The following is a 71,611-nucleotide window of genomic DNA, read 5'->3' as shown; positions in this document are numbered from 1 at the left end:
AAAGGTTTTTCTCCACTGATTTGAGGATTTACTCATATGAGAAATCTTACAAAGATATACAAATGAAATCACAACCTTTAATTCCATAAGTCATTTTTATGGAAAATATAAAATACGATGAACTCAGGACTGTTTGAAGAATCCAAGGACAAGGGTTCTGGGGACAGTCGATCCCGGAGGGGAGCACTTGTGTCTCTAGTCAGACATCCACAGTGCATCCAGCACACGTGGCATGCAGCTGAGCAGACGGGCTCTGCTTTGCTTAAAAACAGAATCATCGCTGAGACACAGGACTCTGATCTTGAATCAGAGGGTCTTGCATCCTGGGGTCTTGGTCTTACAGAATAGCAAACGTGTAGCAAACTCTAGTAGGAAGCAATGAACTTCCAATTTGCTTCAGCAGGGGATTAAGAAAGAGCATATGTCTACAGAATTATTGGAGCAGCTCTTCTAGAAGACATTCTTTGATACCTGTACAGTTTCAACTTTCTCTAAAGGATTCCAGTACACATTAGGCCTGTGAAGCAAGCAAGGCAGGGATGATTATGTCTGTCTGGTGGTGAGGAAACAGGCGTACAGAGGCTAGGGGTCTGGTCCAGCACTGCACTGTTAGGCACTTTTAAGAGTACCTAGCCCGCACCTCCAACCCTGTGTCCTATGGTTGCTCGCTGATTAATTGCCATAGTTTGTCTTTTGTTTTAAAAGGGATCACTTATTCATTCAGTACATGTTTATTGAGTACCTACTACGTACTGCTTTAGAGGCTGGAGATCGGTCAGTACGGTAGGCAAGGTCCCTCCCCTAGGGAGTTGCCATTCTAGAGCTAATGACTGAGATCATTTTTGATAACAATAAGGCTATGGAGACAATACAAGAGGCTGAGGTAAGAGGGACATGGGGGATATGTTGGGAGGTCAGGAAAGGTCACCTTGGGAAGTGATGATGAAGATGAGTCTTTAAGATCTCTCTTTCTCAGAGTGGCCTTTTCTCCCAAAGTCAACAAATGAAGACCTGGAAACACAGCGTTCCACACAGAGGGAACAGCAGGCAGAAATGGGCTTGGTTTGCTCCAGGGACAGATATAAAAGGTCAGTGTGCAGGAGAAGGATGAAGAGCTGGGAGGCTTAGCAGACAGGAGGGGAGAGGGTTGGGGGAGACCACCTGATGGTGTGGGGGTCAACAACACAAGCTTGGATTCTGAGTGCAGTGGGAAACACACACACACAACCACACACTGATATGGTTTCAATACATGACCCCACCTAATCTCATGTTGAATTATAATCCCCAATATTGAAGATGGGGCCTGATGAAACGTGATTGGACCATGGGGTGGAATTCTCATGAGCGGTTTAGCCCCATCTTCTTGATGCTGTCATTGCAATAGTGACTGAGTTCACACGAAATCTGGTCATTTAAAAGTGTGTGGCATCTCCCCACTACACTCTCTCTCTTTTTTTTAAGACAGAGTCTCGCTCTGTCACCAGGCTACAGTGCAGTGGCATGATCTTGGCACACTGCAACCCCCACCTTCCAGGGTCAAGTGATTCTTATGCCTCAGGCTCCCAAATAGCTGGGACCACAGGTGGGCACCACCACACCCAGCTAATTTTTGTATTTTTTGTAGTGACGGGGTTTCACCATGTTGGCCAAGCTGGTCTTGAACTCCTGACCTCAAGTGATCTGCCCACCTTGGCCTCCGAAAGTGCTGGGATTCCAGCTGTGAGCCACTGCTCCCAGCCCCCAACTCTCTTTCTCTTTCTCATGCTCTGCTATGTGAGATGTCTCCTCCTGCTTCATCTTCCACTGTGAGTAAAAGCTCCCTGAGGTCTCCCCAGAAGCTAAACAGATGCCTGTGCCATGCTTCCTATAGACTGCAGAACCATGAACCAATTAAACCTCTTTATAAATTACAGTCTCAGGTATTTTTCAGCAATGCAAGATAATACACACACATGCAAGGGCTAATACACACACACACACACACACATACACACACACAAACTGGTGGAGAGTGACCATTTGGTAGAGGCAGGAGTGAAGTGAGCATGCAAAGCCCCAAAAAAACAGTGATAAATGTCATGGGAATGACACAACAAAGGCTGCTGCCTAGGCATTAGAACAACACATCAAAACGGTCCAAGTGGGTGACCAGAGGTAAGAACTTAGAAGAAGCTCGCTCACCTGGGAGCTCCCCACTTTTCCTGCTGCTTCTGTTTAATAGGCCATTCAGGCATTTGTGTGTGAACTTAAGGTGACCCACATCCTATCTCCTTACCTATACTCGTGGCTCCAATGAGCCTCCTTATACATACTATCAGTTGCTGTATACTAACAGTTATACCGAATACCGTAACTGTATACTGACAGTTATACGTACTGTCAGTTGCTGCCTGCCCCTCTCTCTCTCACACTATCTCTCTCTCTCTGTCTCTTTCTGCCTGACCCTTTGTTCCTGCTTTGTGTGAGCCAGGGACAGGAGACATCCTTCTGACTCACTGTGCCTTCCCTGCCCAGGATCTGAAAGTAATAAATCTTTGAGCTTGTTTCTGATTGTGCTGGAGTACTGCGCCCTCCATCTGAAGAACCAGGGGCTACCCCAGGCTGAGTTTTCCCCAGGATGCCAGGGAGAACACAAAGTCAGGCTCTTAGCACCAGAGCAGCGGGCAGGCAGGCACTGGACATGACTCAGACAAGAGCCACAAGGGTGTCTGCCAGTTTAAACAAGTTTCCCAGTGAGGGACACCTGGTCATGGGTCAGACAACTAGGCAGTATGCTGTCCACAGTTAGAAGCATCCCACAAAAGGCACAGTGTAAACACCCATATCCTGATCCTGTTTATTTTGTGTTAGGGCAATGTTGCTAGGCACTGTGGTACTGGAATCCCAATTTAGCTGGGGGCTCTCAAAACACTAAAATACTGGATTTAAAAAAATACTTAAAGGCCAGGTATGGTGGCTAACACCTGTAATCCCAACACTTTAGGAAGCCAAGGCAAGAGGACTGCTTGAGTCTGGGAATACAACATCAGTCTGGGCAACATAGAGAGACTCCTTTTTTTTTTTTAATTAGCTGGGCATGGTGGCACGTGCTTGTTGTCCTAGCTACTCCAGAGGCTGAGTCAGGAAGATCACTTGAGCCCAGAGGTTCAAGATTACAATGAGCTATGATCATGCCACTACACTCCAGCCTGGGCAACAGAGTGAGACCCTGTATATAAAAAATCAAATCAAATCAAAACAAAACAAAACAAAACAAAACAAACTTAAAGATACTGGAAATCAGACAGAAACCAGGAGAGTTGTATTTATTTTTTATTTTTTCAAGACAGGATCTAGCTGTCGCCCAGGCTGGAATGAATTGGTGCAATCACAGCTCATTGCAGCTTCAACCCCGTGGGCTTAGGTGATCCTCCCACCTCAGCCTCCTGAGTAGCTTGGACTACAGGCCCATGCCACCACGTCTGGATAATTTTTGTATTTTTTGTGGAGATGGGATCTTGCCACAATGCCCAGGCTGGTCTCGAACTTTTGGGCTTAAGCAATCCTCTGGCCTCAAGCTCCCAAAGCACTAGGATTACAGGCATAAGCCACTGCACTCAGCCAGAGTTTTTTGGTTTTTGGTTTTTGAGACAGGGTCTGGCTCTGTTGTCCAGGCTGGAGTGCAGTGGCACAATCTCAACTTAGTGCAGCCTTGACCTCCTGGGCTCAAGCCATCCTCATATCTCAGCCTCCATAATAGCTGGGACCACAGGCTTGTACCACCATGCCTGGCTAAAAAAAATTTTTTTTTTTCAGAGACAGGGTCTCACTCTGTCTCAGCCTGTTGCCTAGGCTGGTCTCAAACTCTTGGGCTCAAGTGATCCTCCTGCTTAGGCCTCCCAAAGTGCTGGGATTATAGGTCTGAGCCACCACACCCTGCCTCAGAAGAGTTTTAATCTAAAACTAAAATCAAAACAGCAAACAAAAAACAACTGCAACTGCAAAGTGTAAGAAATCCCAGTTTGTGATTTATTGGCCCACAGGTGCTGCCCACTCTCCCCAGCCATGGCTGTGAGAGAAAACACAGCTTTATTGGCTAAAGGTGCTCAGGGAAGGGAACATACCTGTATGAAAGGGAACTCCCAGCAGTGAGAGGCCCTCAGAAGGAACAAGACACAGTTCTGGGTTTCAGCTGCTTTGCTCCGCTGACAGTTCAACTGTGCGTATGCGAAGCAAACCCCTCAAGGCCTGGTGAGAGAGTCTTCTCTTGAAAGACAACTATGCAAAACAAGAGCTGTGGGTCTGATGCTCCTTGCTTCAAACACATGCATCTTGGGTTTCAAAAAGCTGAAATTAAGGACAGAGCCCACAGCAGGGAGAGCAGCTGGAAATTAGGGGAAACCCTAGACGCAAGGAAGTCACAGCCACGATGAACCCTATTCTGCCCACATCCTTGGCTTTGGCAGGCAAAGGAAAGACCTGTGGGATCAGGCTTAAAGCAATAGTGGGTCACTGTAAGAACAGATATCAGCCAGGCGTGGTGGCTCACGCCTGTAATCCCAACGCTTTGGGAGATCAAGGCAGGTGGATCACAAGGTCAAGAGATCCAGACCATCCTGGCCAATATGGTGAAACCACATCTCTTAAAAAAAAAACCAAACAAAAAAAACAGTTATCAACAACTATACTGTGAGGGATATGAAGTTTGTAGTTTGAATCTAGGCAAATTAACTGCTTACTGGAATAAAAATCCAAGCATCTTCAGAAGAACATGGCAGAATCCAAAGTCACTATAATATTGTATCTACAATATTCAATGTTCAACCAAAAATCACTAAACATGCAAAGAAACAGGAATATGTGATCTATATTCAGGAAAAGGGGAAACCAATAGAAATTGGTGCTACATGGGCCCAGATGTTGGATTTAGCAAAGGCTTCAGATTAGCTACTATAAATATGCTCAAATAATTGAAGGAAAATATACAATCAGTGAAGGAATTGAGAATCTCCAAAGAAAAATGAAAATGCAATCCCAGCACTTTGGGAGGCTGAAGTGAGCAGATCATCAGAGGTTGGGAGTTTGAGACCAGCCTGGCCAACATGGCGAAATCCCATCTCTACTAAAAATACAAAAATCAGCCAGGCGTGGTGGTGCGTGCCTGTAATACTGGCTCCTTGGGAGGCTGAGGCAGGAGAATCACTTGAACCCGGGAGGCAGAGGTTGCAGTAAGTCAAGATCATGCCACTGCACTCTGGCCTGGGTGACAGAACCAGACCCTGTCTCAGAAAAATAAACAAATAAAAACAAACATGGAAATCCTAGGCTAGGTATGGTGGCTCATGCCTGTAATTCCGGTGCTTTGGGAGGCCAAGACAGGAAAATCCTTGAGCCTAGGAATTTGAGACCAGCCTGGGCAACATACTGAAACCCTGTTTCTACAGAAAAAAAAAATAGCCAGTGTGGTGGCACATACCTGTAGTCCTACTTCCTGTAGCTCCTAGGGAGACTGAGGCAGGAGTATTGCTTGGGTCCAGCAGTTTAATAAGCTATGGTCACAGCATTGCACTCCAACCTGGCTGACAAAGCGAGACTCTGTCTCTAAATTAAAAAAAAAAAAAAAGGCTGGGGTGGGCGGATCACTTGAGGTCAGGAGTTTGAGACCAGCCTGGCCAACATGGCGAAACCCCGTCTCTACTAAAAATACAAAAATTAGCTGACTGTGGTGGTGCCTGCCTATAGTCCCAGCTACTTGGGAGGCTGAAGCAGGAGAATCGCTTGAACTTGGGGGGTGGAGGTTGCAGTGAGCCGAGATTGTACCACTGCACTCCAGCCTGGGTGACAGAGCGAGACTCTGCCTCGAAAAAAAAGAAAAGGAATTCTTATAGCTAAAAATGATATTAATTAAATAAGAATTGTGCTATATAGGGTTGTCTCATTGTTTGGGTTACTGTAACAAAATTCTGTAGACTGGGAAAGCTTCTAAAGAACAGACATTTATTGCAGTAGAATGTATTGCAGTTCTAGAGGCTGAGAAGTCTGAGAGCAAGGCACCAGTATATTGAGTGTCTGGTGAGGGTCCACTCTCTATTTCATAGATTGTTCCTTCTTGCTGCAACCTTACATGGTGGAAGGGGCAAACAAGCTCCCTCAAGGCTTTTACAAGAGCCTTGAACCCAGTCATTAGGGCTCCACCCTTAGGACCTAATTACTGCCTAAAGTCTCCACCTCTTAATGGTATTGCATTGGGGATTAGGTTTGAACATATGAATTTTTGTGGGGACACAAACATTCAAACAGTATCAGAGCTCAAGAGTAGATTGAAGATGGCCAAGAAAGGAATCAGTGAACTCGAAGAGAAATTGACGGAAATCTGAACAACAGAAAAAGGATTAAAGAAAAATGAGTATATATTAGTCTTCAGGGAAACATATCAAATCATAATGATATGCCACTTCACACCTACTAGGATGGCCATAATAATAACAACAAAAAAATGTGGACAGTAGCAAGTATTGGTGAGGATGTGGAGAAATTGGAAACTTCTGGTAGGAATGTAAAATGGGGCAGCTGCTTTCAAAAACAGCCTAGCAATTCTTCAGAAGATTAAACTTAGTTACCAGAAGACCCAAACATTCCATTCCTAAGTATATATACAAAAGAACTGAAAAAAAAAATCCATACAATTTGTGCGTGAATTTTATAGTAGCGTTATTCACAATAGCCAAAAAGTAGAAACAACTCCAAAGTTCAGCAGCTAATGAACAGATAAACAAAATGTGGTCTGTCCACATGTCTCAGGAACATCTGAGGCTTGGTAATTTATAAAGGAAAGAGGTTTACTTGGCTTGCAGTTCTGCTGGCTGTACAGGAAGCATGGCGCCAGCATCTGTTTCTGGTGAGGCCTCAGGCTGCTTCCACTCATGACAGAAGGTGAAGGGGAGCTGCTGTGTGCAGAGATCACATGGCTAGAGCACAGAAGCAAGAGAGAAAGGAGGCAGGTGCTAGGCTCTTTTAACAACTAGCTCTCACAGGAACTCACTCACTCATTACTACAAGGATGGCACCAAGCCATTCATGAAGAATTCAACCCCATTACCTTCTACTAGGCCCCGCCTCCAACACTGGGGATTACATTTCAACATGAGACACTGTGGGGCCAAACAACAGCACCATATGATGCTATACTATTTGGTCATAAAAAGGAATGAAGTACCAAAACACACTACAACATGGATGAATCTTGAAAATATTATGCTAAGTGAAAGAAGCCAGTCACAAAATATCACATAGTATATTATGATTCCATTTAATGATATGTCCAGATGAGGCAAATCTCTAGAGACAGAAAGTAGGTTAGTGGTTGCCTATGTCTGAGGAGAAGGGGGTCAGGGAATACAGAGTTTCTTTTTGGGATTTTGGGAGTGACAAACATGTTCTAAAATTGATTTGGGGCTGGGCACACTGCTTAGGCTGGTCTTTAACTCCTGGACTCAAGCGATCTGCCAACCTTGGCCTCTGAAAGTGCTGGGATTACAGGCATGAACCACTGTCCCTGGCCATTTTGGTGCTTTTTCTCAGTGATTTTGCTGTTTAAAATGGCTCCTAAGTGTACTGCTGAAGTGCTCTCCAGTGTTCCTAAGAGCGAGAAGGCTGTGATGAAATGTGTGTTACATAAGCTTCATTCAGGCATGAGTCACAGTGCAGTTCTGTGAGTTCAATGTTAATGAACCAACAGTACCTACAGAGAAAGGAGGAGGAAATTCACCAATCTTTACTACATGAAACCATTCTAGAAAATGCTAAAGTATTATAACATCTACAGTGCATGATGTAGCTATGGGATGGAATGAAAAGGCAGCTAAATTTGTGGATTCGTTAGAAGACTATTTCTTTTTTTAAGTGGACGGTACTCTTGTGAGGATAGAAGCCAAATGAATTTAGTCATGTTACCCATGGTCAGGAAAATGTTAAACCCTTCTTGGCTAGTGTTTTATTTTAATAAATACTGCCTATAATTTGTAAAATATATTGAATGTCTTTAAATAAAAACAGACATAAAACAAGGTTAAATATTAACCAATTAATGAAAATGTTTTGACCAGAGGCTCACAGGAAGCTAACCCTGTATCTTACCTAGGAGCAACAGCTAGGCATTTGCTAATTTGGTGCTTGCGGAGACTTTATAGAACATGGCTATCAAAAGAACTCACTGTATTAATTTTCTGATCTAAGAAGCTCAATGAATCCTAAGTAAATAAACACAAAGAGAATTACTCCTAGATAAGTGATAGTTAAACTGATGAAAGCCAAAGCTACAGAAAAGATATTGAAAGCTGTCTGAGAAAAAAATAACAATTACATACAAAGGAATAGTGTTAAGAGTATATGGCCACTTCTCTTCAGAAACTATGGAAGCAGAAGACATTGGAAGACATTCAAATGCCAAAGGAAAAAAACCTATCAACCAAGTGTTCTACATCCAGTAAAGCTATCCTTCAAAAATGAGGGCAAAATAGGCATTTACTTTTTAAATTTTATTATTCTTAAAATTGTTGTGGATACATAGATGTATATACTTATGGGGTACATGAGATACTGATACAGGTATGCAATGTGAAATAAGCACATCACAGAGAATGGGGTATCCATCCCCTCAAGCATTTACTCTTTTCAATTACATTCTTTAAAATATACAATTGTTACTATTGACTATAGTCACTATAGTCACCCTATTGTGCTATCAAATAGTAGGTCTTATTATGATTTTTTTTTTTGGTACCCATGAACCATTCCCACTACCCCCAAAAGACATTTTTAAATGCACCAAGACTGAAAATTCTACTTGCAGACCTAGATCATGGCTTGCTGCCTCAGTGCTGAGCAGCTTGGCTTCAGCCACCATGATCGGTTCCTTTCCTTGCTCCAGAACACCAAACTGGTTGCCACAGATGCTGCAATCCTTGTGGGGTTGAAATGACCCAGTATCCGGTGCTGAGAAGGGGAACAACGACCACTCTTTGCCTGTGATCCACTGTAGTTGTACCACAGCAGAATTGCTAGGGCACCAAAGTGTTACCTGCAGCCTCTTGCTCCCCAGGGGGATCATACACTATAGGGTGGTTTGGCCAGGGAAGTGCACTTAGCTGCATCATACTTTACTGGGAACTACAATTCCCCTTCAGATATCAGGCCTTCTTGTTCAATTCAATTTGTAATATCTGGTTCCCGCTTCCTTTGGGGAATGTGTTCTCTCTCGGGGTCCCACAATTCTCTCTTACAAATTGCCCCTCTCTTGCAAATTGCAAATTCTATCTTGCAAATTCTCCTGCTCTTCAATTCTGGTTCTGTTTGGTAGAGAATGTTAAAACTTCAGTTATGGACATGGTATATGGTCTTATCTAAGAAGGCTTCTTAGCATCTGAGGCAGATACTGTTGGGTACCTCAAATTTTCTTTTAACCTTCAGTAACAGAACCCAGATTTTTAGCTGGACACATTACCACTTGTATTAGTTTATTTTCTGTTACCTACAACAGAATACCTGAAACTGGGTAATTAACAAAGGAATTTATTACAGTTATGGAGGCTGAGAAGTCCCAGGTTGAATCCACATCTGGTGGTAGCCTTCTTGCTGGTGGGAAGGGTTTTGCCACCTTTATGGCATCCTGAGGTGGCAAATATTCATACTGATCCCCAGAAAACCGATTTAACAGGGAGCAGCAGTTCTCTTTTCCCCCAGTCCCTCATCCTGCTGCTTAGAATATGGATGTGATGGCCGGATTGTAGCAGCCACACTGAAACAGAAGGATGAGCTGGAAGGATCCCTGGTCTCTTATAATTTCATGGAACTATCACACGAGTCCTGGAACACCTACTTCCCAAAGTATTTTATATGAAATAAACTTATCTTGTACATCTACTGTCTTAGTCAATTTGGGCTGCTATAACAAAATGACTTAGACTGCTTAATTTATCAGCAACAGACTTATTGTTCACAGTTCTAGAGGCTGAGAAGTCCAAGATCAAGATGCCAGCAGATCTGGTGTCTGGTGAGGGGCTCATCACTCACAGATGGTGCCTTCTCATTGGATCCTCACACGGCAAAAGGGCAAAAGGAGTGAACAAGCTCCCTCAGGCTTCTTCTATAACAGCACTAATTTCATTTACCAGGAATCTGCCCTCATAATCTAATCACCTCCCAAAGGCCTCACCTTGTAACATATCAAGGGGATTTCAACATATGAATTTTAGACACAAACATTCAGACCACAGCACACATACCCCACAGCAACCACATAATGAGGGAAACTTAGGAGAAGCAGGGTGGAGGGAAGGGGATTTCATTAAAGAAGTTGGTACCAACCTCACTAGTTTTGTTTTGAAGAGACAGGATCTCACTCTGTTGCCCTGGGTGGAATGCAGTAGCAAGATCATAGCTCACTGTAGCCTCAAACTCCTGGGCTCGTGATTCTTCCATCTCAGCCTTCTGAACAGCTGGGTTAGTCATACACACCTCCATGCCCAGCTCATTTTTAAACATTTTTTTAAAGATACTGGTCTATTTTGCCCAGGCTGCTCTCAAACTCCTGACTTCAAGCAATTCTCCTGTCTCTTCCTTTCAAAATGCTAGCATTACAGGTGTGGGCCACTGGCACCTGGTCCCAATCTTTCTAGTTTTACTAGTAATTCAGCCCTCGCCCAGACCCCACTATAGGGAAGTGGAGCTGACTGAGGGAAGGAATGGACCTAGCCAGTTCTACTCTCAGGAATAAAAGGAGAGCCAGAAGACCAGCAGTGACCTGGCTTGGGAAAGTGATGGAGGCTTCAGCCCCAGCAAGACAGAGTATGGATTCTCACCTGCAGCACCACTTCTTTTTCTTTTTTCTTTTATAGAGATGGGGTTTCTCCATGTTGGCCAGGCTAGTCTCGAACTCCTGACCTCAGGTGATCCACCCACCTCGGCCTCCCAAAGTGCTGGGATTACAGGCATGAGCCACCCGTGCCCGGCGCACCACTGCTTTTTCTAAAGCATGCTCTTAAGTCTCTAACCGTCTCAACAGAACAGAGCAGGTAATGTTTTGGATACAATTTGGAAAGCAGATTCCTGTGGGGAGGGGATTATTTTTGTTTTGTGTGGTTTTTGGCTAAGGAGCAAGTTATTATCAGGAGCAATTGTCAATTATATACTTCACTGCTTCTGGCCTATATCCAAAATCTCTATTTAGCCAGTCAATGTTCCAAATTGCAAGCAAAATTAATTTCCCTATTTCTCTGAGATTAGGGGAAGAACTTGTACACTGGTATGTGCTGTGCATTCTGTGGAGATGGACAAATCTGAGTACTGCTCTCTACCCACTGCGAAGTCTGTATGATCCATCTGGACAGCACATAGCACAATGGCTGACAGCAGACTCTGGAGACAGACTACTGGGCTCAGGCCACCTCTGACAGTTAGCCAGGTGCCCTTATGCAAGTTATTCTACCTTGGGTGTCTGTTTCCTCCTCTGCAACATGGGAGTGACAACAGTAAATTCCTCCTAGGGATGCTGAGAAGGCTACATGAAGCAATGTACAGAAGGGACAAGTATCACTACCAGCTCCTTCCAGCAGAATCCTGGGATTTCAGTAGGACCCAGTCTTGCAATCTGAATGTCCAGCTGTCCAGCAAGTGATCTCTTCCATTCTCCTTCGAGGCAAACTATCTTGGCCCTTAGGCATCTTCTGCCTTATGGATACCCCTTCTGGATATCCCTGCCTTATGGATACCCCTTCTGGATACCCACTGACATGTGGGTATCCAGAATAACTACCAGGACTGCATCCCCCTCAAAGGTAAGGACTAGGTCTAATATTCATCTAGTGGACATGCAAATATTTTGCCAGTTAATTATTTAGAATTTTATTTTAAAGCATTCTATATACATTTTTAAGTGTACATATGATGTATTTTATGTACATGGATTAGGAAGTTCTTTAAGGGCAACATTAAGTGCCTACTGGAAAATTTTCTACAAGACTAAAATTTGGAAAATAACAGATCAATTTAGGAGACTAAAACTATACATTGATATAAAGAATGGATATAGATTTTCTCAATCCAGAATAGCACCCTCATCCCCTCTGCCCTCCCCTCCTTTACTGTCACCATAAGGCAGTAAAGTTTAATCAGTCAAGCACAGAGCTTCAGGCCGCTGGCACCCAGATTGTGATAGAGAGAAGGAAAGAGAAACAAACAGGGACGCTGGTAGTTGGCTACAACCTGGCTACAAGTCCATGGCATCTTCTTCTACCCAGCCTGGGATGTCCCGGCAACTGGGTAAGTGATGGGCCTCCTGCTGCTGACTTCTTCACAGGGAACTCAATCTCCTTGCCTCACAAGAACATCAGAAAGGTCCTGTGTTCCTTCCAGCTTTAGATTCTGATGGAAGACCAAAACATGCATGGACTTTGGTATACTGAGAATAAAAGAATCATAAATTCTAATCACAGCAACAAGGTAGTGACTACAAAGGTTTGTCCCATGATTATAAGAAAACTGTTTCAAAGCAAGTATAACTTGCATGATAAAAATGATTCCCAATCCCTGTTATAGGATTAGGATTGGCCTGAAGGTGCTAATGGAGGCAGATAGGAGGTCATCAGGAGCCATAACACATACATATAGTCAGTTGTCCCTCCTTATCCTTGAGGGGTGTTCTGAGGCACCAGGTGGATGCCTGAACCACCAGGGGCCACAGATAGTACCAAATCATATACACATATATGATTTATTTATATATATATATATACACACACACACACACACACACACACACACAAACATACCATGTTTTTTCTACACATATATACTTATGATCAAGTTTAATTATAAATTAGGCACAGTAAGAGAATAATAAAATAGAAAAATCATGTCAAACAAAAGGGACTGGAACACAGCACTGCAGTACTACAACAGTCGACCTGGGAGCTAAGATGGCTACTAAGTGTATAGTGGGAGAGCTGCATCTGCAGTGTGGAATGACTGGACACAGGGATGGTTCACATCTGGGGCAGTGGGACACTGCGACATTTCATCACACTATTCAGAACAGTTGCAACTTAAAACTTATAAACTGTTTATTCTTGGATTTCCACTTAGTATTTTCAGACCACGGGTGACTGTGGGTAACTGAAACCATGGAAAGTGAAACCATGAAAACAGAGGGCTACTGTATTAACCCCATTCATGCACGCCTCCTCCAGGCACCCCCAACTGCCCCACTGCCTCATCCCTAGAAACAGGGGGCTATTGTATAAACTATGTGAGGGGAAATTGTTATCAGAGTAGTGGAGGAACAGATTCCAGACAAGTGTGAAAGATGGAGAGAAAGAAGTCCAAGAGGAGGTCAAGGTCTTCTGTGAAGTGTTGAGAATATTTCTCTCGGTGGCTCTAAACTCCAAGTTATCAGGATCCTGTAGATTATCACAGTAACTGCTATGGCCAATGTTACAAGCCTAATTTTCTCAACCCAAAGCCAGACACCAGTAATGGCCTCGGTGCTCAGCTCAACAATTCATGGGCTGTAGCCCTCCCCCATTCTTCAAACACCAAGAGCTCTGGGACCCTTAAAAAGAGACCTGATCACAGCAAAATGAACCAGCCCGCACTGCCACTGGGGGCAGGGATGCAGAGCTGGAGTCGGAGCAGCATGACTTCAGAGAAGTCAGAGAATCACCAATATTTCTTTGCAGTGTTAGCCTGGCCTGACTTTTTAAGAAACAAGTGAGGGCCATGAAGCCACTCTCTTATAGGAAAACGTAGGCTTCTGTGGAGGCACAGCCCAGGGAAGTACTCTGACCCTAAGGTGAGGCTGATGAGCGAAAGCAGTAACACTCTTAAATTGAACTCAGAAGCTTTCTGAGCTTTGGAGGCCAGCCTAGGAGCCTGGTGTGCTAGGAGATCAATACCCATGTGGGAGAGTCACAAGCACCTATATCCACCAAGATGGTGTGCAAATGAGATTCCAGGCTTCCCCTGACACTTCTCAAGGCAGACAGATGGATGGCCTGCACACCAGCCACCTGAGATGGGGTATCCTCAGCAGAGCCACTTGTGAATTTCTTGTCAGGGCAATGATAAAAATATATTTTTTAATTTTTAATTTTCTTAGTCATTCTCTCTTGATGTAGTTTTCACATGATTTCAGATACCTCAGGATGTGTCAGGTATAGAAACTACCACCTCCCATAACCATAGGCACATCTGCCTTCACAGGCTAGTGAACAGGGCACATCTTCTCTCTGCAGCCTTACTGCCCCCCAACAGCAGCCATGCAAGTTCAGCATTCCTGGGTTAAAACCATTCCCAAGGGCTCTGATGCACAATTGTTCCTTCTTGGGAAGCTACACTGGGCTCTTTTGTTTAGGCCTCAGGTTTGAACACCCAGACTGGTGGTTACAAGCCCAATGGTCAGCATGGTAGTTGGAGACATACAGAACTTGGTCCTGGCCCAGTGGGTCTTCTACACCTGTTCCCCACCCAGAATCAAAACTAGCTTCTGCTAACTGGACAGTTTCTTCTTCTTCATGAGGTTGCGAGCTAATCAAGGTATTGCTAAGAGAAGTGGTAGGTCACTGGGATTGGCTGGTGCTGTGCCACACAGGCCAGGGCAAGCTCTCTCCAAAGCAGTGTCAGACCTGGAAAATGGAGCCAATCCTCACTGCTCCTGATTTCATTATGAGGCCAGAGGCCACACGTTGGCATACAGGAAATCCTGGATGCTTCCAGTACCCCACTTTTGCTACTATTCCATTCCCATAATCACCCATTAAAAGCACACTTTGGCGTTCAGATAGTAACTGCACTCCAGTGCCCACCCTCATCTCCTGGGGAGTTGACAGTGGTGGTGCACACCGTGGCCACAGTACCCCAGCCCCAAGGTTGTGCTTGCCACACATGCCATGGCCCAGTCCATAGCCCTCTACTCCAGGTGGCAAAGGCTGTGCTGTCCATCAGCTGGCTGGGGACCCTAAGGCCTACCAAGTGTCCAGTGATGCTCAAATGTGTGGGCTTACTGCTGGCTGCCCTCTCCCAGCAGTGGTATCCCTGGATAGTACCACTCAGCTCCTTAGCTATCCCACGGCTGTGCAGCTGTTGGCTGGCATGGCACAGGAGTCTGCCATGCTGACCCAGCTGGCACTTCAGGATTCTCCTTCCTTGTGACAGACAGCTTGACTTTTCTGGCTGTTGCCTCCATATTTTAGTACTCTTCTCTTCCTGCAACTGTTTTCTTTTCATCCTCATCTCCCTCTCTTCTTTTCTCTGCCATATCTCCCATATGTCTTGACTTTGGTACTACCAGACTTTGGTCTTTTTTTTTTTTTTTTAAAAAGACGGAGTCCGGCTCTGTTGCCAGGCTGGAGTGCAGTGGCGTGATCTTGGCTCACTGCAACCTCTGCCTCCTGAGTTCAAGCGATTCTCCTGCCTCAGCCGCCCGAGTAGCTAGGATTACAAATGCGCATCACTACACTCAGCTAATTTTTTGTATTTTTAGTAGAGACGGGGGTCTCACCATGTTGGTCAGAATGGTCTCAAACTCCTGACCTCGTAATCTGCCCGCCTCGGCTTCCCAAAGTGCTGGGATTACAGGCGTGAGCGCTCGGCTGGCTTTGGCCTTTAAAGTCTTTGACACCCAGTGAAGTAAAAGCATGTTGTGTTCTTAGGTTGGGGAACTTACTGATGACAATTCTATCATCTAAAATCTTACTATTTGGGTCCTCTTCACTATTTTCATTGCTAATCAAACCTGATGACTTTTTTCTAAGTTACTTCTAGGTGCCTGGTTAATCATTTGGGTTGAAGGTGCTGCTTAAGTCACTGGATTTAAGAAATCCTATGGTAGCCCATGAAAGATAAAACAAAAAGGTCAAATGAGTGGACATAAACAGGGAATATTCTAATACTCCCATGCTTACCTTAATTACCTACCTTTTCATTGGCTAAATGTAGGAGACAGACAAAAGCCAGAGGAATGGAGAGGTTCTGAGCCATGACAGGGGGTAGGCTGGAAAGAAAGGGGCAAGTATTTAGGTCACTGCAACTGTTAGAACAAAGGTTCATTTATCAAATATGAATAATACACACATGCAATGACTAAACGAATGAGAAACAAATCTTCCCGATGCATTTTATAAGTAGATTTTTCCAGTTTCTTATTTGGAGGTAAAATATCTGCTGTTACACTCTGACCAGTGGCACAGAAAAATGCCTTTTTAAAGTTGGTCTGTATTTATCTATCAACACGAGAGAAAACAGAACAGCCACTACAAGTGTCATAGAAAACAGGTTGTGTATGGAGGGCCCGCCATGCGGATAGCTCAGAGAGAGGGTGAGTCCCCACAAAGCCCCCATGCCTGCCGGCCTGCACCTCCTCTGCAGGTCCTTCGTGAGCCTGCTGAGCATCTTCTCATCAGCCACTTCTGCCGGGACCCCTTCTTTTCCAACTTCCCTGTGGTTTGCCTAACAGAAGCACATTTATACATCAGATAGTTAGGGCTAGTGCACTTTTGAAAGAGCAACAAAAATAAAGTTGTATCACCAAAAAGTCTATACCTAAATGAAATGAAAACAAATTTCTTAGTTATTTTGAAGAAAAAGGATCTACAAAGGGAACCAGTGCCTCAGCCCTGCTCTACAACATTGTGGTGAACATGGATGTTATGGCCAGCATCACCCTGGTAAAGAGGACACTGCAAAGTGTCCTAGGGTGCCCCAAAAACAAACAAGAAAAAAAAAAAGCAGTAGCAAAAAGCCGTGACTATTTATAGCTTCAACTGGATTACACTGCTAAGGGCAGTACAAAATAAATATTTAAAAGTAAACTCAAACTTTCCACTTAAAACAAACACACTGAAAAGATACCCAAAAATGTAGGGGGGAAAAAAAAAAAGAAAAAAGACAAACACACACACTTGCATCCCATTCTATTTTAGTTAAAATTTTATGAATATGACTGAAGCTTTCTCTGATACCCAAGACTATACAGCTTAAGGCCCTCAATCAACTTAAAAGTTTTCACTTCTCAGCTATAGGAGGTCTAAACTTAGAATATTCCCTGAGCAGAAGGGGTCAGAAAGAGGGAAGGATTCTAATTAACTGAGACTTCCTTTCATTGAGGTGGACCAAGTTAATCAAGGTTTCAGCGTGTTCTGAAGGAGAAGTAGAACCTGACAGCATAATAATTACTTTTCTGTTATCTTCCTACTGAGAATACGTTCCAGAAATCAGAATTATTAGATCAAAGGGTTTAAACATTTCATAGCATATATCAACTTAATTGCTACCAGCAGTGAATAAGTACTCGAAATTTTCCTCCTCAGTAATAAAAAACAGTTTAATTACTAAAACTGCTGCTGCTCTTTTAAAGACGCATAAAGATTCTTTCATTTGTATTTTTTGATTACCAGCAAGGCTGAATCACGCCTTACATGCTACTTTGCTATTTGTATCACAGTTTGTGTGACCTGCCTGCTTGTATACTTGGTTCATTTCTCTCTTAGAGGCATGACATCTTCGTTGTATGTTTTTTTTTTTTTTTTTTTTTTTTTTTTTGAGACAGAGTTTCGCTCTGTTTACCCAGGCTGGAGTGCAATGGCGTGATCTTGGCTCACCGCAACCTCCGCCTCCTGGGTTCAGGCAATTCTCCTGCCTCAGCCTCTTGAGTATCTGGGATTACAGGCACGTGCCACCATGCCCAGCTAATTTTTTGTATTTTTAGTAGAGACAGGGTTTCACCATGTTGACCAGGATGGTCTCGATCTCTTGACCTCGTGATCCACCCGCCTCGGCCTCCCAAAGTGCTGGGATTACAGGCGTGAGCCACTGCGCCCGGCTTGTTTTGTTTTTAAAGATACAGGATCTCACTCTTGCTCAGACTGGAATGCAGTGGTACGATCATATCATAGTTCACTGTAACCTCAAACTCCTGGGTTCAAGTGATCCTTCCCACTTCAGCCTCCCAAAGTGCTGGGATTACGCATGTGAGCCACCATGCCCAGCTCCTCGTATTTTTGAATGAACATTTCTGTATTCGAGGCATTGCCCAAATCAAGGCATCTTTAGCCGTAGACATCAGCCACTCCTCCCCCACATACTGGGCACCTAGAGAACAGGCAGAGCATCTGACCTCTATGTCTGCCTCCTTTCCAGAGAGCACTGTCAGCAGGCTCCACATGCTCTGCTTCAACTTCTTCATGTCCATCTTTTTGGCAGTCTTGGCATAGTGAATTTCAATTTTATTTACCTGAAATATGTACATGACAAAATAATTCTAAGCAGAATAAAGAAACTTTTACCATTAATTCACTGTAAAAACAAAGGTCTGAAGTTTAACTAAAGAAGGAATCCAGTTTCAACCAAGGAGCTACAGAGCTCTGTTTTTTTTTTTTTTTTGAGATGGAGTTTTGCTCTGTCACCCAGGCTGGATTGCAATGGTGCAATCTCCGCTCAATACAACTGCCACCTCCCAGGTTCAAGTGATTCTCCAGCCTCAGCCTCCCAAGTAGCTGGGATTACAGGCACCTAGCTAATTTCTGTATTTTTAGCAGAGACGGGTGTTTCACCATGTTGGCCACACTGGTCTCAAACTCTTGACCTCAGGTGATCCACCTGCCTTGGCCTCCCAAAGTGCTGGGATTACAGGTGTGAGCCACAGCACCTCCCCAGAGCTCTCTTTGGACACTAAAATAGAGTTACTCATATCATATCTAATTTCTTTTTGATCAAGTGCAATCTACATTAAGGCTAACTGGAATTCTACTGCAAAAGAGGTAAGTGAATCAAATATTAAGGAAAGCATAAAGGGTGCCACCGGGTACGGAATAAATGTTCAATGCATGATAATTTAATACAAACTGAATTTGGCCAAGATTTTTCAGAGCCACATAGCTAGCTAGCCTCACTGAATTAGCATATAAATTTATATTCTCTGCCTGCAGCCTTCATTCATATACCTTACTTGGGTGACCAGTTCCTCCCTAGTTATATGTCTTATCAAGGTCTTTGGAGAGATGGTCAGTTCCACACAAACCTAATTAGTTAGCATCAGCTCACTCCCACAACCGTATTTAAAACTTGGAGAGCAACAGGTTAAAATTGAGAAAACTCAAGTTCAGACTGATGTGACTCTCATATAAGAAGCAATCAAATAGATTTCAGGCAAACAATGTAATTCTCAGTTGTTTCATCCGTACCTTCTGAGGCTCAGCTATCAGGTTTGACTCCCCATACGTTGTGATGTCTAATCCTTGGGTTTCAGGAGTGTCACCATTCTGTTGTGCTGTCTTAGGTGAATGGCAAGGATAAGGTGAGAGGCCAGAGTTCCCAACTGCTCCCACAGATAAGTCATCTGACTCTTCATCATCACTGTCAGCAGCCTGGGCAAGAAACACCTCTTCAAGTTTGGTGGAAGCTGTCAGAGGAGCTTAGAAACATCCTCGAAATAGACTTCAGGTTTACAAAGCAAGAAGAGACCACCTAATAGTTCACTGAGTGAGTCACACTAGGATGAACTTCTAGGTGCCTCTATCATCCTGTTTCACAAAAACCCTACTAGAGAGGTGTCTGTTATCAACCAAAGACCCTTTGAACAGGAGTTAAAAGGAATTCAATAATCATAATTGCCACTATGTCTCCCCTTCAGCTTCTAATTTAGGATTTCACTTTACAGAAAGTATTCCTCAAATACCAGATAGGACCTGCACATATCACCCAATGAAAGCACAGGGGATTCCTGGGGCCATCTGGTCAGTAGCAGGGGTACCACCCAGAAGCAGGTGAGAAAGTCATTTTCGGGATCACATCCAGAGTGAATGTATCAGAATCTTGGGGCAGGGGGTGGGGTGGGAGGATACAGATCAGGAATCAGTCTTTAACTAGGCTCCCTGAGTGATGTGTATTATAAGTTAAAGTTTGAGAAGCACTGGTCAAGAGGTCTGGATTTTCACTAAAATATAACAGCCTAACTCTCTTCCAAATAAGAAAATAAGGTGAATAAATCTTTTTCCCCAGTTCTTTTCCCCTTCTCCACATGCAAGGACACAGAGGATGCCTATTTTTCCAATTTTTGTTTCCTGTATTAGCCACCCCATCAGTAGACTCAGAGAAGGAATATGGAAATTATTTAGTCTAAACCATGATCTAAAGATAGAGTGTGGCTTCTACAAGTTCACAACAAGCTTGCAATATGAGAACCACATTCAGAGCTAGAAACCTGGTTATCTGAGATACACCCCAAAGACTTATTTTTTGCCACACTACATCATACCACCTTCACATGTCTATGTGTTTTATCTACCTGGCCAAAATATTAGCTCCTAAGATAACGAAGTGTTTATATTCCTTTGAAATCCCACAACAGCCAAGATTAGTACTTTGTAGCAGAGGTTAAATACCCATCTACATGTTGACACATTCACTCGAGAGCCCCTTTCCCCCCTTTACCTGTAATCCAGGGCAAAAGTTGGAGGTGTCGTTAGGGTTGTTGTAATCATAGTCTTCAATTTCTTCATAATGCTCAGTCTCTGCCCTATGGCCCTGGGCCATCTTGAGTAACTAAAGGAAAGAATAAATGCAGAAAGCAATTTTTAAAAAACTGAACTAGGTTACGGAAGTAAATCTTAATTCCTATGCCCAATCTCCTCCTAGAATTATACAATTTTAGAGTTAGAAAGGCCCTCACAGGTCATCTAAGTCTAACAGACTTTTCCACTGCACAGTGCAAACCTGGAGTAGTAACAGGGCTCAGCGCCTCCACCAATCCCAAATAAACCAGAGCAGCTCTATTTCTGTCTGACTGGTGATTAGGCCTTCTGCACAGTTTTACTTGAAAAAGGGTTCCTTCACTAAAAACAAAAGTTGGAAAATCCAGCCTCCAGCTTTCTGAAAGTCAACGTATTGCACTTGAACAATGCTGATAGAAAACCCATTACCAGCCAGGCATGGTGACTCACACCTGTAATCCCAGCACTTTGAGAGGCTGAGGTGGGAGGACTGCTTGAGCCTACGAAGTCTGAGACCAGTGTTGGGCAACACAGTGAGACCCCATCACTACCAAAAATTAAAAAATTAGTGAGGCATGGTGCTGTGTGACTGTGGCCTCAGCTACTCAGGAGGCTGAGACAGGAGGATTGCTTGAGCCCAGGGGTTGAGGCAGCATTGAGCCATGCTCATACCACTGCACTCCAGCCTGAGACCCTGTCCTTAAAAAAAAAAAAAAAAAAAAGAAGAAGAAGAAAAAAGAAAAAAAAGAAAACCCATTACCTTAATTAACAGCCCGTCTCATTTCTGGGTGACAACTACTGTTCCCTATATAACAAAAGGGAGAGACATCCAGCTCTTCCCTCTAATTACATCCATCATCCTCATTCTGTTTTCCAGAGCCTCATGGAACTTTGCCTCCTCCTTTAGAAATGCCTACTGGCCACAGCCTTTCAAATAGTTGCAGGTCCTTCCTTAGACCAGTGATTTCTACATGATATATAAATTTCTGAAGTGAGAGCAATATGGCTGGAGATGTGCACAGTTTACAAGAGCACATTGAATATTTTAATATAATTCTGTACTTCAAAAACAACCCAAATAAACCACAATGTGCTTGTAACAAATTCAAAAATACTACTAAACAATAAATATTTGAGTTAAGAAATGCCCCATTTTCTTCCACTGTTCTTCATATGACACAGCTTTTAACTACCTCTTCATTTAGAATACACTCCTCTGGGCACACTGTCAGGTGTCCCCAGCCAAGTCCAGTGTTTGATACAAGCATTTATAGTCACACAAATTTAAAAGTTATGCTTACACTATGCTGGAGTCTATTAAGTGTGCAACAGTATATGTCTAAAAAACAATTTACAGACCTTAATTTAAATTATTTCATCACTAAAAAATTATAATGATCATTTGAGCCTTCAGTGACTTGTAATCCTTTTGCTGGTAGTGGGTCTTGCCTCAGTGTTGATGGCTACTGACTGTCAGGGTGGTGGTTGCTGAAGGATGGGGTGGCTGTGACAATTTCTTAAGACAACAATGAAGTTTGCCACATCAATCAACTCTTCCTGTCACTAAAGATTTCTCTGAAGCATGCAATGCTGGCATTTGACCCATAGCAGAACTTCTTTCAAAATGAAAGTCAATCCTCTCAAACTATACCAACTAAGATTATGTAACATTCTAAATCCTTTGTTGCCATTTCAACAATGTTCACAGCATCTTCACCAGGAGAAAATTCCATCTCAAGAAAATGTTCTTTGCTCATCCATAAGAAACAACTCCTCATCCATTCAAGTTTTATCAGGAGATTGAACCAATGTAGTCACATCATCAGGCTGCTCTTCCCACTCTAGTTCTCTTGCTATTTCCACCACATCTGCAATGACTTCCTCCACTGAAGTTTTTTTTGAGACAGCAGAGTCTTGCTCTGTCATCCAGGCTGGAGTGAATAATCTGTTGCAGCTTCTACATCAGCACTTGCTGCTTCATCCTGTTTTTTTCTTTTTTTCTAGATAGAGTCTCACTCTGTTGCCCAGGTTGGAGTGCAGTGGTGCAATCCCCGCTCACTGCAACCCCCACCTCCCGAGTTCAAGTGATTCTCCTGCCTCAGCCTCCCCAATAGTTGGGACTACAGGCACGTGCCACCATATTTGGCTAATTTTTGTATTTTTAGTAGTGACGGGGTTTCACCATGTTGGCCAGGCTGGTCTCCAACCCCTCACCTCAAGTGATCTGCCCACCTCAGCCTCCCAAAGTGCTGGGATTACAGGTGTGAGCCACTGTGCCCAGCCCAAACTGTGCTGTTATGTGATGGAGATGGCTTCTTTCCTTCAACCTCATGAACCAACCAAAGTTTGCTAGCTTCAGACTTTTTTTTTTGCAGCTTCCTCAATTCTCTTAGCTTTCACAGAATTGAAGGGAGGTAGGGCCTTGCTCTTGAAATAGGCATTGGCTTAAGGATATGCTGTGGCTGGTTCAATTATCTATCCAGACCACTAAAAGTCACTCCATATCGGCAGTAAGTGTTTTGCTTTATCATTCATGCGTTCACTGGAGTAGCACTTTTAATTTTCTGCCAGAACTTTTCCTTTACATTAACGACTTGGCTATTTGGTGCAAGAGACTTAGCTTTCAGTCTATCTTGGCTTTGGTCATGTCTGCCTAAGCTTAATCATTACCAGCTTTTGATTTGAAATGAGAGATCCCTCTCACCTGAACACTTTGGGGCCATTGTTATTAATTGGCCTAATATCAATATTGTTGTGCCTCAGGTCATAGCAAGGCCTGGGGGAGGGAGAGTCTGAGAACAGCAGGCAGCAGAGCAGTCAGTACACACACACAGCATCGATGCCCTCTGCAGCCTCATATGGGGGTAGTTCATGCCACCCCAAACAATTACAATAGCAACATCAAAGCTCACTGATCACAGATCACCACAGCAGATATAATATTAAAGAAAATGTTTGAAATACTGCATTGCCAAAATGTGACAAAGACATGAAATGGGCACATACTGTTGAAAAATGGCACCAACAAACTTACTTGATGCAGGCTTGTTACAAACCTACAATCTGTAAAAAATGCAGTATCTGCAAAGGACACTAAAGCAAAGCACAGTAAAGTGAAGTGTGCCTGTAGCCGTTTTCCCTGTGTGGCTGGGAGGATGCGAGATCTCCAGCTCCTACTGCCCTACTATAAGCAGAAAACTTACTCCCCTGGACAAGCAGAAGCGCATGTTCTTTCCTCTATAAGAAACAAGCATGAGGAAGAAAAACTAGGTCCCAGAGTGCGATGATCTAATGACTCTTCTACCACCTTCACATCTAAAAATGCAAATTACCACCTAGGCCACATTACTGAAAGGTTCCTAAGGGTTGGAGGGAGGGAAGGGTGGCTGTGGCCACAGATAACAGTTCCTGCACAAGTTCCCTATGAAGCAGCTTCCTTCTGAGGCTGGGCAAGGTGTGGTAGCAGTGTTCTACCACCTGCCTTCACTCAGCCTTCCTTTGTATTCTGCCTCAGGGCCCTATCTGTACTTCACTAGAGCAAGCCGCTGCTGGAATCTAACCAATATTGACCATAGCCATAGTTTCCACTACTGTTGCGGCTTTGCATCTCTTTCTGTGTTTATGAGAGTATTTCTATTAACTAAACAATATTGATTTAAAAAAAACATATCTTAGTTCATAAAAACAGAATGTGAGGCCAGGTGTAGCAGCTCACGTCTGTAATCCCTGCACTTTGGGAGGCTGAGACAGAAGGACTGCTTGAATCTAGGAGTGCAAAGTTACAAAGAGCTCTAATTGTACCACTGGACTGCAGCCTGGGCAACAGAGCAAGACCTTGTCTCTCAAGAAATTAAATAAATACAAAAAAAAAAAAAAATTAAATAGAATGTGCAGTATCAGTCAATTCAGGAAAAAAGAAAAAATATATATATACATATTTAAAATCTTGTGGGAAAACAAGCAAAATAAAGAGGAACCTATAAAGTGTTAATACACTCCACGAGAGTAGGACAACCAGTAACGTAAGTAAGCAGAGGATGTGAATGGAATGGAGTTTACACCAACCACTGCTTACCCCATCAGCAGGGACACGTGAGGAGAGCCCCAGGAAAATGAAGGAGGCAGTAATCAGAGTGCAACACCAGTAATCCAGAAGACTCCATCTGACAGTCTTAGAAGGAGCTCCGGCAGCCTGTTCAGCCCTAGGAGACTTCCTGAGGATCTGAGCCCATATGTCACCCTGGGCTTGCTTTGACTTGGATTGTGAGTAAGGCAACCTCACTGTACAAAGCACTGGGTGAGTAAACCCACAACTTCAATGAGAAAGTGAAGGAATTGGCGAGGCATGGTGGCTCACACCTGTAATCCCAGTACTTTGGGAGGCTGAGGCAAGTGGATCACCTGAGGTCAGGAGTTCGAGACCAGCCTGGTCAACGTGGTGAAATCCCATTTCTACTAAAAATACAAAAAATTAGCTGGGCATGGTGGCGGGCACCTGTAATCCCAGCTACTTGGGAGGCTGAGGCAGGAGAAGTGCTTGAACCCAGGAGGAGAGGTTGCAGTGAGCCGAGATCACGCTGTTGCACTCCAGCCTGGGGCAACAAGAGCAAAACCCCATCTCAAAAAAAAAAACAAAACAAAAAAACAAAAAAAAGAGAGAGAGAAAGCGAAGGAATCAAGAAATAACTAAAACTTTTTTGAAATTTCACCAAAAGACTATACTGACTGCCCCACTTAATTTCAGTGTCCAGCATTCTAGCCAGGCAAAGTATTTCCGAGTCTTTACCGTGCATCCATCCTATAAGCTTTTCCTTTTAGCTTTCTTTGCCTTATCTATTTGATTTCCTGGTAACACCCCTGGCTAACACATACCCCTCCTCATACTCTCCCGTTTTCTCAAAGGCACTGTCTAACCGTCACACTATCAGCCACTTGATAACTTGTGTGCTTAAAGGAACCAAGGAATAGGCTTACCCTGGTGCCTGGTTTGAGGTGAAGCTGGACCAGAGTGTCGACATCATAGTTGAAATCTGTAGGAAGGGTGGTAGCTCTCCAATTCTGGTTCTCCAAAGTGGACTTGGTCAGAATAGTAGCAGCCTATTAATTTTTTTAAAAAAGTGTTTTAGGCATATTAACAATGGTCAAAACATCTAATTTTTTTAAAGCAGCTTGGGAAGAGTTGGGCAGCATGAGTCTACCATCAGTCTCACAGTTTTATGTAAAAAAAGTTATTTTGCTAGCATTATTCTTTTTATTCTAAATTTGATTCTTTCTACCACTGAGTTTAGGACTATTTCTCAATAGTGCTTCTAGGGAATAAGGAAAAATAAAACCATCTGTTTGCTCTAAGAGTTAAATTTATAAGGAATTTTTAAAAAGTCACATCTGAAAGGGAAAAAGGTGTGGGGGCCGGGCGCGGTGGCTCACGCCTGTAATCCTAGCACTTTGGGAGGCCGAGGTGGGTGGATCACGAGGTCAAGAGATCGAGACCATCCTGGTCGACATGGTGAAACCCCGTCTGTACTAAAAATACAAAAAATTAGCTGGGCATGGTGGCGTGTGCCTATAATCCCAGATACTCAGGAGGCTGAGGCAGGAGAATTGCCTGAACCCAGGAGGTGGAGGTTGCAGTAAGCCGAGATCGCGCCATTGCACTCCAGCCTGGGTAAACAGAGCGAAACTCTGTCTCAAAAAAAAAATAAAAAAGGAGTGTGAAGAGTAATTTAAGAAAGTACAATCCTAATAAATCCAATACGAACCTTTGTTTTTCTAAAATACACATCAAAGTCAATATCATCTTCAAAGTCAATTTCAAAATCTTTCTTTGTACTCTTCTTTTTGTTTTCTGATTGGGAGGGAGTATCTTCTGTAGAGTGAACACAGATGTCAACACTTCACTTCTGTGGCCTAAACTATTTATTCATTTCACAAGATCTGCTGACAGCCTCATCAAGGTTTATCAAAACCAAAAGGTGGCATTGTGTCTGAGCATCGCAACAGTAGGAATGCTCAATCACATACCCTTTTTTCATCCTAAACTTATAATTTGTGTTTTGGGTAAGAAAACACATTAGAAACATATGCTTGGCTGGGTGCAGTGGCTCATGCCTGTAATCATAACACTTTGGGAGGCCAAGGCAGGAGGACTCCTTGAGGCCAGGAGTCGAAACTAGCCTAGGCAACAAAGGGGGATCCCGTCACTACAGAAAATTTAAAAATTAACTGAGTATGCTGGCGTGACCCTGTAGTCCCAGCTATTCAGAAGATGAGGTGGGAGGATGCTTAAGCCCAGGATGTCAAGGCTGCAGTGAGCCATGATTCGCCACTGCACTTCAGCCTCGGTGACAGTGTGAGACCCTGTCTCAAAAGAAAAACAAAATATTAAACAACAGATGTTTATCCTTTTCTTTCAAAGAGACAATGCAAAACACATGAGGTCGGTACAGCCCTTTGGAGTTCTACAAAATGCCGGTGTGTGCAGTAGCTCCTGTGTGCCCTCTGGAGCCCAGTGGTCATGCCCACCCATAGCCACTGAGTGAAGTCATATGGATACTAGGGAGCAGTGTGGGGCTAGGAGACCAGTTCTCCTAACTCCAGTACTTATTCCTCTCACTTAGAGGCTTCCATTTTTACTGTCCCTTCATCCCAGGCCAGGCAAACTGACCAACCAGCAGGTTGGCTCATCTGTATGCTTCCTCAGCTTATTAAGAGACACAACAGGGCTGTGATTGGCATTTCCTTCCTTGGCTAACTGATGACTGGCAGTCATCTACACTATTTCTTTTCTTAAAGTTCCACCTAGAATTACATACGTTTGCGTCGAGGCCTAAAGCGCCAGTGATCCGGGCCAGCCCACATCGACATGGTCCGAGGACTGAAATAAGAATATTCTCCAGGTTTCATAGACAGAAGGGGGCACATGGTCCTGATGTCTCCATCCCCAAGGGAAATAATTTCTCCTCTGTAACACACATGAAATCATATTTGTATATGTACAATACATATATTACAATGCTGCCTTTACATATGAAGCAGCATATGTCCACAAATGAGCCACATTTCTAAGAGTGAGTCCAATACAAATACTTCATTATTAATAATCCCTTTTACTTCTCAAGTACTTTTGCTTCCCTTAATAACAATATAATTATATCTATACAAGTACTCTGGACATTTCAAAGTGCATCATAAAATGCTAGTCTACCTAATTTGAGAGACAAGATGACAAAAGTACAGAGAATTCAATTTTTGTATAAGACTCCACAGCTAGTAAAATGCCAGAGCTGGGAGCTGGACACAATTCCCTTAATCCCAGCCTCAGGGTCTTTCCACACATAGGCTTCTTGCCACACAAGATGACATTCTTTCTTCCCTCATTCTTTCTTCACCATCCTTCCGTAAATGAGGGCTCCAAAAGATACCACTATAATTCCTACTAAAAGTGAAAAAAATGTTCATCTAATTATTTTGTCCCTCTAACGCTTTGGGAGCCCCCTTATATGTTAGGTCATCCAGCTTTATTCTTTGCCGTGTAATAACGTGTCTAAGCGGTCAGTCCAGCACGGCAGTTTCGGTTTGGGTTTTCATTCTATATATTTTTAAAAAATAGAGATGGGTCTCACTATGTTGGTCAGGATGGTCTTGAACTCCTAGCCTCAAGCAATCCTTCTGCCTCAGCCTCCCAAAGTGCTAGGATTACAGGTGTGTCAGGATTACACCATGCCCAGCCATTTTTTCACTCTTTCTACAAGATACAAGCTTTCTCCTAAAGGGCTCCGACAAGTCAGAAAGCATGCTGGTGCTCCTGCACTGTCCTCTGAAGGTAAGGTAACAAAGAAATTTCAGACAGACTGGCTTTGTATTTGTATTGAGCACACATGTAATTCCTGTTTATATAAGCCATATGGAATAAGCTAAAAAGGCTTTTAAAAGGGGATTTTGTCTTTATATACAGAGTTTTAAAAAACAAAAACAGGAGGTTATATTTGTATAGTTATTGTGTAATTAAAACCTAATTTAAAAAATTAAAATGTGCTATAAAAAATCACATTTCTAGTTTGTAACGCCTAGTGCTGTAACAGAATCTGATGCCTAGTAGCCTGTTATTAAGTAACAAATGCACTGCACTGTGAACTCGAGGGAGAAGGAAGACAGTTTCAATAGCATTCCCACTCCATTCTGATGGATATTCTTCTATTAGAAAGAATGGCTCCCATGCCCGATTCTGGGGATGGGGGTGGACAGAGGCACTGCAGGCTTTTTGAACTGTAGTAATTCAACACAGGCATCCTACCAGTCCCAATTTCACCACTCAACAATTAAATAAATCCACCTATAGTCCAATAGCCTATCTACTTTTCAAGGCTGCCCACTTCAAACATCTCCAGTCCCTCCAGGGAAATTCTTTATTTCTTCTGTCCCCTCCCCATAATATCACAGGGTGCCTCCTTCAATTTAGCCATGGTTCAATCCATTATCCTAACACTGGCAAGATAAGGTCTCCTCCCAGCTGGCTTGGCACATCAGGAAGCATGCAGCCAAATGTTTCATTCTCGCCTGCATGGAGTAGGCTGTGCTCTGGGCCCTAAGCCCTGATTAGGGCTTTAACCACAATGACTGCCGTATAAAGCACACTGGTACTACAGAAGGGTTGGTCAGAGAATACAGAGAACACTTGGCTCCAAGTGTTCTTGGACTGCTGCTGCTGCCTGCTGCACAAAAAGAGGGAGCTCACTGTTAGACGTCAAGCACTTTTGCAGACAGTCCTTACCAGTGCATGTGCACAAAGAGCTCCACTTCTTAGGCTGTGCAGTTGTCAATGTGCTGCCATGCAGGGATCAATAACACGAGGCATCTACGCAACACGTATTTATCACTCAGCACTGCCCCACCTCACCTTCAGCCAGAGGCCCCAGAAGACCTTTCAGTAGAATACAGTTGTTTTCAACCCCGGGTGTAGAACACAATCACTTGGGGATGGTGATGAGATACATCTGGCTCCCTGTACCCACTGAGATTCTCAAGAGGTGTGGACTGGAGCCTGCCATCCAAAGCTCACTATGTGTGGCCAGGACTGGTCAAAGGTGCTGGGTGACAACCAGCTCCACCCCATTAGTTAAACTCTCTGAGCCTCATAACAAGACCTAATTATAGGGTTGCTACAAGGATAAAATAACTAATTTTAGATATTATGTGAATTATGTGAAATAACACACATAAGGCACCTGGCATAGCATCTTGCACAAAGAATAATAAGGAACTCAGTAAATATCAGATATTGCTTTTATCACCTGGTCCCAACCCTTCATTTTATGGATGAGAAAACAAAGACCACAAAAGGTGGTAATATTGCCCCACATCTCACAGCTATCCACGGCAGAGTCAGGTCTACTCCAGATCAAACACTCACTGAACTCCCAGGAAAGGCCAGCAATGTGGCAAGAGGAGGGGATTTATGGATGAATAAAAACTGAGACTAGAACTGCGGCCTTCTGCCCCTAATGCACTAGGTAGGATGGAGTCTAAGATTTTGTGCTGTTTGGAATAGGGGAGAGAAGTGGAGACATTTGTTCAAAATAACCAGCAGAAAACATCTTCCAGAAACCAAATAAAAGTCATGGAAGCCCTTTGTTACTGTCAGTCCCTCAGATGTCTATTTCCTCACTATTTAAGGAAAGTGATAGCTTTTCTCTGACATTTGAAAATGACATTTTTATAAGAGTTCATCCCATCAACCTATCATTTCCCCATTCTTAGACAGGATGAGAATGGGGCAAAATCGCAGCCATGTGAATAGTACAATTCTGGAGAGCAGGGTGCTACTGGGCAGCCCCCCAATTCCTACTGATGATTAAAAGACATTATCAGTTTAATTGTTTACCACAAGGGCAGACAAAATGAGCTTAGGAAAGATATTCAAGCAGGGATCTTCAACAGATTTTTGTCATGGTGGGAAATTATACTAAGCAACTTCTGTTTTATTCAAACGAAACCAGCCTGGCTGTCCCCAATCCCAGGCCTGCAAAGTTCTGTTATAGACATAGGAGTTAACAGAGGTCTATTCACTCTCATCTCATGGAATCTCCTGCCCCTGGGCCCATTCAAGACCTTTACAAGACCATGGCACTAAAGGGTTGTGGGACCCTGCTTCCAAATCATATTTAGAATTAAAACAATAATCTATTAAGTACATAAAGGCCAACCAAGTTCTGGTTATTTTTATGATGTTTACTAGGGTAATCAAAAATTTAAATTATTAAACCAATTCTTCTTTTCCTCCTCCAAATATGCTCAATTTTATTGGTTGGTTTTGTTTTCCTTGCCTTGCTCATCCCCAGTCTGCCCATCTGGTAACCCAACACTGCCTAACCCCCACTTGCTTACCCTTCAGGTGGCATAGTGGTGGCTTGGAGTCACCAACAACCACACTATAAGCAGTGTGTACAAAGGGAGCATGCTCTGTGCTACCAAAATGCATGTGGTAACTGATGTAGCTATTAGATCCCAGGTGCTTTGTTCCAAACACTTTACATTGTTCTAATCTGTACAAACTCCTGCAATGTCAGTTTTATAACCAAAGTTTCTAAGCCGACATTCAAAGCCAGGTGTGATTTCTCTGAGTCCGAAAGGCTCAGCTGACATGTATGACACAGCACATCAGCCCAGCCAATCAGATATCAAATTCAATCACCCCAGCAAGCGAAGATGAAGCTGGGCAAGAGTACTGACACTGCAGTGGAAATCTGCAGAAGGGGGCAGCTCTTCTGGGAGCCCAAGTGTAGCTACTGCACAGCACGCACCTGGCCTCCTCACCTGCTGGCACCTCATTACAACATCCTAAGGAGATTCCCCAACTCAGGGGTGGAGGCGTAGAATGGGAGGGATGCTAAAATCTGTCAAGCCAGTATAGGGGACTGATAATAGGGGAAATCAGTTTCCAGCAGGAAATGTTAAGAATTGATAGAGGCCAGATATGGTGGCTCACACCTGTAATCCTGGCACTTTGGGAGGCCAAAGCAGGAGGATCGCTTCAGCCCAAGAGTTCAAGATCAGCCTAGGCAATGCAGTGAGATGCCCATCTCTATTTAAAAAAGAAAAAAAAGAAAGACTTTTTTTTTTAATTAGAAAAAAAAGAAAAAGAACCAATGGAAAACTCCTATGGAAACACTTTCTGTGACTCCGAGAGCCTTACTGGCAGCTCTGAACCTGGCAGGGTTCCTTCCAGCTTCTGAACTCTTCATGATCCCCAACTGCAGTGTGGTCGGGTTCCTCACTGGCATCAAAGTCATGCTCCAGGGCCCCATCAGGGAAGTCTCCGCAGTCACTCTCCTCAACCTCCGCGTTGATGTCAAATACCTGGTCATTCTTCTTAAACTTGTCTACCAGGGCCGACACAGACTGGAGGGACAAAAAAGGGTTCTCTAATTCTCATTCCTATAACCACTTCAATTCACCCCTGGAGGGATGGCCTTCTCACCCTTAAATTTCAGCCTCTAGCCTCCTTTCCCTGAACCACCCTTCCCCATCCCTTGCCTGCCTGGGCCAGGATTCTCATGATAGTACCGTGAGGAGGAAGTTTATATTGTGCAGCACAGGATGAAGCTCCATTGTTGTCAAGCACATTTTGTAAAACATGAAACAGGAATCTGTATCCATTAACTACATGTTTATAGAAAACAGTTTTCCATGGTGACCATTTACTTTGGAAATTGTAGTAAGTAGGCTAAAGGGGGCCATGCTAAAAATACACAGAGGGAAGCTCTACACACGACAATTTCTCAGGAAACTCTGTGCCAAGGGACTCAATCCCAAACAGCAGGAAATTCCTCAAGCTTGACAGCAGCCTAAGAAATTCGAGGCCACTGAGATAACCATGTTTAAAAGTAAATCTAATTATAAATGTTCACCCATTAATGCCAGGGCCACCTTACCCTAGGGAAGCAGGAGAGGAGGAAGAAGCTGATCCTGGAACTCACTTACCTCTAGAATAGTCCTGCTGGAGTTCACAACCCTACCCCTCCTCCCTCAGGGTTTTTGTCTCTACAAAAGTGCCAAAGGAAATATTTTCTGTACTCCTGGCTAAATAGAGATAATGCCACAGTTTTGGTTCCCATTGGGCAGGACCAATCTTGAGTCAACTAACTGAAACCATGAGCTACTAAAAGTTGACCACACCTCATTATGTGTTTCACTGTCCCATTTAGTAAACTGGAACCCGGCCAGGGAAGGGCAGATCTGGCGATCTTCTGCACACAGCTGCAAGGGCGCTAGAGAGGACAGCAAGATCACAAAGAGAGATTAGAAGTGGGTCAAGTGCATTCACTTCTTTCAGAATGACACCAAGTGGCACGAGAGATGAGAAGCACAGTCACCTCATTGTCCTCCAGCAAAAGCTCAAGTATCATCAGTGGCTGGCTGGCTAACAATCTCTGTGTCCCTGCCTCTCCTGGGAGTGAGCGGATGCATAGGCCACACCTATGCTGGAGTGAGGCTATGCACTGTCTTTGCACAAATTTTAGTAAAATACTAGAGAAGAAACCTAAAGCACAGACTTTTGATTCTGAAATGAACTCTGTGACCTGTTATAGCTGGGAAATCAAATGTTTCATCTTAAAACTACACTAAGTGCATAGGCCATCACGTAACAGTACTTTAACTTATTTTTAGTCCCAAACTAAACTAACTAGAGAAGACTTACCTCAGAGAATTAGAGCCCCAGATGAGAACACAAACTTGGAAAATAGATTGTTAGCATAAAAGTTATAGTAAGCAAAACTGAGGCAAGAATAGGAAGAACAAGAATGGGAGCTGTAACAACTACACAGCCTGGAGGAGGAGTATCAATTCCATTCAATATGTAAAAATGACCACACTTGAGATGAAGCTGGGCAAGAGTACGGACACTGCAGTGGAAATCTGCAGAAGGGGGCAGCTTTTCTGGGAGCCCAAGTGTAGCTACTGCACTGCAAGCACCTAGCCTTCCTACCTGCTGGCACCTCCTTAAAGTCCTGAGGAGATTCCCCAGCTCAGGGGTGGAGGTGTAGAATGGGAGGGACACTAAAATGGGGACTGATAATAGGAGAGATCAGTTCTTAGACTGCCACAGAGGAGTCTCAAAACAATTCACAATGCCCTTTTCTCCTCAGAGCCACCTATGGGGAGCAAATAAGGACAAAGTCTCCCTAGCTGGGCAAAGGTCTCTCTAAGTCCCCTTGCCAAGTACAAACTCGGACACTCCAGGAGGAATCCAGGGCTCCAAAATGTGACTTTGAGAGCTGGCTGCAAACAGTGACACCTAAGGTATGGTGACCTAAGGTATTGAGACCAAGAGGCAATGGTTTACTGTTTTAGACTCCATGCTGCAGAGAAGACAAAAGTGAGTGGGTTGCTAGGCAGTCCCAAAAGGATATCAAATTTGGCATCCCCAGGAAACTTCTGGGTAATTTAAACAACATAAGGGCATGATGAGCTTATTGTGGTTATGTAAAAAATTCCCCAATGACCGAAATGCTCTGGTGAAAGGCATCACTTATACTTACCTTTTAAATCTGTCATCTCTACCCAACCTAACTCTGGCAACTCAAGAGGTTCTCCAGTGGAGAGAGTCTGGACATCAGAGGGAAAGAGCAGCTCGCTTCTATAGTCCTGGCAGTGTAGAGTGGACAGAAATACCCCTGCTGTGCTGCACTCATCAAACGAGGCTGCTGTCTTCTGAAACATAGGATCAATCTGAACACAGAAAGAGAGAAGAAATAGAAGATTTATGATATGTGGCCAAGAGAAATATAAACTCATATGCATTCGGCCCCATTCAGTGGCAGGTGTATACACTGGAATGAAATATCTCTGCACATGGTCAAAAGTGGATTTTTTTTTCAAGATGGAGTCTTGCTCTGTCACCCAGGCTGGAGTGCAGTGGCATGATCTTGGCTCACTGCAACCTCTGCCTCCCAGGCTCAAGCAATTCTTGGGCCTCAGCCTCCTGAGTAGCTGGGACTATAGGTATGTGCCACTACACCTGGCTAACTTTTGTATTTTTAGTAGAGATGAGGTTTCACCATGTTGGCTAGGCTGGTCTCGAACTCCTGACTCAAGTGATCCACCCACTTTGGCGTCCCAAAGTATTGGGACTACAGGTGTGAGCCACTGTACCCAACAAAAGTGGCTTTCTGACTGATCAGGCAAAATCCCGGTTCAAAAGGTTATAGTCAGATGAATAAACATATACTGTTCCAGAAGACAGTATGTAGTAGCAAGTGTACACTGTGTCAAAAGTGCTTTTTTATAATACACCTGGACATGTATCCTTGCTGCTGGTCTTCTTTTATAAGTCACTAACAAATTCTGTTGGCTTAAAAAGCCTGTGTGATAGAGCTAGTCACAAGGCTCTATTGTTTTTCTGAACAGAAATACCTTCTGAGGTTTGGAAGAACATACCCAAGTTATCCAGGCAAAGGACAGAAACAGTCAGTAGGGCTAGCTGGCTGGGCAAAACCTGAGAGAGGTTGTAAGAAGGTCCCTAAGGCTGGGTTAGGAGGAGTAGCATGGCCATGTGACACCAAGCTCAAAGGCAAAAGAAGGCACTGGGCATACAGGGACAGGGCAAGCCACAAAAATGTGTAGCAAGAGGGTAGAAGCTCCCCTGGGACTCTGCAGGTGACCTTGAGACAGGAGATGTGGTTAGGTATTGGGTTCACAGGTCTTCCCAATGTCTCAGAATGTGGCTACTAGGAAGAGAGTGGGGCTTGGATGGAACAACACAGATATGGCTCCCTGGCTCTTCCCTGGCCCCCTTAGCTCAGGGTCCAAGCTCATCAGAACTCAGGTTCAGCTCCTGCCATTTCATAAGCCCGTCTCATCATTGTTTGTCCCAGAGCAGCACATGCATCATCTCCACATTTTCCCATCTCCTTAGCCCTCAGGGAGCCATAGGGCCAGGATAGTTTCCTCCCAGTGCATCTTTCCATCCTCAGGGCCAGCAGTATGATCCTTATCTCTGGCTTCTCACAATTCCCATCCTAAAAATACCAGTGCTGTTACTCCTATTTCCTTTTCAAATGCTATCCAGAGTAATGGTTTCCCACCTGGAGCCGTGCATCCCTATAAATCTTGGGTAGGTAGTTAATGGAATTATACTCAGCCCTTCACAGTCAACATGGAAATTGTACATTGACCCACATTAAAGCTGAAAACACTATGATAATGTTCCTCACTTGTGTTTAGAATTATACCATGTGTGAGAACAGTGGGATTTATATCCCTAAGCAATTCAATGGGACAATGAATTATGGCTACGTAGTTTGACTAATTGAAACCTTCTGAAACAAGGGTCCATAGTAAGCAAGGACCACAATAAAAGGCCTTGGAATGCACTAAATTATAAAGTTTAAGGTCTCTTTAGGTGATTTCTAATAAGCAAATTCTTGGCTCTACCAAACTCATACACTCTCCAGCTTCCTAACCAGAATCTTCCTGTGCTGTGGTTTTTGCTTATACCTCTGCTTAGAACCACCTCCCTGGTGATGCCTACCTGACAGACACCTAGCCTTCCTTCAAGGCTCAGTACAAGTCTTGCCTGTTCCATAAACTCAGAGCCCTACCAACTCTGATTTCCTATAGTACGTGCCTTGACTTTCCTTGCATTCATCTACTTGTATTCTCTTAGTATAAAGAACTGAAGCATAATCATGTTTGAATCCCCTATGATGGCAATTATTTTGCACACACTAAAGAGCTGTGTCCAAAAGAGATCAGCTCATATATAAAAAAGTACTCCCAACTGGTCTAGATACATCTGCACATTTGCTTTCTGATCTCCAAGAAAATGAGAGTTTACACCTTTAATCCCAGCATTTTGGGAGGCTGAGGTAGGTAGATCACTGAGGTCAGGAGTTCAAGACCACCATGGACAACACAGCAAAAACCCACCTCTACTAAAAATACAAAAATTAGCCAGGCGTGGTGGTATATGTCTATAATCCCAGCTACTTCGGTGGCTGAAGCAGGAGAATAGCTTGAACCCAGGAGGTGGAGGTTGCAGTGAGCTGAGATTGCACCATTGCACTCCACCGTGGGTGACAGAGTAAGATTCCGTCTTAAAAAGAAAAGAAAATGAGAGTTTAATAAACAGTTGAAGCTTTAAATTCTGTTTGTGACAATCCATCCCTCTTTTTTATCTTCCATACTCTTAGTGAGTACAGGTTTACAGCAGCTTACAGAGCAAAAAAAAAAAAAAAAAAGCTTTCTAGGATTGGAGTATTTGGCATTTCTTCATGACAGTATTCATTTCACTTGGCATAAACATACCACAGCTTGTCAATATCAGGCTTAGAGGAAGCAGCCCTGCTTGCTGCTCTCTCCTTTTCTCTTGATAACCATGGGAAAGGCTAATGCAGGCCCAGGAAACAGTCCATTTTCCTCAGGCTCCCAGAATTGAGTCTACCTGGTAAGAAAGACAATGACTGGAAAACATTCTGTACTTAATAATTGCTGATCGATTTGAACATTTCGCTATAGAACCAAAAGCAAGAATGACAGTAAGGGCCGGGAGCACTGGCTCATGCCTGTGATCCTAGCACTTTGGGAGGCTGAGGTGGGCAGATCACTTAAGATCAGGAGTCCAAGACTAGCCTGGTCAACATGGTAAAAACCCATTTCTACTAAAAATACAAAAAAAAAAAAAAATTAGCTGGGCATGGTGGCATGCGGCTGCAGTCCCAGCTACATGGGAGGCTGAGGCACAAGAATCATTTGAACTGGGGAGGTGGAAGTTACAGTGAGCCAATTTCGTGCTACTGTACTCTAGCCTGGGCCACAGAGCAAGACTCCGTCTCAAAAAAAAAAAAGAATGACAGTAAGACAAATTCCAGATTAGGAGAATTGGGGCAGGGAAGGGAAGGTAAAAAGGGCTTTCTGGATCCCTGTGACTAACAAATAATGCCACTTCAGATGTGTGTAGCATATCACCATGTTTAAAGACCTTGACGGATTCACTAATATAAAACCCAGATGTGGGTGGGGTCAGCATTCTCTGTTTTTACAGTATACACAGTGAGAGTCACACCTCACCTCTTCCCAGGTCACACAGCTAAGGTGTAGGAACTTGGATCTGAACTTTACATCATCTGCCTCCACATCTGGCATCACCCACGGTCAAAGCTGACACACAACGTAAGGAAAAAATACAACTCTCTCTCCCGACAAGGGCCTGCCACTCTCACCTCTCCCCTCCCTTTCAGGCCGCATTCTCAGTGACTCTCCTGTCTCTGGCCCCTCCCTACCTGTGAACAGCAATCTCCTGCTCACCTCACCACTCAGAGTAAGCCTGGCAAGGCCCCACCTCCCTAGCCCCTGCATGCTCAGTCTTACCACTACCATCTGCTATAAGAACACTGGCATTCATCTCACTGTTGCCCTTTATCTGGCTTATTTATTAATCACACAAAAAGACCCAAGACACCCACAATCCTACATTTCTTGGACTCAGATCTACAGAGCTCTGATGCCACCTCCCACCCCACTACAGTCCCAAAAACTGATATTTCCCCAGGGCCCTCTAGACTTAGTCATCAGCAAAATTCTCTCTACTGCCCACTTTGTTCCTGAGGATTCTCCCCACCTACTTGCCCTAATTTATGTATTCTCAATGTATTCTCAAATGTTCTCATTTTACTCCTAAGGGGTGAAAATTGTTTCCTAGAGGCAAGGTGGAAAAAAATATTAGTGGTTACAATAATGTCTGCCTATCCTAACCTCCACCCTAACTGACAGAATCTTATTCCTTAGTATTTCATTTCAACGGGAAGGAGTAGGCACAAAATGTCTAAAAAGATCTGAAGGGTCAAAAGTGATTAAAAATAAAATAAAATAAAAAGGCTGAGGGGCACTGCTCCAGTTGAGACATGGTACCTGCCTGAGGACTAGCTTCCCCTGTGGGCCTCTGCAGTGGATGCTTTCTCTTCACAGCACTCAAAACAGTGGCCTACAGGTGGGCCAGATAATTACAGCATCAAACTATCCCCTCCCAATTGCTAATGCCCCCAGCTCTAAGTACAACATCAGCCTTTGCCACTGTCTGCACATCTGTGTTGTAGTCATCTTCCAATCCCCAGGTCACAACCTGCCCCTCTTCTCAGAAGATCTTAGTATTAGTTCTTGGCTCATTACTAGTCTCCAAACTTATTCCTGGTGTAGCTCTTATTGATTTCAATATCCATATGTTGATCCATCCAGTATACTGTCTCTTGGCTGATATCCTCTCCTTCATCCTAAGAAGCCCAGGACTCCGAGACAGCCTAGTAAGACCCCCACCCTGCCTCCGCCATTTGCTTCCTTGCCTGTTCTCTGAGTTGAGTCATTAACTGTGACTGCAACCTCTCCATATGCTCAATTCTAAGAGCCCCTCTCTGACAACCACCTCCATTTCCAGCTCACACCCTCTTGTCCCCAACACCAAGAAGTCTTTGACCCCACCAGGCCTATAATCTACTGATTATATTACTTTCCACTGTTCCTCATTCCCCTCTCTTCCCAGGCAAAATTCCCTAAGCAGTGATTGCAACCATGCCTTCACACATGCTCTTACCTCCAGTGCCCCTTTCCAGCTGTGTCCATTCACTCAGCTTAACAGGATCCTATATTAAACCCAACTCTCTGCCTACTTCATGAATGTACCCATACAGCTAATCACGGCTGGAGAAAGACACAAAATCATGCTGACTGACCTCATTTTAAATCCATCTGCCACCACCCTCAAGTAGACCCTAAGTTGTCTGACAATCACACCATATCTCCCTAGTCCATTTATTCACCCATCTCCTAGAGAACTCTTTCCTACCTTTTCCTCTCCTCACACCACATTGCCTTCCTCCCCAATCCTCAATGTCAGCTGATGACCTGGGTTCCTGTTTTAAGATGGCTCCAGAAGGCTCCCCCATGGGTACACCCAAACCCCACTCCAGTCAGCTGAGCCTCACCTGTGCTGTCCATTCCCTTCCCTTCTCACCGACTCAAGGACATCACCCTGGCAATTCTTCTTTCTGCTGCATCATCAATAATCCCTTCTCCACTAGACTGCTGCCATCAACAAAACATGCTGTCATTTCTCCCATTCTCTTGGCCTTCCCTTCCCTTCCATTTGCTCTCCCAGTACTGTGCTCCAAATTATAGCAAAACTCTTCAAAACTGCCTATATTCGGTGTTTTCAGTCCTTTCCTCCCATTTATCATAAAAAATTTTAAATCTAGAAGAATGCTGAAATAGTAATATGAATCTCTGTAAAACTTCTATTTAGATTCCCCAATAGGTAGCATTTTGCACATTTGTTTTCTCTCTCTCTCTCTCTCTCTATATATATATATATCTCCCCACCCCACAGCCTTTTGACAGTAATCCTCATGACTCTTCACCATGTGCCAGTTACTAAGCTACTGCCTCTCAGCTCTAAGCCTACCCTCTCTCCTTGGCCATGATGCGGGATCTGGGACATTCAGCTTTGCCAGCCACTCCCTGTTAGGCTCTACCAAGAGGGGCACTAGAGGGAGACTGCAGGCTCCAAGGGCACTTTCTCCTTTCTGCAGTCTGCATGTTAGGAGAGCATCACCCAGCAGTGTTCTAACCTGGCTGCAGCAGGGCCCGCCTGTAGTAGCAGCTGAACCCCACCTGCAGATTTTGGCACTCACAGAACCAACCAGCCTTATTGAGACACCAGCATGCCCCTATCCAGGGTCTGGGTCCATGTCTCAGAATTTTCTTATAGATATTCTCCCATACGAGTACAAAGATAATATGTATTAGGATGTTCACTGAAATAATGTTTTTAACAGCAGAATTAAAAAATAAAGTTGTAGTAACCTCTGTTTGCTTTAAATTAACTGTGCTAAGTATAAATGAGGGCTCCAGTACCATTTGTTTAAGCAGATTCCTTAGGATTTACTAGATAGATAATTTAAAGCTAGGATTCTGGAGCTAGACCACTTAGCTTCAACTCTTCCTCACTCACTAGATATGTCATTTTGGGCAAGTCACTGTGCCTCAGTTATCTCTTCCTAAAATGATACAAGAACATTGTGAAGATTAAATGAGTTAACACAGGTTACAGGTTTAATGAAGCACATGGTACTCACTATGCATACATTAAATGTGAGCTAATGTAACCACTGCTACATTTACTAGGAAACAAAATTAACTTTTTATCAATTAGATTTCTCAACAATTTACAGTCTCTTCCTTTCCAATCATTCTGAAACACTGAGGGACTACTTTTGGTCTTTACTATCAAGCTAAAGGATGATAATGCAGAGGTATCAGTTGAATGTTTTACTCCCTTGAGGCTTAAACAGGCACATACCAACAAGGCAGCCTTAGCCCTGCCAAGTCTCAGCCCCTAAGGTTCTGAATTAGTCAGAAACCACACTGCACACCCCGTTCCTCACCTCACACTTCCGATCTGCTTCAGACACATTGAGGTTGTTTATGTTCTGCTCGATGGTTCTGTGTAAGTGCTTCTTCTTTGGCTTTGGAGCCTTTTTGGTTGTTTCCATTTCAGTAGCACTTCCATCTGAAAGGAGAAATACAACTGTGTACTACAAGGGCTGCTTTGATGCATGTGATGAACTTACTAACTCAAGTTCTTCAAAACCCAAAAGAATGGTCGTAATTTAAACACATGAGGCTGGGTGTGGTGGCTCATGCCTGTAATCCTAACACTTTGGGAGGCTGAGGCAGATGGATCGCTTGAGCTCAGGAGTTCAAGACCAGCCTGCCCAACATGACAAAACCCTGTCTCTACAAAACAGTACAAAAATTAGCCAGGCATGGAGACGCACACCTGTAGTCCCAGCTACCTGGGGTGCTAAGGCAGGCAGATCGCTTGAACTTGGGAGCCAGAGGCTACCGTGAACCAAGATCACAACACTGCATGCCGGCCTACGTGACAAAGTGAGCCCTGTCTCAAAAAAACAAAAACCATGCAGTTCTCTCAAAGCATCAAGCATATTTAATCTACAACTTATAGAGAAACCAAACTATTAGATTTAGCTTCTTAAGCAAGTCAGTTTCCAAAGACCCCCGCCCCAGATCACAAGCTCCTTAGTTGGTGATGTTTACTCAACCTGGTCTAAATAAAATATAAATGCTTTTATAAAGCCCTTCTCTTTTTCAAGGAAACATAACTCTAGTGTTTGAGTATCCTCTCATGTAAGATCATATATAGTTCTAAAAATGTCCTGTCTTCAATAAAATGAGATCATTAACTTCTTGTAACCTCCTTCTACTATTACTCAAATAACTACCTGGTATGCCCTAAAAAAAGTCAGGTAAATACAAATCCCTACCCACCTACCTGCAACATGGCCTTCCACTTCTTCCAAAGATGGTGCATCTTTGCCCAGCCCCCCAAGGACTCTGTATACATCAGCATGGACGGCATCCACACGCACAGCATATATCTTGGTGCTGGCATCCAGAGTACCCGCAGCCACCTAATCAAACAATCAGAGCCGCACTCACAAAGATGCACAAAGAACTTCTGAACAGGAAAAACACAGCAAGCTTCACAAAATACTTACTTGCCCCAAGTAAATGACAATAACAAAGATCACTCTATGACTGATAGGGAATAAACAGAATATATATTCTCTCTGTATTTCATCAGTTTGGGAAAAGAAAGTAAATTAACATAATGTCTAAATGAGAAGGCTCTCATGTATTTGCAGAATTCAATTGTGTTATGCTAAGTAGTAGAAATCATTTAATTCAGAAGAGAAAGTGGACATCCTTCTTACTTTAAAGTTGGTTGGCTCGGTGTCCTTCTGTTTAAGAATCTCTGACATAAAATCAATCAAGTGCAAACCAAAAGCATTCTTGGTAGTGATTTTCTGAAAACAGAAAATTGGAGAAAGGTTTGTTATTTACAGCCTAGGCTCATGCAAATAATACTACTCTGAACAGAGGAAGCTAAGTCTTTATAAAGGAATACCCACATCTTGTCACTATTCTCTCTTCCCAAAAGCACTTGTCAAGAGCCAAATCCTCATAGGCATGTCCTCATGTTCAAGGCTAGGGAAATTCCTGAATGCTCACTGTGTACAAGCCCTGCTCTAAGCACTGCACACAAAGGGACTCAGTCACCCTCCAAACAACTTCATGAGGCAGGCACTATCCTCATTCTCCAGAGAAGGATCCAGAAGCAAACTGGTTGGGTGGCTCACACACAGCTTACAAGCATATAGCCTCCAACTCACGCTAGCTCCAGAACTCTACTATTAACTCATGCACCATGCTGCCTCTCTAGATACATGGCAGATAGCAGGCAGCCTCTCAGGAGGAGCACCAAGGGTCCAGAGGAAACAGTAAAACCACCAGCACTACTGGAAACCACCAGCACTAAGATGACTCACCAGAGAATTACCATCATTGATCATACATTCTCTATATAAACAAGATAGCTGGATTTCCCCTGTGATCAAGGGATCACTTCTTCAATAATAAACCAGCAGATACTCACATTTTCTGTGGATAGTTTGATACAGGTGGAGTAATGTTCTGTAATCTGCGTGTTTGTAAACTTAGGGATAGTAGCTGAAACATCAATACTCCTAAATGGAAAACAAAAACAACTCTGGCAAGAATCCATGATAGTTTAAATTTTCAAAACCCAGACCCATGAAGTTTCGTGGAGATACCTGGACCCACACAGTCCACATCAAGTCAGCTGCCTCAAGGAGAGCCAGCCCTGAAGTCTCTCACCTGCTGGACGGAGAGGCCAATAAGCAAGGCGAGTCAGTGCTGAACTGCAAATCAAAGACCCTCGAGCGCCTCCGCTGTAGCCGCTCCTTCTCATCGTCATTCTGAGGAAAGTCTTCAAGGACTGGGGTTCCAGGAATGTTGAGAGGGGCCTTCCTGGGCAGGGGCATTGGGAACACCCGCTCTGAAGGGGAGGAGGCACTGTGTGGCTGTCCTCGAGTCCCTGAAGAAGAGTTATTGATTGTGGCTAGCAGAGCTGGAACAAAACACTTGCTCAAGAAACCTTCAAGAGAACATCTCCTATATCCAAAGAAGACTTGAGACTGTCACAGGGGTGGACGTTCATCACACACTCTCCACTAAGATCTTCTCCAACTCTAATACTTAATGACTAGAACCTCTAGAGTTTGTGTTTCTTGGAGGAGGGAGGCCATAAGTTTCTGATGCTTCCCTGCTAATCTCAGACAAATATCCACTCTGCAGCTATTGTGGATATAAGTACTGCACGGATATAAGATGGATAATATAACGTTGCTGCCTCTGATAAGCTCATAAACTAACTGGACAACAGATACATATAACCCATAATGCCAGGTAAGGGAGAGACAGATGCTGAGACAAGGGTGAGATATGGGATATAGAGTCAGACAGGCTGGGCTCTAACCCAGCTCCTCCCTATCTTGGCAAGCAGACAGAGAAAAAACAACATAGATATATAAAACAAATAGAATGCTCCAGAGAATCAACCAGATTACTTGCTAACTGCAAAGGGAAAAATGTCTTTTACAATAAAAACTCTACCAGTCACGGTATTAACCAGTCAAATATAGTCTCACTAAAAATCAATCTGAAACTCATCTCCTCATGTGATACAATGTGAAATTCATAGCATCATCCAGGAAATATTTTGACCAAACATGTTTAACCTAAATTTAACCAAAGAATTTTAGATCTTTAACGTCCGGTTTATAAGAAAAACAAGGGGTTGAGGAACAAGTTAAATGGTATCACAAGGAAACACTCAAACAAATCTAGAGAATGCAGGGCAGTTTTCAAGAAAACTGGCTTAGTCTCTTAATTTAAAAGATAACAACCAAAAAAAAAAAAAAAAAAAAAAGGCTGGACATGGTGGCTCATGCCTGTAATCTTAGCCCTTTGGGTGGCAGAGGTGAGAGGATCACTTGAGGCCAGGAGCTCAGAAACGGCCTGAGCTGCTGGGCATGGTAGCTGATGCCTGTAATCCTAGCACTTTGGGAGGCTGAGGCGGGCCGATCGCCTGAGGTCAGGAGTTTGAGACCAGCCTGGCCAACATGGTGAAACCCCATCTCTACTAAAAATACAAAAATTAGCTGGGTATGATGGCAGGCGCCTGTAATCCCAGCCAAGGCGAGATAATTGCCTGAACCCAGGCGGTGAAGGTTGCAGTGAGCCAAGATTGCACCACTGCACTCCAGCCTGGGCAACAAGTGGAAAACTCCATCTCAAAAAAAAGAAAAAGAAAAAAAAAAAAGAAACGGCCTGGGCAACATAGCAAGATTCTGTTTCTACAAAAAAAAAAAAAAAGAAAGAAAAAGGAAAAAAAAGTAAAAGAACTTTTCTGGATTAAAAGAAAACAGAGTTATAAAAATCAAAAATAATGTATGAGCTTTGAGCTAATCCTTGGTCCAAAAAAGAAAAATAATCAGCTATAAACAACATTTTGAGGATAATTAGGGAAATTTGGAATATAGTCTATCAGATAACATCGGGGAATTGATTTTTACTGTCTTGGGTATAATAGTGATATTATGATTACATGATTTTATAATCATGTCATTTTTAGGAGATGCATTATAAAAAATTTAGGGGTAAAGTGACATGATGTATACAACTTACTTTCAACTAGATCTGCCAAAAGTAAATATTAAAAAGTCAGCAAAATGTTAGCAACTGTTGGATCTAGTGGTGGACATAAAGGTGTTTACTGTTTTAGTCTTTCAATTTTCCTATATGAACATTTTCATAAGTTAGAAAATATGAAATGTGAGATGGATATGAGATGGAGATAAATGCTACAGTAAAAAAAAAAAAAAAAGTAAATCATGGAAGGGGAATGAGGAAGATTTGGGAACAAAGGTGGGAGGTCATTTTAAATACAGTGGTCAAGAAGGGCTTCACCAGAAAGTCAACGTCAGAATCAAGACCATGTAAGCTGGGCACGGTGGGCTCATGCCTGTAATCCCAGCACTTTGGGAGGTGGGCAGATTGCTTGAGGTCAGGAGTTCGAGACCAGCCTGGCCAACACGACAAAACCCTGTCTCTACTAAAAATACAAAAATTAGCCAGGTATGGTGGTGTGAGCCTGTAGTCCCAGATAATCAAGAGGCTGAGGCTGAGAATTGCTTGAACCCAGGAGGCGGAGATTTCAGTGAGCCAAGATTGCGCCACTGCACTCCAGCCTGGGTGACAAAGCAAGACTCTGTCTCAAAAAAAAAAAAAAAAAAAAAAAGAATAAAGACCACGCAGATACTTGGGGGAAATTACATCAAAACAGACAGAACAGCAAGTACAAAGGTGGGAACAGGCTGGCATGTCTGAGGGGGCCAGTGTGGCTCAAGTGGAGTAATCCAGGGGAGTGGCACAGCAGTCTGAGGAGTGTCAGACTTTCCAGGGCCTGGACCAGCAGGAACACCAATTAGCCAGAACAAGGGGAAGGACACCTGGGAGGTGTATGGGATCCTTATCTATGGGCCACTGTAAAGACCTGGCTTTGTATATAAAACGAGAAGGGGAGTGATTGGACCATGATAAGAAGAGGAATCAAGTGACCTAATTTACGCTTCGAGAGGATCCTTCTGGCTATGATGCTAAGAACAGACTGAAAAGGGAGCAAGAATCGACAAACAGGAAGAAAAGTTAGAAGGCAACTGCTGATAACTAGGACAAGAGATGACAGTGCCTCAGACCAGAGAGGTGGCAGTGGAGGAGGTGAGAAGTGTTCTGACACTGGATTTAGTCTTAATGTAGCTGACATGATTTCCTGATCAAATATGAGACACGACAGAAAACAAGGAACTCAAGGATGACTGCAAGGTTATCCTAACAACTGATGAAATGGAGCTGCCATGTTCTGACAGAGGAAGATACAGGAAAAGCATATTTGCAGGGAAAAGAGGCAAGGTCAGGGCTCTATTTTGGATATGTTAGGTTTAAGATACTTATTATGGCCTGGTGCATGGTGGCTCACGTCTGTAATCCTAGAACTTGGCCAAGGCAGGTGAATTATCTGAAGTCAGGAGTTTGAGACCAGCCTAGCCAACGTAGTGAAACCCCACCTCTACTAAAAATACAAAAAAATAGCCGGGTGTGGTAGCAGGCACCTGTAATCCCAGTTACTTGGGAGGCTGAGGCAGGAGAATCACTTAAATTCAGGAGGCAGAAGCTGCAATAAGCCAAGAGATTGAGCCATTGCACTCCAGCCTGGGCAACAAGAACGCAAGTCTCAAAAAAAAAAAAAAAAAGATGCTTATTAGTTATCCAACTGGGGTAGACAGGTGGATATCTAATCCCAGAGAGAATATCTATTCTCAGATTTAGGGAAAGTTCCAGGTGAGAAACACACACTGGGAAGTCACCAGCATGTAGAGAGTATTCACAGCCATAATATTAGATAAGATCACTAAATGACGGAGTAGAGAGAAAGAGGCTGAGTCCCAGAACACTTTAAAGGTTTAAAGAGCAGGAAAGCACTTTGGGAGGCTGAGGCAAGCGGATCACTTGAGGTCAGCAGTTAGAGACCAGCCTGGCCAATGTGGTGAAACCCCGTGTCTACTAAAAATACAAAAATTAGCCAGGCATGGTGGTGGGTGCCTGTAATCCCAGCTACTTGGGAGGCTGAGGCAACACAGTGAGATTCTGTCACAAAAAATAAATAAGTAAAAATAAAGAGTAGGAAAGAAGGAGAAACCAGCAGAAGAGGTGGGAAATGTGTAACTAGTGAAGTGGGGAGAAAATCAGGAGAATGTGGCATTCTAAAAGCCAGGTGAAGAAAGTATTTCAGGGGAGGAGGATGTGATAAACTATGTAGATGAGAACTGAGAACTCATCATTGGATTTATCATCCTAGAGTAGTAAGAGAGAAAGATGAACTGGAATGGTTCAAGAGAAACTGGAGACAGCAAACACTGACAGGTGTTCAAGGATGATTTAAAGTAGCAAAAGGGAGGAGAGAAATGAGAGGGTCAGCGTTGAAAGGGAAGTGAGAAATTTAAAATAGAAAAAAAAAACTCTCAGCATGTTAGAAAGAATGAAGAAAAGAGATTGTATTAGTTTTCCATGGCTGCTGTAACAAATGACCACAAACTTAGCGGTTTAAACAACACATATGTATGTGTTCTCTTGCAGCCGTGGAGGGTAACATTCATTCTGGAGGCTTTAGGGGAGAATCTGCTCCTTGCCTTTTGCAGCTTCAGAGCTGCTTATATTCCTTGGCTCACTGTCCCCCAATCACTCTAACCTCTTCTGTCATCACATCTGTTCTCACTCTGACAGGACTACCTTCCTCTTATAAGGTGCATTGTGATTACACTAGGCCCGTCCAGATGATCCACGATAATCTCTCCTTCCCAAGAGCCTTAACTTAATCACATATGCAAAGTCCCTTTCACCATGTAAGATAACATATTCACAGGTTCTGGACACCTTATAGGGGAAGTTATTCAGCCTATCACAGTGATCATGCAAAAGAAAAGGGTAAAATTTGCTGAACAGTGTACTCAAGTAGGTAAAGAGGTTGCCTTTGTAGAGATCACAGAGAGCCCATCCTCAGCAAAAAGAGAAAAGGCAGAGGAACAGGCCCAGATGCAGGTAAGGAGCAGGTGCAAAGGCAGACTTGGGGATGGTCTCACCGCCCCCCCACCCCACCAAAATAGGCAGTAAAAACAAGGCCAGGTGCAGTGGCTCACACCTGTAATCCTAGCACTTTGGGAGGCTGAGGCAGGAGGATCACTTGAGGTCAGGAGTTGGAGACCAGCCTGGTCAACACGACAAAACCCTGTCTCTATTAAAAATACAAAAATTAGCCAGGTGTGGTGGCACATGCCTGTAGTCCCAGCTACTTGGGAGGCTGAGGCAGAAGCATCACTTGAACCTGGGAGGCAGAGGTTGCAATGAGCCAAAATCGAGCCACTGCACTCCTGCCTGGGCAACAGAGCAAGACTCTGTCTCAAAAAAAAAAAAAAAAAAAAAATTGTTGGAGTCAGGGAAAAAAGAAAGAGTGAATTAGAAAGATACAGGTGGTACTGAGAAGTGGGGTACTTTGCCAGGCTCCTGTGGTTCCAGCTACTCAGGAGGCTGTTTGCTTAAGCCCAGAAGTTCAAGGCTTCAGTCAGCTATGACAGCACCTGTGAATAGCCACTGCCCTCCAGCCTGGGCAACACAGAAAGACCCCGCCTCTAAAAATAATAATTAAAAAAAAAAAAGTGGAGTACTTAAAGTTAAGATGACAGAGTAGTGCACCTATTGTTAATGACGAGGTCTAGGGTGTGACTATGGTAGTGAGTGAGTGGTTGTGGCCTACTACAGTACAGCAAGAAACAAGATCACTGAAAGAGAGGGATGACCGAAATGAGAGACCTTAGGTTTCCAAGTTTAAGAACCAGAAAGCCTGGCTTCAGCTCCAGCTCTGTCATTTACTAGCTGGTGAAATTTAAGCAAGTAAATGCTCTAAGAATTTGTTTCATCCCCCAAATGGGAATAAGAATTTAGACTTCAACTGCTTCAGAATTGATGATACAAAGGAAAAAATAATGTACAACACATTTTTAATAGGAATACATTAAAAATAGTGATACACCATAAACACGAAATGGTTGCCCATGTGAGGGAAGAATAGGGGTGGTGAATAGGGATAAAAGGGAATAAATAAAATACAAGAACCTCGGGTGTCCCCTGATGGCTTCTCATAAGCTGAAGAGTATGATTAACATAACTCTTACCTGGGGTCAAAACAAAGTGAAAATAGGAAGGAGGCAAGAGACATTTTTAGAAACAGAATCAAGAGGACTTGCGAAGACAGTATTTGGATGTCAGCACAGCAGGCTACAGGCTAAGAAAGGAAACTAGACTTTGGGAGAAGAGATCCTAACAGAAACAGGAAGCACTGAAGGAGAACCTTGTCTAAGAAACTGAACTTGGAATTAGAGGCATGCTTTAATTCTCCAAATCTTCTTTCCATGGTTTCTCTCCTTGCCTTTCATATTATGCATCCTGTCATTCAACAGAATGTTACTAAGCTCAAAGACACTTCCTATGTCTACTTCCTCATTTCCTACTCATTTTCAACCCACTCTGGTCTGGTTCCTTTTCCAACTTTATGAAAACTATCTTGTCGTGATCATCTACAACTTCCATGTTGCCAAAGCCTATGGTCACTTTTCTGGCCTTTCTCTTGGAATTCAGCGGCATTTGAAACAGCTGACAGTCCCTTCCTTGTTGAAACACTCTTGGCTTCTATACCACTGTCTTTTGAGTTTTCCCAGCTCATCCTTCTCTATCCAGCTTCTAAATGTTGGTCCTAGATGTACAAGGCCTTCCTGGTGTTCTCACCTGTTCCCATGGTTTCATGATCTATATGATAATGGTATCCAAATTTATGTCTCACTCCATGGCCACTTCCCTTAGTGGTCCATATAACTCCCCTGAGGCCAAACTTTCATCTAAGTGATTACAGACCCCTTCACCTGAGGGACTCTCCGGTAAGTCACACATACCATGTCCAAAACGTAACTAAATTTCCAAACCTCTTACCAAGGCCTCCAGACCCTGCCTACGTGTCAGACCTCACTAAGTTTGGTCACAATGTTCTGGTCAGGTCCTAGGCTAGGCCAGGCCAGGCTCTCCCCTGCCTCATTTTTGTACTTGCTCCTTCTGCCTGAAACACGTTCCTTATTCTCTTCCTAAAGATCTTCCCTGAACCCCTAGCGGAGCCATCCCTAAGCCCCCGCTATTCTCAATCACAGCATTCAGCCTCACCTGTAATTATTTCTTTTGCTTATTGTCTCCTCACCTCCGACAATATAGAGATTTTATCAGTTTTGTTCAGAGGGAGCGCCCAACGAGAGTGCTCAACACTTTTGAATAAATGTAAAAATAAATCCATGCCTGCCAAGCACACAACGGTAACCATATCGCTTCCAAAGCCCTGAAAATAACGTTTATTCCAGGAAAACCACCTTTTTAATGGAGAGACACTGAACATGCTTCAGGAGCCCGGCGAAGAAGCCGCCCCACCACCCGCGCCGGGACTGAGTAGTGGGGCAGGTCCTGCGCGTGCTCCGACGCCTGCCGAAGCCGCATCCAGATTGGCTGAGCGCACAGGGGCCGTGCCTCCCCTCCCCCAACACCTGCCTCTGCCCTCGGCCGCAGGGCAGAGACCAAGGCTGAGCATATCCGCTCTCCCCGCCCAGGCCAGCCCACCAGCCCGCCAGTCCGCCAGCCCTGCCCGCCTGAAGCACTGCTTCACTCCAGGCCCTTCCCACCGTGCCTCCCAATGGCGCGGCCTCACCTGGGCCGGGAGGTCCCATCTTGCTTCGGCGTCTCCAGAGTTGGTTTTAAATTGCGCGCGTCGAGACGCCTGAGCGCCGTAACGGCCGCGTGACGTCGCCGGGGGGCGGGGCCAGCAACGCGCCTGCGCAGACCACCTCGGGCCTCTGCTGGCAAGGGCCGCTCGGGCGGCGCCGGAGTGAGGCGTTCTGGCTTGAGCGCCCCATGTGAGTGGACTTCTTGGAGTCTGTGAAACCCCTGAAATAGTATGAAAACGCCCTCCTTTTGAGCACTAGGTGCAGGACTGGACTTGGGGACCCAGTGTCTAGAAAGACGAGCAAGGGCCCGTCTTTCGTGGAATTTACTTTCTAATGGGGAGGCGGATGACTGAGAAAACAAGATTTATTTCCCGTAGAGGCCTGTGTTGTGTGCGCAGCCGGTGAAAACCTGGGAGAGAGGGACGGAAGGGAGCGGGAGCCAACAAGGGAATGAGGAGCCTTCCGGGCGAGGGAAGAACTGATGCAGAAATGCTGTATGTACATTTAGTATAGCATAAAATAATACAGTTTAAGATGAAGGGCGGCCAGGCGCGCTGGCTCACGCCTGTAATCCCAGCACTTTGGGAGGCCGAGGCGGGCGGATCACGAGGTCAGCAGTTCAAGACCAGCCTGGCCCACATGGCGAAACCCTGTCTCTACTAAAAATACAAAAATTAGCTGGATGTGGTGGCGTGCGCCTGTAGTCCCAGCTACTTGGGAGGCTGAGGCAGTAGAATCACTTGAAGCCGGGAGGTGAGGTTGCAGAGAGTCTTGATCGTGCCACTGCACTCCAGGCTGGGCAGTAGAGCAAGACTCTGTCTCAAAAGAAAGAAAACAACAGATGAAGGCCATCGTTTTCAGATTCTTGTGAAAAACTTCCTGGAAACCACCCCCGCCCTTCAAAAAAAAAAAGGTAGAAAAAGCGAAATGAGCATAAGATGCCGTCTGTTCTTCTAGCTTCATCTCACCCTAATGATTGAATTATGGGGGTAAAGACCAGGATAATTCCCTGGAATATCCCTAGCACATCCTAGGTTTTATTGTAACTCCCATATCTGGCATCTTTTATACTGTTTCTCTTCAAGGGCACTATTGGCATTCAGGGTGAAACAATTCTTGCCATGATAGGATGTTTACCCTCTTTGTGGGCTCTTGAGCCTCCCCGACACCATTTGCCCACTAAATGCCATCGGTGCTCTCAGTCATTTCGGCAACCAAAAAGTGCCACCCTTTGTTGAAAACCACTTTTTTCTTTTTTGACACTGAGTCTTGCTCTGTCACCCAGACTGGAGTGCAATGGTGCAATCTGGGCTCATTGCAGCCTCCACTTCCTGGGTTCAAGTGATTGTCCTGCCTCAACCTCCTGAATAGCTGGGATTATAGGTGCCCTCCACCAAGCCCAGCTAATTTTTGTATTTTTAGTAGAGATGGGGTTTCGCCATGTTGATCAGGCTGGTCTCAAGCTCCTGACCTCAGGTGATCCACCTGCCTCCGCCTCCCAAAGTGCTGGTATCATAGGCGTGAGCCACTGCTCCTGGTCAAAAACCACTTTTTAAGCCTATTTGTTGTTCGTATAAGCTTGTTCTTCTAGTGACCACCTTCACATCTTCAGTGTAAGGCTGTGTAAGTTAGAGGAAAGGGGTTGACACTGTTCTCAGCAAATGATACCATCAACCACCTGAGAACCCAAATCAGCACCCAGGTGTCATCCTGGGGGGCTCCCTCCCTTTCTCTCCCGACACAATCCATTATCAAGCAACCTCTTTTCACCTCCTCAAAATCTCCAATCCTGCCTCTCTCCTTCCATCCACTTTACCTTCTCAATGGCCTGTTCTGACCCCCTACTCAGGCCAAGTGTTGTTTGCGGAAGTCCAAATCTGAGCTGTCACTCCCACTTCTCCCCCACCACTTCCTTCCGGAGTGTTACCCTTCAGGGGTTCCACTGCCCTGGGAACCTCTAAGCATCCTACAAGGCCCTGGAAGGGTCTGCCTACCCCTCCTCCCCACCCTGACAGCCTCTCCAGCCTCCTCAGGGACCTTGTTCCCTTTGCTCCCCCTGGCCTTCAGATTCCCCTCATCACATCTGCTCCTAACACTGGCCCTCTGCACACACACACTCCTCTAGCTAGGATCCTCTTCATCCCCATCTTCACCCCCTTGGTTCCAATCAAGTTTCTGCTCCCCTTACTTCCTCAAGGAGGCCTTCCCTGATACACACAACTCTCCATACTGGAGGCTTCAGGAGAACTTGTCAGAGCTGCGATTTTACATGTACTAGGGTGACTGTTTCATGTATGTCTCCGCCATAGACTGTCAGCTCCATGTGGATGAAGCCTTATCTGCTCACTATGGTTTTCCCACTGCCTGGTGCTGGCTGACACAGCAAGTACTTAAATACGTATTCAATGAGTATAGCTGGAAGATAGGTTTAAATCCTGGATTGGGCACATTAACCTCTCTGGGCCTCATTTTCTTCCTCATCTATAAAACAGGGAAGGCAGTATCCCCTTCACTGAACTTGCTCAGTCTGTGCTAGGGTCCCTGTCATCTCCCTCACTTGTTTTCTGCTGAATGCATCTGAGGGAGGTCATTGGGACAAGTGTGATCCTCTTGATTCCATATCTACACTAAGAGCAGCAAGGGTTGGGAGGTGACACACTGAATCAGGAGCCTCTGAAGAACAGCTTGGAAGCCCTGGCAGAGGAAAGCTACTAGGTGACCCACTAAGTGAGCCTTGAGGCTGTTCTGTGGGGGTAATGGAGTCGTCTGAGCTGCTTCCAGCTTCACGTGCAAGGAGGCAAAGCCAGCTCCATGCCCAGCATCTCTGTGGGCCAGGGCTGCCTTGCGCAGGTCTTTCACCTCCTGCTCTGAATGCCATCTTTGTTTTGTTGTTAGGGCTATGAAGGGTGCCAAAAGAGTGAATGATTTATTACTGGTGTCAGTGGTGTACAAAGCTCAATACCTCTATTTGTGCAAAAGTAAAGTAGTAAGCTTCCTCCGCTGCTCCTGGGCTGCCAGAAAAGCAGAGCTGGTGTCGTCATCTCCCTCCCCCACCCCATTTTACTCTTCATGGAGATTCTACTTCCCCCAGATAAATGGGAAACTGCCTTAGTTTAGGTGAGGAACAATAACGTTATCCATTGGCCACCTGAACAAGCAATCTTTTGGCTTCAGATTTGCCCTGACCTCCCAGTCTGCAGCTGGCTTATATAAAGATGTAGTCTGTGATAGAAACCATCAAGTCCCTGGGACTCAGTGGGCAAGTAGTTGAAATGGCTTTGCATTCATTTTGGCCTCTAAGTAAATGCCTTTAATTTTTTGTAGGTTATATGAAATTCCTGACCTCCTTAAGATTGGGCTAAGAATCAACAATTTCTGTCTTCTAGAATTTCTAAACAGCAACATACTATCTTCTAAAATATAGTACTTTTTGCTTTTCAAAGCCCTTTAACCCTTACATCTTGTTTTATTTCCAAGACCAAGCTGAAAGTTTGCTAGGGCAGATAGTTTCTTCGAGACTCTGCCACTTACTGGCTATGTGACCTTGGGGAAGTTGCATACCCTTTCTGTGCCTCAGTTTCCTCACATGTAAAATGGAGGGGATGAAGGACCCACTTCATGGGGTTATAGTATGAAGATTAAATGAGTTACCAGATGTAAAGCCATCAGAACAGTGTCCTGAACACTGGGAAAGCTCGGTGAACACTAAGCATTCCCGTTACTATAACTGCTGTTGTATCCTAGGGGCTAGCCAGGTTTTGTTTTAGAATAAAGCTTAACTTCCTATCTGGAGAGGTTTCCTCTTTAATTGTAAGAGTATTCCCAGAGCACTACAGGCCTGTTCTTTCCATTACTACTTTTTTTTTTTTTTAGTACTCTTTCTTGCACCCTCTGCCCCACTCAAGCTTTGCTGACTGCTCGCTCTGTCACCCAGGCTGGAGTGCAATGGCGTGATCTCAGCTCACTGCAACCTCCACCTCCCGGGTTCAAGCGATTCTCCTGCCTGAGCCTCCTGAGTAGCTGGGATTACAGGCGCCCGCCACAATGCCTGGCAAATTTCTTTAAATTTTTAGTAGAGGTGAGGTTCCACCACGTTGGCCAGGTGGTTTCAAACTCTTGACCTCAAGTATCCGCCTACCTCGGCCTCCCAAAGCACTGGGATTACTTGCGTGAGCTACTGTACCCACACCTGGTCTTTGTTTTCTTTTTTATCTATTAGACTAGAGACAACCAACTCCTAGAAATCATACCACCTTCTTTCTACCTGAGCAGACTTTCAGAGTTTATGCATGTTGTTTGTAACCACTAAGATCTTCTAATTTGGCTATTTTGGTTTGGGCACCATGAGAATTAATCACTTAGATGTTCCTTATTCTTTTCTGGCTATTGGCCATGCCACTGGGAAACCACAAGACAGACTGGCTCAAAGTACATTGAGAAATACCAGGATGTACTGAATGGCGCTATTAGGGTAACATGAACTTGTTGGGAACAGGCATGTGAGAATGGTGATCTGCTGACTGTGTTACTGCAAAGATTCCAATGTATACAGAAAATAGTCTCCTTTATTGACTTGTAACTTAAAACATCAGCAAATAATTTTCTAAACAAAAAGTATATGGATGTTTCTAAAACACCAAAATCCCACCAGCAGAGAACCAACCATCATTGCATCTTGCCTTGAAAGCAGTACCTGACAGACACAGGCAACATGGGAACACAGTAGCTATTGTGTACTAGGAGCCCAAAATACTGACTGGCATCAGCTTCTGGGAGACTTTTTTTTATTTTTTGAGACAGGGTCTCACGGTTTTTCCCAGGCTTGCTGGAGTACAGTAGCACTGTCATAGCTCACTGCAGCCTTGACCTCCTGGGCTCAAGCAGGAGGTCAGGCTTTCTGCCTCAACCTCCAGAGTAGCAGGGACCACAGGTGTAGTATGCCACCACGCCCAGCTATTTTTTTGTAGAGACAGGGTCATGACATGTTGCCCAGGCTGGTCTTGAACTCCTGGGCTCAGGTGATCTGCCCACCTAAGCCTCCCAAAGTGCTGAGATTACAGGTGTGAGCCACTGTACCTGGCTCTGGGACATTTTTGAACTTATTTTTTGCTGGAGGGGAAGGTATGTATTCTATGACTGAAGCCCATAACAGCCAGCATCTGGTCCCCACTGAGGTCAAATTCGGTGGGGACAGGTTACTTTCCCCAGCAGATCTTCTTGGCAGTGCAGATAGAATGGCATTGGCATTTCCAAAACAACCATACCCGTAACCATAGTTGCATTTCTTAACACTCCTCCTCAGCATCCCATGGTTTTGAAACAAGGGAAAAATACACCAATCATATCTCTAGAATCACGATTTTAGAGGTGGACTGCTTCCCAATCCTTTCCTATACAAACCTGACTATGAACCTGGATTGTGATGACCCCTCTTTCAAAACCACAAACACAGTTCAAGTAATACCTTTGTCATTTTTGAAAAAATAAAATACAAAGGAGGCATGACCAGACTGAGAAAAAGCACAGCTAAACATGGCAGCTAAACCTTTACATTTAACAAGTGGCTCCCCCAAGAAACAAAGTAATTGTTCATCTCAGAGCCCCCAGAAAGATTGTCCTTGTGAAGGCCTTTATCATGTTGCTTCCAGGCACTAAAAAGGTCATCAGATGTTAGCTATTTCATTGATTATAGTAAATACATTATCTCAATTATGAGACAGGTTACTATTGACTTAATATTTGTGAATCAATGCTAATAAATTAGGTAGCTTTTTCACATGCATAAAAACATCTCTATTGTCATATAAAAATAGGATTAAATTAAGAAAATGGAATGTAAATATCTTGGTTATATTTTCTTTTTTCTCTTTCTTTTTTTTTTTTTTTTTTTTGAGATGGAGTCTCACTCTGTAGCCCAAACTGAAGTGCAGTGGCGTGATCTCATCTCACTGCAACCTCCACCTCCCGGTGATTCTTGTGCCTCAGCCTCCTGAGTAGATGGGACTACAGGCACACACCACCATGCCCAGCTAATTTTTTATATTTTAGCAGAGATGAGTTTCACCATGTTGCCCAAGGTGGTCTCAAACTCCTGAGCTCAAGCAATCAACCCACCTTGGCCCTCCAAAGTGCTGGGATTACAGGCATGAGCCACCATGCCCGGCCTTGGATATATCTTCAAACTAGTGAAGTTTTGAAAAATTAGATCCTAAAATATGAGAAGTTGCCCATCACAGTATTTAGGATAAAATGGAGTGCCACCAGCTTGGATAGGAATTAAACTAACAGTTCAACAAGGAAACCAATTCACAAGGAACATATTGGGAGTTAATCACAAAAAGGAATAAGCTGGAATGGAGGTATTCTCTGGTTCTCTCGATTCCAGTGTTGATTAAAAAAACACAGCTTCACAGTCCCCCTCTGGATCTCAACTCCTTAGCAGCAAGATCCTCCCGTAACATTGATTTCCCTGGACCTTCTTTGCGTCATGATCAAAGTTAAGCAGAAGAAAACCTCAGATGACCCACCCTTGATTAGGCCCTGCAGGGTCATTAGGCTCATCCTCATGACCACCTCACACACTCCTTAAAGTGTCTTAGCTATCACAGCCCCCACTACATATATCACTGATACATCTGAAAAATAAATGCTTTTGTAGTCCAAGGAATTAGAAATACCTTCATCTGTTTTTTATAAATGGTCTTTACATCAAGGTGCTGCAGCCAGTGGGGCATGAGGCAGAGTTTTCACCTGGGTCAGAAGGTTTTGGAACTCTTCCACTGCCTGTGAATGTGCCTTGGGGTTGAGCACCAGGTGCTGGAAGAGATTGACAGGCTCAGCATTCCTAAATGTCTTAGGGATCGGGATGGTCAGGGGCAGCAAAGTGTTACCAATGAGGAAATGATGGAGGGACCTTTGCTGGAGGCCACGGCCCAAGAACCAGAGAATGTCCTGGAGCCGCTGAGAGAGCATGTTGTGTGCCCAGTCCGTGAGGGGCAGCTGTACCAAGAGGTGCATGAGGGCTGTTTTAAAGTGGTAAGAAGTGAGGATGGGGCGGGATGCTCCGTGGGGTAAGCTCTGATGCTGCCGGAGACTTAAAATGATCTGGAGGCACTTGAGGTAACAGGTGTTCTCAGGGGCAAAGCACCCCACCAGCTTCAGGAACAAGTGCTCACAGGCCTCAAAGGACTCAGGCCAGTCCACACTGGTGAGCTGCTCCTGATCAGGAGCATGACTCACCAAGTAGACCAAGGTGTCTTCTCGTTGCACCCCCAGGACCAAGTGGATTGAAAGAAAGCGGCCTGAGCGATAGTGCAGCCTGAGCTTGCAGGAGGTGGTAGATGGTGGGAGACTGAGTTTAAAGTCATACTTGTGGGCCACAAGGGCCCAGGCATTGCTCATCATGTTCCGGAACCACTGCACAGTCTTGCACACATCTAGGTGGGAGCCAGTGCAGAGAGCTGCATTGATGGAGCTACTGCACTTGCCCAAGACCGCTGAGGGGTCCCTGTGGTGGTGTACCAGGCACAGCACATCTCCTAGGAGTTTCTCATGCTTGCACATGCATTCTGACTCCACCAGCACACAGCCACAGCGGCGGCCCAGGGCTGGATCCCTCATCTCCAGGACAAACATGGTGCCCTGTGGTGGGACAATGGGCACCAGGATATTAAATTTCTGGGTCTCATGGAGGGTTCCCCATTTCTCAAAGGCAGCCCCGATGCCCAAGCAGTCTTCCAACTGTGGGTGAGCCTCTTGGCGGCTGAGCACCCGACAGGCCTCAATGAGATCGTCCACAAAACTCTCTACGAACTCACAGGTGGAGGGCAGGTCATGGATGGCATTTTGGACATAGTGTTTGTAAAAGGAGTCCAGGACCTCCTGGGAGGGGAAGTCAGTAAGCCAGTTGTAAGAGGTGACAGGCACAACATGGACTTCCTCCTCCTCCTCCTCACTGCTGGAATCAAAGCCTGGCTCATGCTGCATGTTCTGTCGCAGGAGCTCAAAGATGAGAAAAAGGCAAAAGAGGCCAGTGTTCCACAGGTTTCCCAGAATCCAGCCCAGAGGCCCCTCCTGGCCATCGGCCTGGAACGGCCACCTCATGTCTTTCTTCCCCAGCACTAACTGGTCACTGGATGTGTCTCCTCTCCAGAAGTTCTCTGCCTTCTGCTTCTGCTCAGCCACTCGCTTTCTCTCTTCAAATTCCATCTCTAGCAGACGCATCTCCTCACTCATTCGCTTCTCCAGCTGTCGACTCCTGGCTAGTGTGTCCAGGTCCATCCGGTCACTGACCATCAGGGGGTTCTGAACAACATACATCACTGCCAAGAACAGCAGGCTTATCACAGCCATGGAGGCTGCTGCATCTGGAGAAGTAGGAGGGTAGGAGTCAGTGGTCATCTTCCAGACTCATCTGCTCTCCAGCACATATTTGTCAGAGTCCTGGTACCCCAAATCCTGAACATCAGCTACTCAGGAGGAACAGAAAGCCCACAAAGCTGGGCTTGGACATAGCAAGGGTGGTCAGCCTGGGAAGAGGTTTGGGAGAAAGGAGGGTGGCAGGATGTGCCACTCAGTCTCTCTCCTGCTTTCCTTCCACATGGTATGGGTGGTATTTAGGCTTCCATAAAGTGGACATGGGACTGTTTTCATTCCTGTGTAGGATGGGGAGGGGGACCCTTGTGGTAGGGTGGCCTCACCCAACTAATCAGTCTACCATAGGCACCAGACATGCCCTGCTGATCCCAGAGGCTCCCTTTCACAGCCAGAAAGCCCTGAGCCTGCCTGGGTGACACCTTTCCTCTGCCCCAGCAGCCAGCTGTAGCATTCCACTTCCTTGTGACTTCACAGTCTTCATTCTGCTCACCCAAAATGAAGTGAGCCTCATCACCCAGCCTCTCCCCTCCTACCCAGTGAGCGCCAGGGAGGCACAGTGCTGCCAGCTGCTTGCTACGGTGCCATCTGAGAATCCTAAGGGGCTGCTGGATACCCCGTGTGTGGGCTGGCTAGCTCCACTTCTTACTCCAGAAAACTGTCTGTAGAACCGGGTGCCCAAGGCCTACCTGACAGCCGGCAGTGGTCAATTCCACTACCTCGCCCACCATCCCTGAAGCCCTGGCTTCTGCCATTCACCCTAATTCACAAGCTACCACGCTTACCAAGATTCATGAAGGACTGTGCCTTGTGGACGCTGAAGCCAGCTGGGACTCTCCTCCCTTTGGAACTTGGCCTTGCTTACTCTCCCCGCCCTCTCCAGGAGCCCTGTTAAAATGTACAAGGTACCTGGGGGCTTTGGCTCAAATCGGATCCCGCCCCTCCCCCATTCATAACTTCCCCAAATTCCACGCCCAGAGATTTTTACTCTCACTCGCCTATCCATAGGAGGCTAAGGGCCTATCCTACCTCGGGATCTCTCCTGAAACCCAGGACCAGGTTACTCACCGTCAGTGTTAGTAGGAACACGGTCTTAAAGAAACAGCGCGGCCTGACCGCCACTGCCTTTTTCCCGGCGGAGTGGGAGCGACCGGTTCATCGCTGGGGCTGTCTGCGGGAGTGGACCCACTCCCCTTTCCTGGGGTATAGACCATGTCTGTCCGAGCATCTGAACGTCTGTCTGAGCGTGGTGGGCCCCTAGGACCCCCAGCACTCCGCTCCGAGGGTGGCTGCGCGCAGCAGCCGCTCCCGCCGTCCCGGCTCCTCCTCCTCCCCGCCCAGCCGGTACGAGCTCCTCCCCGCCCAAACCCCGGTGGCCAAGTGTGCAGGGGCAGCGGCCTCCACACACCCGCTCTCTGTCCGCACCGAGGCCCGCGTGAATTTGCTGGGAGGGTGGTGGAGGGGCCATGGCCACACACACGCCGCTGCTCGGCCTCCCTGGGGTGGCAAATGGTGCACTGCCGTGTGTGCAGTCAGCTGCACTCAGCTCAGTTCAGTGGAAAATAGACTTACTAGGATTTGGATATAAGGATGGTGGTAGCAAAACTAGGAATTGATCAAGAGAAAAGCCAGTCTCACTTCGGGCTGGCCCTGAGCAAAACGACACAGAAAATAAGATGTGGTTTCAGCACCCTAAATGTGCTTCCCTCCCAGCCCACGCCCAGATTCAGGCGTCTTTCCCCAACCCCTTTCTCCTATCAAAGTGACTATCATGAAAGAGACAGCACCCAAAGACCTTACTTGGGGCCTTGCTTGCTACTCACTGGCCACGTGGGAGTAATAATCCTACCTACAGGGCAGCTCTGCTGATACATGGGTGTATCAAGGAGAACTTATACAGTGTGGAGGCTGGACAAACTTTATCAAATCTTAAGAAACACCAACAGAATGGGTTTCCTGAAAGGGAGCTTCAGATATCAGAAAGAGCCCTTAGTCTTCCTGTCCTGTGTCAGCTACTCAAGGAGAAAAAGAAGTGATGACCCGTTGATACTAACTCACTAAAATCTCTCTGCTGAAAGACGGGTGTTTTGAGGCAATTTTGCTCTGTCGCCCAGGCTGGATGCAGTGGTGCCATCTCAGCTCACTGTAGCCTCCCCACCCCAGGTTCCCAGTGATTCTCATGCCTCAGCCTACTGAGTAGCTGGGACTACAGATATATGCCACCATGACTGGCTAATTTTTGTATTTTTAGTAGAGACGGGGGTTTTCACCATGTTGGCCAAGCTGGTCTCGAACTCCTGACCTCAGGTGATCTGCCTGCCTCAGCCTCCCAAAGTGCTGGGATTACAGGCATAAGCCACCACACCCAGCTGGATTTCAGGTCCTCTTATCCAGTGGCAAGGTGTAGGGAGCTCCCAAACAACTTGTACATTACTTCCAAGAATACTGCCTTATTTAATTGTGGAGCAGGAAAAACTGTCTGGTGGCTGACAATAACTGAAGTTCCAAAGTTACTTTTTATAAACTTGAATTATGAAAAATAGATCACAGGTTATTGAGCATTCATGCATTTGGAGCAGTAATAATGAAAGTCTCTGTTACCTTTTCACTTATGTTGTCGAGATGCAAAATATATGCTTCAGTGTGCAAAAACAAAAATGTTTAAGACCATGTGTTTTTAAGTTGTATTGTTTTAATTGACAAATAATAACTACATATTCATAGGGTGCACAGTCATGTTTCATACATATGATGTATAATTATTTCAGATCAGGGTAATTAGCATATCCATTATCTCAGACATTTATCATTTCTTTGTGTTGAGAAGGTTCAATCCTCCCTCTAGCTATTTGAAACTATATATTATTACTATCATTATTGTGTGTGTGTGTGATGGAGTTTGCTCTGTCACCTAGGCTGGAGTGCAATGGCGCGATCTCGGCTCACTGCAACCTCCACCTCCCAGGTTCAAGTGATTTTCCTGCCTTGGCCTCCCAAATAGCTGGGATTACAGACACACACTACCATGCCTGGCTAATTTTTTGTATTTTAGTAAAGAGGGGTCTTCACCATGTTGCCCACGCTGGTCTTGAACTTCTGAGCTCAGGCAATCTGCCTGCCTCGGCCTCCCAAAGTGCTGGGATTACAGATGTGAGCCACCATGCCTGGCCTATTATTGTTAACTATAGTCACCCTACAGTGTGAAACCCTAGTACTTAGTTCTCCCATCTGGCTATAATCTTGAATCCTTTAAAAAATTCCTCCTTATCTCTACCTTTTCCTCCCCTTCCCAGCCTCTAGCATCCTCTGTTCTACCTTTTACTTCTATGAGATTAGCTTTTTCTAGGTTCCACATGTGACTGAGAATGTGTGGTGTTTATCTTTCTGTGCCTGGCTTATTTCACTTAATATCCTCCAGTTCCATCTAAGTTGCTGTGAATGACAGGATTTCATTCTTTTTTATGGCTGAATAGCATTTCATTGTATACATATACCATGTTTTCCTTATTCATTGATCTATTGTTGGACACATAGGTCAATTCCATATCGGATATTCTGAATAGTGCAGCCATAAACATGAGGGTGCAGGTTTCTCTTTGATATAATGATTTCCTTTCCTTTGGATATATTTTAAGTAATGGGATTTCTAGATCATGTGAGTAGTTCTACTTGTAGTTTTCTGAGGAACCTCCCTTTATTCTCCATAGCAGCTGTATTAGCTTACCCAACAGTTCCCTTTTCTCTGCATTCTCACCAGCATTTGTAAAAGCATGTGCTTAAAAATGTGTGTTCGTGGTTAAGGATTTTTTTTAAAAGTGGTTGTTGGCCAGGCACAGTGGCTAATGCCTGTAATCCCAGCACTCTGGGAAGCCTGAAAGGGATCATCAGATAGGAGAAAGAGCCCTTAGTCTTCCTGTCCTGTGTCAGCTACTCAAAGAGAAAAAGAAGTGATGACCCCTGGATACTAACTCACTAAAATCTCTCTGCTGAAAGATGGGTTTTTTGAGACAGAATTTTGCTCTGTCGCCCAGGCTGGTTGCAGTGGCACCATCTCAGCTCACTGCAGCCTTCACACCCCAGGTTACAGTGATTCTCCTGCCTCAGCCTACTGGGCGGATTACCTGAGGTCAAGAATTCGAGACCAGCCTGGCCAACATGGTGAAATCCTGTCTCTACTGAAAAAAAAAAAAAAAATTGCTGGGCGTGGTGGTGCACGCCTGTGATCCCAGCTACTCCAGAGGCTGAGGCAGGAGAATCACTTGAACCCGGGAGGCAGAGGTTGCAGTGAGCCAAGATCGCACCACTGCACTCCAGCCTGGAGGACAGAGCAAGGCTCCGTCTCAAAAAAAAGTGGTTGTTGGGTTAGACCATGGTAATTCATGGTCTGTTCAGAAATGAAATTGGCTGCTTGATGCTGTTTCTTAATGAATTCAGTCTAAAATTATGAAGCAAAACGGTGCTTATATGTTAACACTTATACTGTGATGAAGTCATTTCAACAACCAACTTTGTCTGACTCACAAGTGATAGTGAGCTGATTAATATACTTCCTGTGCTGACAAAAGATAAAACAAAAGCAAGATCTCTATTTCTACAGAAATTTGCAGCAGATATATTTTTTGAGCTCAAACTATCAAACTACAGTTCCAGCAGTTTGTCAGACATTAGTGCGAATAAAAAGAACAGTTCCATATTTCAAACTTCATTTAACTTTGCAAATGAAGAGCTTCTCTCTAACCTTCATTTAGAACTGATTAATCTGCAATGTAATGACATATTAAAAGGCAAATATCAAGAGAAGATTCTAATTATATAAATGCCTTCCAAGCTCAATTGAAATCATATGCTTGTGGATTGTTAGTATTTCACAGTGCCCACCTACATGAAAAGACATTTTCAAAGAAATCTGTAAAATCTGTAAAATCTCATTACAGATCAGCTTATTAACAGATGAAACTTGGCAATCAGTTTGGATAGGAAACACTAACATTAAACCCCAAGTAAGTGACATGCTATTTACCAAAAAAGAATTCTATTGTCTCATTAGTAGACCCATATAAAAATTGTACTGGCCAGGTGCAATAGCTCATAATACCTGTAATCCCAGCACTTTGGGAGGCCGAGGCAGATGGATCACCTGGGGTCAGGAGTTCAAGACCAGTCTGGCCAACATGGTGAAATCCCGTCTCTACTAAAAATACAAAAAAAAAAAAAAAAATTAGCCAGGCATGGTGGCCCACACCTATAATCCCAGCTACTTAGGAGTCTGAGTCAGGAGAATACCTTGAACCTGGAAGGTGGAGGTTGCAGTGAGCAGAGATTGCGCCACTGAACTCCAGCCTGGGTGACAGAGCAAGACCCCATCTTAAAAAAAAAAAGTACTAAATTGTACCTAATGTATTATTATACTTTGAATTTTGCCAATAAGAATGTTGTAGAAATTTGTTTTCCCTTGTTATGTAAGTACCTACATAGTATCTTGAGTCTGCCTCTTGGCCTGCAAACACTAAAACATTTACTCTTTGGCCATTTACAGAAGAAATTAGCTGACCTTTGCTTTTAAGCATCAAAAAGTGCACATTTCCCTCAGAGATCTATTTGTAAAATTGTATATTTTTATGGTTGGATGTGGTGGCTCATACTTGTAATCTCAGCACTTTGGGACACTGAGGTGGGAAGAAGGATTGAGACCAGGAGTTGGAGACCAGCCTGGGAAGCATAGCAAGACCATGTCTGTAGAAAAAATAAAAAGAAAAAGAAATTAGCCAGACACAGTGGTACAAGGCCGTAGTCCCAGCTACTCAGGAGACCGAGGCAGGAGCTTTACTTGAGACCAGGAGTTCACAGTTACAGTGAGTCATGATTGCACCACTTACTCCAGCCTGAGCAGACTGAGCCCTAGCTAAAAAAAAAAAAAAAAAAAAAGAGAGAGAGAGGAGTGAGAGTGAAGAGGCTGATGGTTCTAATACCTTGGGAAGCTGAGGTGGGCTGATCACTTGAGACCAGGAGTTCAAGACTAGCCTGGTAAGCCCAGGCTAAAATACATAGCAAAACCCCATCTCTACAAAAACTACAAGAAAAAAACCAAAAAGTCAGTTGTGGTGATGCACACCTATAGGCCCAGCTACCTGTGGAGGCTGAGGGGCTGAGGTGGGAGGATCACCTGAGCCCCAGGAGACAGAGGCTACAATGAACCAAGATCATACCACTGCACTCCAGCCTGAGCAACAGAGTGAGATTCCTTCTCAAAAAAAAAAAAAAAAAGGTTGTTTTGGTAAATATGATTTACATTCATTGTAAAAATGCATACTATATAGGAGTAATAGAAAAAAGAAGCTACCCTGACACCCCACTACCCAGAGATAAGTGTTGCAAGTTTGAGAAGGAGCTCCTTCTGGATGTGATTTGTGCCACATTCCTAAAATGTGCCCCTTGGAACACTAGTTGCTCAGATGACTCTTAGCAAGAGGACTTTCATAATGTTTCTTAATGACATTTTTAAAATTCATAAATGAAAAACATCATCATTGTGAAAAGTTTAGGAAATATAGAAAGTCATAAAAAATCAGTTTTAAGAAATCATCTTTAATCCTGGGGTATCAGTTAGTATCCCTGGCAGAATTTGATGGCATACTCAACCTGGATAATTGAAGAGAGTTTAATTAAGGACAAAAGAGTTTCAGGGTTTAGGGACAACTACAAGGGATGAATGGATGTTCCTGGAGTCAATACCAATTGGGAGCCAACCTCTGCTTGAGTATAAATGGGAGGAAAGCTTGTTACCAGAATTCCAAGGGGGTGGCTACATGGAAAGGGTCTTCAGTGGAGAGAATGCAGTCAATCCTCTGTACCGCTTAGGAAGAGTGCTGTGTTTGCCTCCTACTGGCCAAAACCAACTAGATCAGCAGGGAGCCCCAGGGCACAGAGTAAGGAGGAGAAGAGGAAGAGAGGTCTCCAGGGGAAGAGAAGATACAGTACAGTTACTACCAAAGGTTACAAAGCTTGTCTCCAACAAGCACTAGTCTGTGAATGCATACTCCAGGACAATTCTGTTTCCGCTATACACAAAGACATTCAGATCCACACACTTTTTTTTAGAGATGAGGTCTCTCCATGTTGCCTAGGCTGGTCTCCAACTCCTGGACTCAAGCTATCCTCCCACCTCAGCCTCCCAAAGTGTTGGGATTAAAGACATGAGCTGCTTCACCCAGCCCAGATCTTCACTCTTAAAACCAGATTTGGGTTCGTGACCAGCCTGGCCAACATGGTGAAACCCCATCTCTACTAAAAAAACAAACAAACATTAGGTGGGGTGGCCTGCACCTGTAATCCCAACTACTCAGAGGTTGAGGCAGGAGAATTGCTTGAGCTTGGGAGGTGGAAGTTGCAGTGAGCTGAGATTGCGCCACTGCACTCCAGCCTGGGTGACAAAGTTAGACTGTCTCAGAAAAACAAAAACCAAAAAGCAGATTTGGGCCCACTGTGCTGTTCTCTTCTAAAGTAAATCAGAGCTTGTTGGAGGGTGTCAACTCAAGCTGTCAGGACACCCAAGAAGTAAGGTAAGCCTGGAACATGCTGCTGATGTTAGAAAGAAGGGGAGCTATCTCCTTGCCTCATGTTGGGAAAAGATGCGAAGAGGCCACAAAGAGAAGATTCCCACTGCTAGAGTGAATTGTACACTATGGATGGAAAAATAATTATGATCATTGGTATAATCTGAGCCATGGGTCCATGAAGGTATTTTTTAAATGATTCATAAACCATAAACTTTTTGTAAAAGATTCCTGTGGCACACCCATGAATTTGTTGTCTTTACCAAAATTAAATTACTGTGTAAATCTCACACATATTTTCATCATTATACAAGTACAAAAATATACAAATATGCTGTATATGTAAAAGTAGGTTATGTGAATCTACATTTGTTAACATGAAAAATAGTCCATAACCTATTAAGTGGGGAAAAAAAAGCAGGTTACAAAGACCATGCTATGCTTTACTCCCATTAGGTGTGTATGTGTGCATCACATGCCTCGGAAAAGTTTCAAAGGGTGGATCCCTAAATGTTTACAGTGATCTTCTGATGGTGGAGGGACTGATTGCTGGTGTCTGGCAGTAAGTAAGGATTCTTTTCACACAAACAAATGTTTGAAACACAAAACACGTTTTCTACAGAAACAGGTGCGCCTAGGACGGCTAGAGACGCTTTGCGCTGGGGCAGCGTCTTCACGGTAAGGAAAGCAGGGAGTGGAGGTGGCACGGGGAGGGGTCCTCCTCCCCACCAGCTTTCTGGGCCCCAGGAGCCGCCTCTCTTCGGCCCTGACCCCGCCTCTGTCCCCCGAGCTGCGGACGCGCCTTTTCCGCCGCCTCCCGGAGCAGCCGCGGAGCCGTCCCCTGGAGGCGTTGTTCGCCCCCGGAGAGTTTGGGGTGGCAAAGGCGGGGCGCAAGGCTGAGACGCGCGACCCTGCTGGAGGAGTGAACCTTGTGCGCGCGGCAGCGGAGCGGCCCCACTCACTGCAGCGTCCGCCGTGCGTTGTTCCCCCTGGCGTTCGGCTGGCGCTCCCCAGGATGCGACCATGCGGCCGGCGCTGCCCGAGGCGCGTCGAGGCTCTCGTGACTGCGTTATAAATTAGTCCTTTCCTTTTCTCCTCAAGGGATTGCAGCGAGCGCTTGTCTTGCTGGTAAATCGTGCAGGCGAGGCCCTGTTTTCTCCAACTACGAATTTCATTTCAGAATGAAAAAGGAGACGCGGTTTTGAACGGGGCAGCGTTTGCTGCAGGTCCTTCCTCTGAGCAACCCGCCCCCAGAAGAAGACCTGCCTTCGGCAGGATCTGGAAACGAGTCCCAGCTACAATCCTAGGGCAGTGGAAGCCCCGCGGGCCCACCAGAGGAAAGACGAGGCGGGAGACAGGGAGCTTCGCTTGGCTCTGGCCCCTCCCCGGGCCCGGCCCTCGCCTCGTCCCGGGACCCACCGCCCTTTGCCCCTGAGCGCTGTTCCCCGAGCGGACGGGAAAAAGCTCTCCTTTGCTCTCCCTATCCCCAACGCCCACGCGATGCATCCTAACCGCGTGGACGCAGCTTGATTGGGGAGCTCCGGGAGCTGGGCTTACAGCCCCGTCTGGCCTCCTGCCAACTCGGTCCGGCAAAGTTTCAAACCTTCCTGAGCCTCAGCTTCCTCATCTGGCAAACATGATGATAAAAGTCCTTCTCTTCTAAGTTGGAGTGAAGATTAAATGGCCCTGTACTGTATAGGTAGAGCACCTGGCTCACGGATTAGTCACCCCGCTCCCGGGCTCCAGTGTTCGCTGGATCCTTACAGCATCACACTGCAGCCTAGACGCCTTAAGGGCAAAGACCAAAATTAGACCTAGCTTAATTCCTGGTGTGCAACTGCTAAATGTTATGGAATAGTGAGTGACACAGGATGATCCAGCTATGAGAAATAAGAGAGTTTGCCATGGGATAGGGACTGTACCTGCAGTTGGGGATAACTTACGGGAAGCAAGCTTAAGATGCACACGAAATCCTGACCAAGAGGATGTAGAAATTAGATATATGGCCAAGAATCAGAGAAGCAAATAAACAGATCTCAAATAAAATGTTTAGTTTGAGGTTAGAGATGGGAGATCAGGGTAACCAGGCAAAATAACTGATACAATAAATAACTACATGACGTCACTTCTCTCAACAACACACTTCAAAAAAATCACTTTATAATTGCAAGATTTTCTTCAAACCAGTTTCTTGCTATTAAAAGCTTAAAAACTTATCCTGCTTTGGTGACAAACATTTTGTGACTCGTGCTGTGTAACGAAGACCTGTGTAGACATTGAGTTACATATTGCTGATACTCCTGAACATAAAGGAAAAGTAGAAAATTGCCACCTTTTTCCCAATGACTTGTGGAGGAGAATTAGTACTAGATTAGCTGCTACCTGTGCATGAAATGCACCACTATTGCTTAATAAATCTGGGCTGGGCACAGTGGCTCATGCCTGTAATCCCAGCATTTTGGGAGGCCAAGGTGGGGCGAGGAGGAGCGGGGAAGATCTCCTGAGCTCAGGAGTTCAAGGCCAGCCTGGCCAACATGTTGAAACCCTGTCTCTACTAAAAATACAAAAATTAGCCAGGTGTGGTGGTGGGCACCTGTAATCCCAGCTACTGGGGAGCCTGAGGCAGGAGAATCAATCGCTTGAATCCAGGAGGCGTAGGTTGCAGTGAGCCGAGATCATGCCACTGCACTCCAGCCTGGTTGACGGAGCAAGATTTCGTCTCCAAAAAAAAAAAAAAAAAAAAAAAAATCTGAATAGCACTGGGCATGGTGGCTCATGCCTATAATTCCAATGCTTAGGGAGGCAGAAGTGGGAGAATAGCTTGAGCTAAGGAGTTTGAGACATGCCGGGGCAACATAGTGAGACCTTGTTCTCCACGAAAAGGAAAAAAATCTGAACAGCATATCAATGTGTATTATTTACGTCTCATACATTTCCTTATTGTTTTTCTTGTCTCACATGTAGCATTTGTATTGTTGGGAGGATAAAACATAGGCTCTTGATTAAATAGGGATTTGAAAGATATGAGTAGATTCTGTTTACTGTCTGTCCCAATCATTTGTTAATTACATTCAACAAATATTTATTTATTTGAAAAGGAGTCTGAGTCTGTCACCCATGCTGGAGTGCAGTGGCGTGAACTCAGCTCACTGTAACTGCCACCTCCCAGGCTCAAGGTATCCTCCCACCTCAGCCTCCCAGCTAGCTATTAAAGGTGCTTGCCACCATGCAGCTAATTTTTGTATTTTTGGTAGAGACAGGGTTTTGCCATATTGCCCAGGCTGGTCTCAAACTCCTAGACTAAAGCGATTCTCCTGCGTCAGCCTTCCAAAGTGCTAGGATTACAGGAGTGGGCCACCATGCTCAGTCCCAACAAATATTTATTTGAACGCTTTATAACTGTGAATGATGCATTTGGACCTGATACAATGATGTTTCCAGAGTGAAACTAAGTGCCCAGCCCATGGATGAGAGTAAACTCACACTTAGTCACTTCATTATGAAATGTTAGAGCACTCAGGTCAAACAGGATTCCATAAGTTTTTGGAGACAAAAAAAACACAGATACATACACAGAATCAGGAAGAATGGTGTTAGATTTCTTTCGCGTGCACGTGCTCGCTCTCTTTTTTTTTGTTTGAGACAGGGTCTCACCTTTGTTACCCATGCTGGAGTGCAGTGGTATGATCTTGGCTCACTGCAACCTGCTGGGATTACAGGTGCATACCACCATGCCCAGCTAATTTTTGCATGTTTAGTAGAGATGGGGTTTCACCATCTTGGCCAGGCTGGTCTTCAACTCCTGAGCTCAAGTGATTTGCTGGCCTCAGCCTCCCAAAATGTTGGGATTACATGCAAGAGCCACTGTGCCCCACTGACCGAGATTTTTTAATATTGTACTAGAATAAGATGAAAGTGAAATGCTTGTAATCCCAGCACTTTGGGAGGCTGAGATGGGAGGATCACCTGAGGCCAGGAGTTCAAGACCAGCCTGGCCAACATGGTGAAACCCTGTCTCTACTAAAAATTCAAAATTAGCCAGGTGTGGGGGCGCATGCCTGTAATCCCAGCTACTTGGGAGACTGAGGCAGGAGAATCACTTGAACCCAGGAGGCAGAGGTTACAGTGAGCCGAGATCACACCACGTACTCCAGCCTTGGCAACGAGCAAAACTCCGTCTCACAAAAAAAATAAATGAATAAAAAATAAAAAGATTAAAGAGAATGCCTTAAAATTTTTGAAGGAAAATGGTATCCAGTCCAGAATTTTATACTCAGCCAAAGTATCAAACACATATGAGAGCAGAATAAAGACAATTTGGGCTATGCAAAGTTTAAAAACAAATATCCAGCCAGGTGCAGTGGCTCACGTTTGTAATCCCAGCACTTTGGGAGGCTGAGGCCGGTGGATCACCTGACAGGAGTTTGAGATCAGCCTGGCCAACATGGCAAAACCCTGTCTCTACTAAAAATACAAAAATTAGCCCGGCACGGAGGCAGGTGCCTGTAATCCCAGCTACTCGGGGGGGGCTGAGGCAGAATTGTTTAAACCTGGGAGGCAGAGGTTTCAGTGAGCTGAGGTCACACCACTGCACTCCAGCCTGGGTGACAAGAGCCAAAGTGGGTCTCAAACAAAAACAGAAATAAAAATCTTTGATGTGCTCCTTCCTAAAAAATTGTCCTGGTCTATACTGCCATGCTGCCAAAGCCAAACTGCCTTGACTTTTGTGCTTCCAGGAACTGCTGTGTGGCTTAGCCCTCTCACAGCTGGGGTGACCCCCATAGGCTCTCAAGGATGCTGAGGCCAGCTTCCAATGCAGAACTCTGTGTCATCTCCTCTCTTGGGCCTCCATCAAATGGGG

At 44.7% G+C, this 71,611-nt stretch overlaps 2 protein-coding genes across 5 annotated transcripts; both read right to left on the bottom strand.

Moving 5' to 3' along the window:
* Positions 1 to 11,856: 11,856 nt before the first annotated feature.
* NCAPH (non-SMC condensin I complex subunit H) lies at positions 11,857 to 50,894 on the bottom strand. Of its 3 annotated transcripts, none has more exons than XM_012436803.2 (18): positions 50,809 to 50,894; positions 43,269 to 43,488; positions 43,027 to 43,117; positions 42,305 to 42,397; positions 41,863 to 42,001; positions 40,955 to 41,079; positions 34,061 to 34,250; positions 32,697 to 32,788; positions 31,714 to 31,919; positions 27,335 to 27,483; positions 26,282 to 26,388; positions 25,497 to 25,619; positions 20,464 to 20,574; positions 19,215 to 19,397; positions 18,149 to 18,265; positions 16,391 to 16,482; positions 15,952 to 16,027; positions 11,857 to 12,402 (listed from the first exon to the last, which is right to left on the bottom strand). In XM_012436803.2, the coding sequence occupies exons 1-18, from the start codon at positions 50,825 to 50,827 to the stop codon at positions 12,343 to 12,345; spliced, it is 2,193 nt and encodes a 730-aa protein (XP_012292226.1). In that variant the 5' UTR covers positions 50,828 to 50,894; the 3' UTR covers positions 11,857 to 12,342. The 3 variants fall into 3 exon arrangements, with proteins under 3 accessions (XP_012292226.1, XP_012292225.1, XP_012292228.1); XM_012436802.2 differs by having other exon boundaries at positions 43,269 to 43,521; positions 50,809 to 50,872; XM_012436805.1 differs by lacking the exons at positions 43,027 to 43,117; positions 43,269 to 43,488; positions 50,809 to 50,894 and adding an exon at positions 42,742 to 42,760.
* Positions 50,895 to 56,276: 5,382 nt separating this feature from the next.
* Positions 56,277 to 60,514, bottom strand: ITPRIPL1 (ITPRIP like 1). 2 transcript variants are annotated; one of them, XM_012436806.2, is made up of 3 exons: positions 60,266 to 60,514; positions 59,983 to 60,085; positions 56,277 to 59,190 (listed from the first exon to the last, which is right to left on the bottom strand). In XM_012436806.2, the coding sequence occupies exons 2-3, from the start codon at positions 59,990 to 59,992 to the stop codon at positions 57,533 to 57,535; spliced, it is 1,668 nt and encodes a 555-aa protein (XP_012292229.1). In that variant the 5' UTR covers positions 59,993 to 60,085; positions 60,266 to 60,514; the 3' UTR covers positions 56,277 to 57,532. The 2 variants fall into 2 exon arrangements, with proteins under 2 accessions (XP_012292229.1, XP_012292230.1); XM_012436807.2 differs by lacking the exon at positions 59,983 to 60,085.
* Positions 60,515 to 71,611: the final 11,097 nt, after the last annotated feature.

The sequence above is a fragment of the Aotus nancymaae genome, unplaced genomic scaffold, assembly GCF_030222135.1.
Source record: "Aotus nancymaae isolate 86718 unplaced genomic scaffold, 86718_ANA_hifiasm-v0.15.2.pri h1tg000131l, whole genome shotgun sequence".
Classification (NCBI taxonomy): domain Eukaryota; kingdom Metazoa; phylum Chordata; class Mammalia; order Primates; family Aotidae; genus Aotus; species Aotus nancymaae.
Note: the sequence above shows the minus strand (reverse complement) of the source record. Positions and strands in the feature narration are given on the sequence as shown.

What these genes read in the sequence shown, in the direction of transcription:
- NCAPH (XM_012436802.2), bottom strand. An exon ending in TGTATTTTAGAAAAACAAAG is followed by an intron (nt 25,620 to 26,281) that starts GTTCGTATTGGA and finishes AAAAATTAATAG; the next exon opens with GCTGCTACTATTCTGACCAA. An exon ending in ACCTCAAACCAGGCACCAGG is followed by an intron (nt 20,575 to 25,496) that starts GTAAGCCTATTC and finishes TCTTTCCTTTAG; the next exon opens with TTACTCAAGATGGCCCAGGG.